General features: G+C 30.6%; 10 protein-coding genes across 11 annotated transcripts; 4 read left to right on the forward strand and 6 right to left on the reverse strand.

The window, feature by feature from the left end:
• Positions 1-7,661: 7,661 nt before the first annotated feature.
• Positions 7,662-8,176, reverse strand: LOC124916117 (protein OXIDATIVE STRESS 3 LIKE 2-like). The gene is made up of 2 exons (XM_047456852.1): positions 7,950-8,176; positions 7,662-7,860 (listed from the first exon to the last, which is right to left on the reverse strand). The coding sequence occupies exons 1-2, from the start codon at positions 8,174-8,176 to the stop codon at positions 7,662-7,664; spliced, it is 426 nt and encodes a 141-aa protein (XP_047312808.1).
• A 4,444-nt stretch (positions 8,177-12,620) lies between these two features.
• On the forward strand, positions 12,621-13,247 carry LOC124913659 (microsomal glutathione S-transferase 3-like). Its single transcript, XM_047454071.1, has 3 exons — positions 12,621-12,736; positions 12,832-13,080; positions 13,158-13,247. Exons 1-3 carry the CDS (start codon positions 12,621-12,623, stop codon positions 13,231-13,233), a joined length of 441 nt encoding a protein of 146 aa, XP_047310027.1. The 3' UTR covers positions 13,234-13,247.
• Positions 13,248-14,050: 803 nt separating this feature from the next.
• Positions 14,051-15,939, forward strand: LOC124915640 (uncharacterized protein At1g65710-like). Its single transcript, XM_047456397.1, has 2 exons — positions 14,051-15,232; positions 15,343-15,939. The coding sequence occupies exons 1-2, from the start codon at positions 14,141-14,143 to the stop codon at positions 15,772-15,774; spliced, it is 1,524 nt and encodes a 507-aa protein (XP_047312353.1). The 5' UTR covers positions 14,051-14,140; the 3' UTR covers positions 15,775-15,939.
• A 6,205-nt stretch (positions 15,940-22,144) lies between these two features.
• On the reverse strand, positions 22,145-23,151 carry LOC124915567 (NDR1/HIN1-like protein 6). The gene has a single exon (XM_047456317.1). The coding sequence runs from the start codon at positions 22,997-22,999 to the stop codon at positions 22,262-22,264; it is 738 nt and encodes a 245-aa protein (XP_047312273.1). The 5' UTR covers positions 23,000-23,151; the 3' UTR covers positions 22,145-22,261.
• A 6,579-nt stretch (positions 23,152-29,730) lies between these two features.
• On the reverse strand, positions 29,731-31,723 carry LOC124913738 (2-methylpropanoate--CoA ligase CCL4-like). The gene has a single exon (XM_047454151.1). It carries the CDS (start codon positions 31,670-31,672, stop codon positions 30,017-30,019), a length of 1,656 nt encoding a protein of 551 aa, XP_047310107.1. The 5' UTR covers positions 31,673-31,723; the 3' UTR covers positions 29,731-30,016.
• A 13,439-nt stretch (positions 31,724-45,162) lies between these two features.
• LOC124914172 (protein LEAD-SENSITIVE 1-like) lies at positions 45,163-46,514 on the reverse strand. Its single transcript, XM_047454668.1, has 2 exons — positions 46,298-46,514; positions 45,163-45,963 (listed from the first exon to the last, which is right to left on the reverse strand). The coding sequence occupies exons 1-2, from the start codon at positions 46,404-46,406 to the stop codon at positions 45,290-45,292; spliced, it is 783 nt and encodes a 260-aa protein (XP_047310624.1). The 5' UTR covers positions 46,407-46,514; the 3' UTR covers positions 45,163-45,289.
• A 675-nt stretch (positions 46,515-47,189) lies between these two features.
• On the reverse strand, positions 47,190-48,719 carry LOC124914171 (protein LEAD-SENSITIVE 1-like). Of its 2 annotated transcripts, none has more exons than XM_047454666.1 (2): positions 48,448-48,719; positions 47,190-48,102 (listed from the first exon to the last, which is right to left on the reverse strand). In XM_047454666.1, exons 1-2 carry the CDS (start codon positions 48,606-48,608, stop codon positions 47,382-47,384), a joined length of 882 nt encoding a protein of 293 aa, XP_047310622.1. In that variant the 5' UTR covers positions 48,609-48,719; the 3' UTR covers positions 47,190-47,381. The 2 variants fall into 2 exon arrangements, with proteins under 2 accessions (XP_047310622.1, XP_047310623.1); XM_047454667.1 differs by having other exon boundaries at positions 47,190-48,034; positions 48,512-48,707.
• A 2,499-nt stretch (positions 48,720-51,218) lies between these two features.
• On the forward strand, positions 51,219-51,972 carry LOC124914173. The gene has a single exon (XM_047454670.1). It carries the CDS (start codon positions 51,219-51,221, stop codon positions 51,831-51,833), a length of 615 nt encoding a protein of 204 aa, XP_047310626.1. The 3' UTR covers positions 51,834-51,972.
• Positions 51,973-61,912: 9,940 nt separating this feature from the next.
• LOC124916118 (heat shock cognate 70 kDa protein 1-like) lies at positions 61,913-62,751 on the reverse strand. Its single transcript, XM_047456853.1, has 2 exons — positions 62,698-62,751; positions 61,913-62,185 (listed from the first exon to the last, which is right to left on the reverse strand). The coding sequence occupies exons 1-2, from the start codon at positions 62,749-62,751 to the stop codon at positions 61,913-61,915; spliced, it is 327 nt and encodes a 108-aa protein (XP_047312809.1).
• A 2,944-nt stretch (positions 62,752-65,695) lies between these two features.
• LOC124914206 (thioredoxin reductase NTRB-like) lies at positions 65,696-68,406 on the forward strand. The gene is made up of 2 exons (XM_047454707.1): positions 65,696-66,799; positions 68,122-68,406. Exons 1-2 carry the CDS (start codon positions 65,743-65,745, stop codon positions 68,196-68,198), a joined length of 1,134 nt encoding a protein of 377 aa, XP_047310663.1. The 5' UTR covers positions 65,696-65,742; the 3' UTR covers positions 68,199-68,406.
• Positions 68,407-72,089: the final 3,683 nt, after the last annotated feature.

Genomic DNA, 72,089 nt, shown 5'->3' on the forward strand with positions numbered 1-72,089 from the left:
GTAGAACAAATATGAATTGAAAATAACAGTTTATACAATAAATGTTGAGATTTGATAGCATCCATATGATGGTCTTCTTCTTGACAGCCCATCCATTGATCAAATAATTTGATATCCATCTAAAACGCCATTTGTAATAATCAGAATGGACATTGACATTAACATTGAATTTTGTCTTATGAAGAGTTTTTCTGTTTAAAATAAAAACAAAATTAGAAGACACGCGTCCAAAGCATCTTCAATCGATATATTCTGACATTAACAACCCTACAACCATAATACAACTTTTAACCTAAATGTATAGCACATTGACACATTCACATGCCCTATGGCCCAATGTCAACATTAAATAAAAGAATGGTATACATTTAGTGAGCAGCCAACAATTATTGACAATTGGTTTTCCATTAAATCTAACAAGAATATTGAGACAAATGCTCTAGCTGGTGGTTAGTTGGTGGTTCCTTGGATTCTTCATTTGTGAATGGAATCACTTAACCGACATTTAGTTGTGAACATATATTGGGTTATTCACACTCTAACCCTAACTTAAATCCAAAATATATGAACTTGGATAAGTTAATTATATTCGAATTGGGGTGAATTTAATTTGAATTAGGTTAATAACCAAACTATCCCTCTGCTACAGCCTCTATCTCTTCTTTAGCTAGATCCTTTTCCTATTGTATGTATCATCACTTACATGTTAAATGAGTCAACTTGCGAAACTGGTTAAACATATAACAAGTCAAATATTGACATTAACATTTACGATGAAGAAGATTTAGGTATGATATTATTGTGTTCACTACCTCCTGCATATGCAAATTTTAGAGATACTATTCTCTATAGTCGTGATACTCTGACTCTAGATGAGGTTTATGATGCATTGTTCTCGAAAGAGAAGATGCATAAACTCGTTGTTGGTTCAGATAACATGGATGAAGGCCTCGTTGTACGAGGCAGACAGTAGGAGAGGTATTCTGGCAGTAATAATCGTGGCAGGTCGAAATCCAAGAACAGGGATAAGACGTGTATGTACTGCAAGAAGAAGGACCATATTGTTGCTGAGTGTTATAAGTTACAGAATAAGAATAAGAGGGTTGGTGAGGATCATAAGAGCAATCAGCCAGAGAAATATGGCGAAGTTGATGCTGCTGAAAAGTACAATGATGGAGAACTCCTCGTTGCGTTAGATATTGATTCGAAACAGAGCGACAAATGAATTCTTGATTCTGGATGCACGTTTCATATTTATCCTAATCGGGACTAGTTCTCTACATATGAAGTGGTCTTTAGAGGTACCATTATAATGGGTAATAATGCATCTTGCAGAATTGCTGGTATTAGTACGGTTAGAGTTAAGATGTTTGATGGCACTATTCGAACACTTGGTGATGTAAGGCACGTTCTTGACAAGAAGAGAAATCTGATCTCATTAAGTACTCTTGATTCTAAAGGGTACAGGTACACCGGTGAAGGTGGAGTTGTGAAGGTCAGCAAGGGGTCTCTTGTTGTGATGAAGGGACTCAGGAAAACTGCAAGTTTATATGTTCTGCAAGGCTCTACGATTACAGGTGATGTTGTTGTCGCTAGTTCGTCTATTTCTGATTCCGATGCTACGAGATTATGGCACATGCGTCTGGGTCACATGAGTGAGAATGGCATGGTCGAATTGAACAAGAGAGGGCTTCTTGATGTGCAGGGTTTTACGAAGATGAAGTTTTGTGAACACTGCGTTTTTGGTCAGCAGAAAAGAGTTAGGTTCTCTGCTGGTATTCATAATACGAAGGGGACGCTAGACTACATTCATTCTAATTTGTGGGGGCCTTCTAGAGTACCATCTAAAGATGGTGCGTTCTATATGTTGACTATTATAGATGATTTCTCCAGAAAGGTTTGGGCATTTTATATGTTGAAACAAAAGAGTGATGTGTTTTGTACCTTTAAAGAGTGGAAGTTCGTGATTGAGAAGCAGACAAGGAGGCAAGTGAAGCATCTCCGAACTGATAACGGTTTGGAGTTTTGTTCTAATGAGTTTAATATTTTATGTAGAACTGAAGGTATTGTGAGGCATCATACAGTTCGACATAATCCTCAATAGAATGAAGTTGCAGAGAGGATGAATAGAACTTTGATGGAGAAGGTGCGTTGTATGCGCCTTAATGTTGGGCTACCGATGTCGTATTGGGCTGAGATTGCTGCGTATGCATGTCATCTCGTTAATCGCTCTCCTTCGACTGATATTGATAAGAAAACTCCACAGGAGATATGGATTGGTTTTCCTGCTAGTTATTTTGATTTAAAAAATTTCGGATGTCCTACATATTTCATGTGGATAATGGGAAGTTAGAGTCTCGTTCGGTGTGTGTGTTCATAGGGTTCAAGTAAGGTGTGAAGGGTTACAAGCTGTGGTGTCCTGAGACTAGTAAAGTCGTCATCAGTAGAAATGCTGTTTTTTATGAGACTAGCATGCTTCAGGGGTCTCCGTCTTCAACTCCCTCCGAGAGAAATCAATAGAAGTCAAGTATTCAGGTGGAGCTTGAGATTGGATTGAAACCTATACCAGAGCAAACTCCAGGGCCTATTCCAGTTTCTATAGATGGTGCTAGTTCCTCAGAAACACCTCCAAAACATTCAATTGCTAAAAATAGGCCTCGTAGAGAAATTAGACGCCCTCAAAGATATGCAGAGACTGATTTAGTTGCGTATGTATTAAATGTGGCTTAAGAGATTGATTTAGAAGAATAACCTGCAACGTATTCAAAGACGGTTACCTGCAAAAACTCTGGTATGTGGATGATCGCTATGCAGGAAAAAATAGAATCGCTTCACAAAAATGCTACATGGGATCTAGTGAAGCTACCAAAGAGCAAGAAGGTTGTTCACTACAAGTGGGTGTATAAGAGAAATGAAGGTACGCTGGGAGTTAAAGAAGCCACGTATAAAGTCAGGCTTGTTACAAAAGGATATAGTCAAATTTCAGGTGTTGATTTTACTGATGTATTTTCTCCAGTTGTGAAACACAATTCTATTCGGGCTTTACTAGGTATTGTGGCATTCCACGATCTTGAGCTTGAGCAGTTAGATGTAAAACTGCGTTCTTACACGGAGAACTTGAGGAAGACATCTACATGCAGCAACTTGAGAGATTCGTAGCCTTAGGAAAGGAGGACTACATATGTCAGCTGAAAAAGTTTCTTTATGGTTTGAAACAGTCATCGAGACAGTGGTATAAGAGATTTGATACATTTATGACCACTCGTGATTTTAGGAGGAGCAGTTACGATAGTTGTGTCTACTTTAAAGTATGTGATGATGGGTCGTTCGTTTACCTGTTGTTGTATGTTGACGATATGCTAATTGTCGCTAAAGATCAGAGAGAGATTAAAAAAAGGTGAAAGCATAGTTGATTAGCGAGTTTGAGATGAAAGATTTAGGTGCAGCAAAGAAGATGCTTGGAATGGAGATTCTTAGAGATCGATCGGCTGGTAAATTGTACATGAGTCAAAAGAGGTACATCGAGAAAGTTCTTAGTAGGTTTAACATGCAAAGTGCCAAGCCGGTAAGTACTCCACTAGCTACTCATTTTAGACTTTCGTCTTCTTTGTCACCACAGTCAGATAGTTATGATGATTATATGTCGCGAGTGCCATACTCTAGTGTCGTTGGCTCCCTTTTGTATGTTATGGTTTATTCACGGCCTGACTTAGCATATACAATTAGTGTTGTTAGTAGATATATGGCAAACCCTAGTAAGGAACATTGGAAAGCAGTTTAGTGGATTCTCAGATACTTATGTGGTTTTACTGATGTTTGTTTACAGTTTGGGAAAAGTAGAGATGGAGTTGTCGGTTACGTCGATTCAGATTACGCTAGAGATCTTGATAAGAGAAGATCGTTGTCTGGTTACATTTTTTGTGTTGGTGGTTGCGTTATTAGTTGGAAGGCTATGTTGCAGACTACAGTTGCTTTGTCTACTAAAGAGGCAGAGTACATGGCGATTACAGAAGCTTGCAAAGAAGCAATTTGGATGAAAGACTTGTTTGGTGAACTTAGTGAAGATTTGCTGATTTCTACAATCTTTTGTGATAGCCTAAGTGCTATTTTTCTAATAAAGGATTAGATGTTTCACGAGAGGACTAAGCACATTGATGTACAGTATCATTTTGTGCATGATGTGATTGCTCGTGGTGATATTGTTGTGAGCAAGGTGAGTACATACAATAATTCTACATATATGATGACCAAGTTACTTCCTATTACCAAGTTTGAGCATTGCTTGAACTTGGTTGGTCTTCATTGCTGAGTTATTCCCTTAGGGGTTTTGGTGGAAGAGGTTTGATTTTATGGTTATGCTATCAAAGATTGGAATTCGTTACGAGGTGGAGATTGTTAGAGTTTGTGGCCCAAATTCTTGTTGGGTTAGCGGGCAAAATAGACCTGTAGACTTAATGGGTCTAACCCTTTTTAATTTATATTGTATTTTAGGGTTAGACAATATATAGAGAATACGACCGTCTTATCTCTTATCTAGTTTTACGTTGTCCACCAAAATTGGTACAATCTTCGATATAGTGAAACCTTCTCTTCCGCCTGTGGTTTTTCACACGTAAAGGGTTTTCCATGTAATCTTAGTGTTCGTTCTTCTTTTTCGCTTATATCCTCGTTTATTGTGGTTTGATTCTAACATATTATATCTCTTCTTTAGCTAGATCCTTTGCCTATTGGATGTATCATCACTTACATGTTAAATGAGTTAACTTGAGAAACTGGTTAAACATATAACAAGTCAAATATTTATTAAATTTGTTAAAAGCATCTTAAAGAGACAAAAATGTAATAAACGGGTTAAAAACATGCAAATTAAGATAAAAATGTGTTAAACAGGTTAAAAATACGAATCAAAATTATATTAAATGAATCAAATAAGTATTAAATGGAAAAAAAAATTGTGTTACCCAATTTATATTGGGGTCAACCCATATTAGTGAATAATATGGATTGTGTAACTGGTTTCGTAAATTTAATTTGGATTTATCGTATATTTACCTCTAAAAATATGGATTGATTCATTTTAGAAAATAGATTTAGAGATAAGGATTTGAAGAAAATTAAAGAGAAAAAAATAAGATGTAATCATGTAGAATAGAACCTGAATCTAAATCTAAAGTGCCATATAATTATTATTTTTTTATAAAATTTGAATATATAAAAATTGTGATAATAAATTAATTTTTGTTATGGATTGAAGGTCATGTTTAGTCCATTCAGGGACGGCCTGAGACTCGAGGCCCAACCATTTTTTTTTGGCTCAATAAATTAAAAAATTATACTAATTATAAATTTTAACAAAATTAAAATATATAATTATAATATCTACTATTTAAAAAAAATCATAATATATTTTAAAAATATAAATATAATTTAGAGAAAAATATTAATTAATATATAACATATATAATTGGTCAATTTTGACTATACAAGTGAATCTACAATTAAGAATAGTTCATAATATGCATTGAACCATTATTTATTTTTGTCGGCTTAAAAAACAGCCACTTTAATCATTATTCACTTAATTACACTTTCTTGATTCTTAACACTCAGACAACGTGAAATTTATGGTGGGCTATAGTCCGGAATAAGTCCAACACAAATAAATTAAAATTGAATTGTAATATTTGATCCAATATTCTTTTTGAATGGTAGCCCAATCTATATATCATAAATATATGTATAGAGGTGATGGGCTCAATCTAAGGCTCCAGTAAGTTTTAATTTGTTAATGGCCTTTGGTTTTTTAATACATATTAATGTGTTGTAGCCCAATTTCACAATAATTAACATATTCTATTTTCTAAGTCCATTTTTTTTTTCAATTTAAGAAGTTACCATCACATATTTTTCTTTTCACTTTAATATAACAATTAAACCGTAAATATTTAATATTATAATGAGTTATAATTTTTTTTTTTTAAATCAACTAACTAACAAGTTCCGGTTAAACTCTCGGGTAAAAATAAGGGTACCCAATGGGCCATATATTTTAAATTTGAGAGACAGACTCAAAGTAGTTGGGTTTATGATTGGGCCCAGGGCCCAGGGTAACCCATCAGAAGTTTTAACTTTAAAAACAAATGTCCATTTTCAATTAAAGCTTAGTGTTTTTTTTTAAAAAAATTATTAGGAGATAATTATTGTTATTGTAATTACTTGAGTTGGAGTGTATTTTGTTTGGCTCATATCTTATCTTGTTTACTCGGATTGGATTATTTGTTATTGGCTTTGTGGATTTATGTTTTTTTTTTTAAAAAAAATTTCTATTGAAACTAATATTTTTTTTACAGAGTCTCTTATATATATTTTTTTATTTATACGCGTTTTTTATTATTTTAACTATATATGTAGATGTAAGTGGGGCCGACCCTGGGTAAGCTCGTCAAACCCTCGTGCTAAGACAGTCCATTTGTTAAAAATAAAAAGCTATTTAGTTAAATTTATTGTAAATTTGAACATAAAATATTTTAGCTTGGTGGTTCAAGATAAAAATTTACAAGTTTTATTTGGTTATTGATTCAAATCTCACAAAAAAAATATATATATTTTATTTTATCAATTTTTTAAACTAGATCTAGAGCAATAAAAATATATTTACTTTTTTTTTCTATCGGAGTTGGGGCAGTCCAAAACTCGGGGCTGACTCTAAATTGGTGAGTTATCATTTAACAAACTTTTTCCGGCATTATTTTACAACCCACGGGAAAAACCAAATTTCATTGTTGCTTAATATACTTTATAGAGATTATTTCGACACTAAATAATTAATTCAAACGGGCTTACTACTCATCCTTTTGGAATTCAAACAAAGAGTTTCTTATTTGGAGTTTTTATCAATCAATTTTAAAATGGTTAGATCTTAATTAGAATTTAATTTTTACAAATTTATCATATTATTTAACATCTAAATTATAATTTAACTATTTTAAATATTATTTTATATTATTTATAATTTAATTAATAAGAATTAACTCTTTGTCAAAAAATAATAATAATAATAATATGTTTCTTAGGTTTTGCTTTACATTTTTGTATTCCATCTTGTCAAAAAAATAATAATAAACAATCAACATTTTTCTTTATCATCTTGCATTGATATGATATATATATAAATTATATTATAATTAAAATAATGAAGTAAAATATATAAATCATGATGGCTATTATTGTATTTTTGTTCATGTTTTTATCTCTAGTTTTTTATTCCTAGCTAGTCGGTGATGACATTCTTTTACATAAAATCACCACCCACATGATTGATTGCCACAAATTATTAGGTTTTAAAATACTTATAACTAATTTAGTCTAATTAATGACTGATCAGTTTGCTCAAATTCATCATGAATCATCAAATTAATCAAAATATACCCAAATTAAGAAGAAGAAGAAGATTAAGCAGGAGGAATTACTCAAAACCAAACATATCTCATAACTAGGTTTACAACTTAAAACATATCTATATATGATATCTATATAATATATATATATACAACCATATATATATGTTGTTCATGATGAAACTGATGGATCTCTAGCTAGCTAGCAAAAACCATGGGCTGAAACTCCTCTCTGTATATTAATTACTATGAGAAGTTTTTGTTCTAGAAAAATGTCGGCGGTGGTGATATTGTCTTGTTGGAAGATATCATGAGTAATCCTCCGCCATAGCTCCCGCAAGATTTAAACTTCTTCTTCTTCTTATATGGGTTTTCCGGCTTGGGTAGATCCTCCAAGCACTTAACATTAGAAAGAGAAGTGAATGATTGTGATTTCCCATCGTAATGCATTGACAACCCTCGTCTATATATACCATCATCAACAACAAATTAATTAACTTTTTAATTCAAAAAGAGAAACCCAACAAAATAAATTAACTTAAAATTAATTACTTGATAGGGAGTTGCCGGAGAAGAAGGCTGGACATGTTCTTCAAGGGTCCTTCCACCGGAGGCTGATGATCAGTAGTAGGAGAAGAGATTGTTTCACTCTTATTATCATCATCAGAAGAAGATGAAGATGATGATGATGATTCAACGCCGGAGATTGAGAAATCAGAGTCATAATCACCGGCACCGCCACTCTGTTTCTTGAAATCGGGAGGAGAAGAATTACTCATATTTTTGGTCTAGTATATATGAAATGAACATAAGGTCGGGGGTGTTACATATAGTATATGTAAATGGGATTGGGAATAGAGAGATAAAAGGAGATAAGGGTAAGTATTATTAAATTATTATAATTCTTATAATTATGGGTACTTGTAATTTCTAGATTCGAATTTATCCGCATTATATTTTGTCACTTTTATTAGGCAATCTTGTCCATTCTTCAGGCCCCACTCAGATTTCCCCTTGGAACTATTTGAAGTGTTTTTTTTTTTTATCAATTTTATTTTTTATCATGTCACTCTAATTTTAATCATAATTACTCATTTTATAAACTAAAATATAATTATTTTATTTTTATAAATTTTAAAATTTTAATATAAATAATATTATAATAATTTAACAAAATAAAAATCCAAATAATATAATTTTTCAATTTAAACAAAATTATAAGAAAAAACCTTCAAATAACCCATGTGATATTGAACAAGCCCTTTACTATGTAGGTTTCACTCATAATAATAATAATAAAAAAGGGGTTAATAACATGTTTAATTTATATCATCTGTGTTTGAAAATAATCACATGACAGCTAAAATAACACAAATAATTAAGGATAAACCGTTCCACAGTAACAGATTGAAAACAGATCAGAAAAAATCTGAAATATGCTTACCAGGGTGACAGGGTTCATAGTTGGATGGTATTTACATGTCTTTCTCCGAACTGAAAATATACAATTAATTAATTTTTTTTTAATTTTTTTTTCTGTTGTTGTTGTAAAAATAGATTTTAAAATCATTCATATTTTCATAATTTATAATTTATATTTTAAATTTAAATTATTTTTCGATTTCGATGCACCAGATAAATTCAATCCCACGTCAGGGCGGAAATAATTTATATTTAAAATCTCTAGCAAGAACGAGGTGGGACCGGTAGATTCGGGCAGGGATAATAATACAATTTTTCGAACCAAATCATCTCATTGTTATCCTACCCTAAATAATATAGTTGATTAAACTAAACTTATTAAATCAATCAATCAAAATCTTTAACTAAAATATAATATAATTGATTTTTGTCTATAAAATGTTTAATTTATTGAGTCTTCACGATGATTTAGATGTTTATTTTAAAAGTGAGCTAATGAGATGAGGATGAAAAGCAGGCAAGCTATAAATTATATACGTAGGTAGGCAAGCAAAAGTACTACCGTACAACCAAATTTATTTATTGATCCACATACATATCAGTTAATTAGGCAACCAATTTGGATTATCCTTCACTGGTCACCAATCATCAATAATCAACAATGCTGTATTATCCCAAGTCTAGTTAGGTTTAAAAAATATTATTTCATTCTCCTTTTATTCATATCATTTAATTTATTTTCATGTTTTATATATTTTTTATTTAATAATGTTTTTGTTGTGCTTAATTTTTTTTTACATATATAGACAATTAAAAATAATAATAATTAAACTAAGAAAGTGATGTTGAATTTTGGATAAAATAAATAACTAACTATAAGTCTATAACTATAGTACTTCCGGAAAATAAATAAATGTCAAAATATAAATGTGGTGACTCCTTTGTCTCTGTTCATTTTTTTTTTAATAAGGTTAATAAGGATTAAGGACACGATATCCAAGATCTTGTTTACTTTAATAAGGTTTTTCTATCGAAATGATATACTATTGGTATTGGAATCGGATAATCTTTAGATATCGATGATGAAATTTAAGTATATATCAAAATTGGTTTGGTTGGTTCACCAAAATCTATAATCATTCGTTGATTTGTAGCATTTTGAGAGAAATACATTTTATGTAGAAGAGTTTTCGCAAGCAATCTAGATTCGTCATAGGGATGGATCTTCGATAAGTTTTTAGAACGATACTTAATGTAGTGTCAAAAGTCTAATTGTAACCTATCATGAGATTGCTTCCGTTTCATTCTATATGTAAAAATGTTAAAGTTAAGAACATGCTTGATCAACAGTCTAATGACTCACTAGTCGAATTAGATATAGAAAAAAAATTAAAGATTAAGGAAAATTCATTTTATAATAGAGTTTTAATTATGGTAGGCCCATGGCCGACCTTAGGGTAAGCCCGACAAGGACTCGGTTAGGGCAACCCACTTGTTAAATTTATTAAAGTATTTAGTTAAATTTATTGTAATTTTAAACATAAAATGGTTTACCTTAGGGGTTAAGGATGAAAACTTATATTTTTATATAGTTATGGTTCCAAATCTCACTTAAAAGCAAAATTTTTTATTATCAAAATTTTAAACTAGACTTAGGGAAACAAAAATATATAGATTTTTTTTCTACTAGAGCTGGGGCAACCTAAAAATCGGGGCCGACTATCTAAGACACAAATAAGTATTCTCGTTTAAATAAGACGTTTTGCGTTGGTAAAATATTGATAGTTTCAATGTGGGACATTGTTATACTTACTCGCTAACATGATTTTATAAGATTTTTGTTGAGAGAAGTTTTGAGAGTCAAATATTTAATCAAATATCTTGTTATTTGAATGAAAGACTATTCACGGTGAAATATTAATTTATAATATGTGCATGAAAAATGTTCCATTATGGTAAATCGTATATGTCATAAAAATGTGGAATTAACAACTCACTTATTTTTCTATTATCAATGTGTGACTAGTATTTCGAATTTTCTATATATTATGGCTAAAATTCACTAGGTGATGTTCGAGTTTTTCAGTAGTTGCTGAGAAGTTTGGATTGATACGGCTATTATAAAATGTCTACATATTTGGTTACCATCTCGATTATTTACCGGTGGACTATTTGGTTGAAAGAAAATTGTTGAATTTTCAAAGATCGTATCATTTGATTCGTATCATTCATAATGATATTATTATAACGCTTTCTGATATTCGTTTTTAAAAGTTAATGGAGTCGATTGGAGCGTTAATAATTTCTTTGAGAATTTACGAGCTTGAAAATCGGTTTAGTGTCTAATTTTTTATTTTTTTGACTTTTTATTTTTATTTTCTAATGTCGTGATTTATTATATATATATATATATATATATATATATATATATATATATATATATATATGATAAATAAAAATTGTCAATTTAATTCCAAATCCAAATCTTGATTAAATTTAAAGAATGAAAAACGTATGGTTGGACGATGATGATTAAAATTTTAAATTCAATATTAGTATAATTAGCATGTATCCCGTGCATTTTTACGAGTAATAATATAAAAAATCGTGAAAAAAATATTATGGTAAAAATTTTATGGGCGGGTCAACCCACAATCCGACCCAAGTATCTATTTACTTTCACATATATCCAAATTAACCATAGCTCTCGACCCGGTAATCCGGACACTTTAAAAATTAAGTATCATTATTTATATATATATATATTAACTAGTTAAAAAGTTGAACTTATATTGTTAAAATGTCACGCGTTTATCAAATTTTGGGTTGAATTAAAAAGATAAAGTGTTATTAGTCTAGTTTGTTAAAAGGTTGTACTTGTTTTGTTAGGTTGCAAGATCGAACCACACCTATAGTATTTTTAATTTTATTTTTAGCCATTTTAATTTTATGGGCAGGTCAATCCACAATCCGACCCAAGTATCCATTTACTCTCACATATATCCAAATTAACCACAGCTCTCGACCTGGCAATCCGAACACTTTAAAAATTAAGCATTATATATATATATAGACATAAGTTTGAACCATATGAATCATTTATGATTAAAATTTTAAAATATACTTAATTTATTTGGAGTAATTATTTTTCAACTATTTAAATTACATGTTTGAAAAAAAAATAATAGTAAAATGATTTTTTTTTATGTAAAATGAAATAAACTAATATATACTGTTTTATTATTATTACTATTACTGTTCTTTTATTTTCTCTGTACCAACTTAATCCAAAACTGGCTTATATGAGTTGACTAAAATCTTAAATAAACTGTTTGATATTTTTTTTAAATCGACATTAACGGTTTAGTTTTGAATTTTGGTATACAAAGAGGACTAAATCGAATACTTACCCTTGATTAAAATGGGATTAAACCGCCTAGATGAATAACAAATTATTATAAAAAAAACTATTAAATTTAAAATATTGTGAATTCTTGACTAACAAAATGACAAATGCAAAAGAGATTCTGTCTTGGATGACAAACTCGAGGTACTCTTTATTGCAATTAACGTTGTAATCCTATGGTAATTGTTTTATTTTGATTTTAAACATTACAATTAAATATTCAGCCTATTGAAAATAGACTGTTTAATTCTTCATATATTTGATACAAAGATAGTAACGTCAAAATGACAATCATTATTATTCTTGTGCATAGAACAATGCTTTATTACAAGTATTTAAGATTCATCAACAAATTAAGTTAGCATCATCAAATCATTAACTACTAACCCGAGAAGATGGTTGAAGCCGAATTGACTTTACCTAAGGAATTTGGATATGTGGTGCTCGCCATCGTTCATTATTGTTTCCTCAATTTCTGGATGGCTCGACAAGTCGGCAAAGCCCGCCAAAAGTAGTATTAATCATTGCATCTTTCCGAACCCCTAATTATTGAAAAAGTTTAACGGTTTGATTGATTGTGGTTGTTGATGTTCTATGATGGTATAGGTATAAAGTGTTCTATCCGACATTGTACGCATCCGAGGCAGAAAACAAAGATGCCAAACTCTTCAATTGTGTCCAAAGAGGTCATCAAAGTTCGCTAGAAATGATGCCAATGTTCTTCATCCTCACCACACTTGCAGGAATTCGCCACCCATTTGTCGCCGCCTCTCTTGGCTTTATCTACACGATTACGCGCTATTTCTTCTTCATTGGCTACTCCACAGGCGATCCCCAAAAACGTCTCTCAATTGGGTTAGTTCTAGTTCATCCATTATTGATCATTAATTAATTAATACATAATTCAATTGAGATCTTATATCTGGATGCAGGAAATTTGGATTCTTGGCACTGATGGGGCTGATGGTATGTTCGATTTCTTGCGGGATAAGATTTATTCTTGCGTGAAAACTCTGCACCGTGGATTGATAAATTTGGTTTAATTGTCATTGAATATTTAATAACACCAGTTGAATAATTGGATTTTATTTACTTAAGTATATTACTAATCTATGTTTTTAATTATGAATTGAGTTCAGTCAAATAGTTTGATGTTTATGTTTGAATGTTCATGTTTAGTTTTTTTTATTCGACCCAAATCAATTAAACGATTCAAAGATTTCTTAAACAAGACGATTAATAGTTGAGCTATCCTTACTTATGTTAATTTAACTACATAATTAGCTAGGTGCAAAATATTTTTTTTAAGTATGAATTTTGATATATATAATAGTCATTTAAGTTTAACCAAAAAAAATAATAATATAACTAAATATAAATTAGTATTATTTTGGGCAAAAACAATTGAGTCTAACATGACCATGTGATGTATAATGAGATTTTTTTGCATTTTCTGAGGACATTGTTAATTTTTTTTTATTAATGGAATATGAATTTGACCCACAAATTGGGTTTCTTTGATTTTTGATTTTTTATTTACTTATTGAAATGTTGCTGATTTGAATTTTGAATGGTGTTAAGGATTTTTATGAATGACTAAACAAAATAAGTAATTAATAAAACACAATTCATCCATAAATATAGATAGATTCTGACACCAACTTTTTTTTTTTTCAAAATGCCAATAACGGCTATATTGTCAGGTTGCCCGCTCAAATATCAAATTTGAATTGCTCTTTCTCAAACGTTACTATTTTCAAAAGTTGATGGTATTTTTAGGCCATTAACTTTCTAATTCTACTATATATCTTATCTTTACCAGTTACCATTAATCTAAACAAAATCCATTTCTCAAAAACCTCTTTACTCTGTCTTTCGGTCTTTCTGTCTGTCCCTCCTCTTTTGCAACATAACAATGGGGAGTTGTTTTAGCAAGAAAACCAGAGGCGACAACACTTCTCCAAGCCAAACCAAACCACCTCAAAATGAACTCAAAACCCTAGTTACTGAAAAAAAGACGAGAGTGGAAGATCAAGAAACCCTGAAAAAGGAGTTCTTAATCACCAAACCCAGTAAAAGTCACGATCTTGATCGATTCTCAGAGGATGACAAGGGAAGAACAGAACAAAACCCTATTGCTCTGTCATCCGACAACAATCCCACAAAATCTGATCCAATCGATGCCCCAGGGAGCAACATTGCATTGGGATTAGGGGTCTTGAGGACCTCCAGTTGCACGAAAGAAGAAATTGACGCGATTCTGATACAATGTGGTCGTCTCAGCCGCAGCTCTTCCAACGGGAAAGCAGCGTGTTCCGGTTCTTCCGACAATCAGGCGAGCGGACACGCCAGGAAATATTCTGGGTCAAAGAGGAGCTTTGATTTCGATCAAGATGGTTCAAACAATACCAAAGGTAACAGCTTTCAGAGAGACGTTGACATTGACGTGGAAGACGGCGATGATGATCAGACCACGGTTGAGAGAATTCGTCGCCACCGTCAACGACAGTCCTCCGGTAGACGGCGTACACCAAGCAGAGAGAGAGACCAGCAACAGAGATCCGGGAGCAGTAGACGGGTGAGCCGCTCACCGACCGGTCGGAGATCTGAATCTCCAAACACCGGCGGAGGAGCAATATTAGGTAACATCACAAACAACAATGCTGTAAACAAACCGGGGAAGATTATCTCGGTTCCGGCTACCGTAAATTCTCTTGTTCTGGACAAAAGAAACAATCTTTCCGAAGCTACAACTGCAATTAAGCGGATTCAAGTCAATGAAAAGCCTGTCGGGTCGCGAAGTGCTGCTTCACCTCGTTCTCAGTCCCCGGCAAGGGCCAATGTCAGAGCAGCCGCTGAAAACCCTAACCCACAATCCGGCCAACAACAACAGCAGCCGTCATTGTCACTTAGCCGAAGCAATTCAAGGAAGGCCGAACAATCTCCTTTTAGAAGAAACCCTTTGGGAGAGATTGATCAGAACATAACCACTGGCACTGGCTACCAGGTATGTAATTGAATGTTTTCTCACCTTTGGGATTTTGTTATTAGAATGGTTAGAAATTAGAATAAGAAAACTGATGGATGATGATGATGATGATTGATGATGATACACAGAAAGCAATGGTCAACAATGGCAAAATCACAGATAACAATCCAACTTCATACACTGCATTATTACTTGAAGACATTCAAAAATTCCACCAAAAGAAGCCTGTGGACGACCTTAAGAAGAAGAAGAAGGAGTCTTTTGTAGAAGATGATCTGTTGGAGCAGAGCAGTCACCAATATGTAACGGTTAGGAGAAAGGGCAGGGAGGAAGATCTAGAAGAGTCTTCCGGGAGCAATAGTGTGGTGAGTGGTGGACATAACTGGGTTTCGACTGATTCAACCGATAGTTGGAGTACTTCTTCTGTAAAAGATGATCCCATTGATATCCGAAGAAGAGGAAGAAGAATGACGATTGAAAAGAAGGGATTTGAGAATAATAAACAGACGACAGGAATTGGGAGAAAAAGAAATGTTCATTCAATTGCTGCTTCAAGTTGAATGTTGTCTTAATTCATTGTTTACAACAACAATCTTCACTCTAGTCAATAACTCATTTATGTTTGAGTAACATTTTATGCCTCGTCTCGTGTCCACTTTTTGAGTGATGTTTTTATGCATTTTTTTGTGTGTGAAATAATTCATTTCATTCAAAAAGTTGTTACAAAATCAAATCAACCAAGTTTAATACAAAACCATGACAACATGGTCTCAACAATCAGTTTGTGTTTATCTACCACTAGAGTGAGTCGCTCGAGTTTAGGGAGTCCCGGTAGTAAAAAAAATAGATTTTTTTGTTTTTTGTTTTTGATAAGTTTAATTTAAAAAATTGATTAAAAAAATATTTTTTTGTGAGATTTAAACTTATAGCCAAATAAAAATTTTAAATTTATATATTGAAAATCTAAGATAACATTTTGTGTTTAAAAAACCATAAATTTTTAAATAACTTATATGTTTTATTAAATGGGTTGCTCCTGAAAATTTGTTTGGGTTTAAAAAACCATAAATTTTTAAATAACTTATATGTTTTATTAAATGGGTTGCTCCTGAAAATTTGTTTGGCTTGTCTATTAGAGGGGAAATTTGAGCAAATGACCCTGCTAACAGGCCTAAATGCGTATGGTGCGCGTGCATAATTTAAATAGCGCTCTTGACCCTTTTTTTTTTAATGACTATTATACCCATGCGTCACGCATCCTCCAGTTGCGTGACGCATCCGAAACCCTATAAAATCATTTTTTTTTTTTCATTTTTGATCAATTTCTCTCTCATCTAGGTCTTTTCCGCCGCGAACCCTAATGGCGGAGAAGACTTTCACTTGGAAATGGCGTATTCATCGTCGATGAACAGATCGAAGAGGCACCGTGGATCATTCCACTATATTCAATGGCGTAGAGCGGCGAAGAACTACTTCCAACGGCAAACTGCGGCTCCAACGGCGAACGACGACGGCCAAAAGATAAAATTTTCACTATATTTGTTGTATTCGTTTATATTTTGTGTTGATTTCGTTTACATATGATTGTTTGTGTTGATTTGTGAAGATTTTGTTTATAAACGTCATCGATTCGTCCAGATTCGTTGAATGTAGGTTGGTTGGATGCGTCACGCAGGATGCGTCACGCCGGATGCGTCACGCAGGATGCGTCACGTAGCAACCTGTCTGCGCAGCAACGAACGGACCATAGAAAGAAAGCCGCAGTCAGCTATTTTTCACACATCTACAAAATCAATCCCTAAGTAATCTAAGTACCCTTCTTAAACGTTTTAAAACCTAGTTTTTCTTCTACTTCAATTGCAACTACAAAAATCCCTCTTCAATCTTATTCGTTTGATCCGATTCCTTGCTCCTTTTCCAATCTCATTCCAGTACATTACAATCAGATTGTAATCCTCAAACAAGTAAGGTATCTTTTTTAGTTTCCCTTCGATCTGGGCTGTCGTAGGAAGAATTGAGCCGCAGTAAACTGGAGTTTTCTTTGAGGTATGCACTTACTTTTCCCCTTTACTCGAATTGATTGCTTAAGAAGACATAATTGACAAGATATTTGTTGGCCTGACATGACTTCTATAATGGCTTACAGGCTATTGGCTTGTTAATTGGGGTTGAAGATGTTTCACCGGACAAACAAGCTGATTTTCTTTCGGCATTGCTTAATCTCCTTAGCCAGCAGGTTAATAAAATATTAATTGTCCTTTTGTATAGGCCCGAGTTAATGTTACACACTTGTATCTAGTGCCTTTCTTTTTCTGATATCTGTCAAATGATGTTGCTTGATATAAAATAATTAGGTGGAGGTGTTGCTGCAAAATGCCAAACTTCACGATTCTGAAGAATCTTCTGCAAAGATTGCTAACATTCAGCAAATCATCATGGTGATTAATGCCCTGAGCAAGGTGCACTTTTGTTCTTTCATCAAGTCTGAATATTTATAAAACACATGCATGATTTTCTACCATTTTGCAACTTCAATCTATTTACCGTGCATTAGGGAATATTACTACTACTTGATCAAAATAATAAATAAAGATAAAACACTTTCTTCTTTTATGGTTCCTTGTTTTCTGCTCTCTGTTATCTAAGTTGAATTTTGTGGACATAGAATTGTTATATAGGGTTTGATTGCAATATTTTATTTTGTACTACTCATTTTGGATTTAGTTATTACTTTAAGTTGTGGGTATTAATTGGTTTTGTTTGGATGCAGTATAAGTCAAGACATAAAGAGGATTTGGTGGCGAAATGTTACTTTGCAAAGCATAAGCTTGTATGGGAAGTTCTTGATGATGGTTTGAAGAATAAGATTGAAATTCAGTGGTCAGATATAATGTCATTAAAGAGTAATTACCCAGATGATGGACCTGGGACTTTGGATTTAGTGGTAATTAACTTTCTTCTTTTGATTGTTGTTGTTGGTTCGGTTTAGTGTTTGAGTGACTCTTGAACTAATGTTGGTGAACTTTTGATTATTTTGAAGTTTTCCACATTATGAGCCTTCTCATAGTTCATCAGGTAGAGTGCAACTAATTATAGTTTGTATAGTAATTATTTTGTTGTCCTTTCATTTCATCAATTGACAAATTCTGATCATAATGCAGTAATGGACAGTCATGCAATCTCCCGAAGATGTCGAGAATAGATTCACTTGGTGAGCTGCTGGCTAATCTCCCGAAAATTGTTTCTCTCCCACAGTACTTGTTCAACATTCTAGAGGATTCCAAGATGAACCAAACTAGATAACCTTAAATCTGTTGTTGGGAAATCTTGTTCTAGTAAATGAATGATTGTTAAGAGGATTCTGAAATCGACGTTAATAAGTTGTGTATAGATAATAGGTCTATTGTTTCTGCTTTAGTCTTTCCTTTAAATGTACAATGAATATGTATAGTTTCAATTGTAAAAATATTAAGGGTGACAATTTAAGTTGGCAGGGTTAACGATTCTAACCCGACTCGATTTTACCTATTTCGAACCAAACTCGACTTGATTTTTTCATGGTTCTGTCCGCGAAAACTTCGAAAATTCAGTATAAATCATCAAATTTCAAATATTTATAAAGTTCTCAAACATAGGGTGACCATTATTGAGTAATGTCTGATTTACAAACCAATGTAATTACATATTTACTTACCCATCTATGTGATAATATCATGAATTCTCTACAAATAAAAAACAATTTATAAAAGACAGTATAAAGACACATATCATCTGATCTTTGTTGATCATAAAAGAGATGGATCAGATCTAGAAACTAGGGTTCTTCGTCGTCATTTTCCTGCACCAAACAGATTAACATGTCGATCTGGCTCTGCAATCTCACGTTCTCTCTTTCTACATGAGACATTTTATTTCTCTCCTCCAACAGATGAACTTGCAGGTGTTCAACACATTTTGCATCTTCTTCCAATTGCTCATTTAACTCATCAATCTCTCTATCCTGAGTTTTCAACAGACAATGGAGAAATATGTGACAAACTATGTCATCAAATTAAAAATAGAAGCTAATCAATCTACTACAATCCTAAACTACAAAATTTGGCTTTTATGGGCCACACAGCTTGGATTGATACCAGATAGCTATATAGATCCAATTTGAGGAAGATTTCATAATCAAGAATAAACTAACATGCTTCAAGCCTTCAACACTCTAAAATCAGTTGTCAGTTACCCTCATTTCTTCAAAGAATAAATTGGGTATTTCAACAGGGCATTTCATCAACCTAATATATTTGAACTGTTAACACAAAAAAGAAATAACATATTCAGATGGTTGCTACTATCAATCGAGAGACACCGTAACAATGAAATGCAAATACTAACTATAAATGGTTTGGGGTGCGTAACGCAGGTGCGTCACGCACCTGCGTGACGCACCTGGATTTCGCCGCCGGTGACATTTACCTAATCAATCCCTAATCCCTAAACCCTAACAAACAATGCGTTCAAAAAAAGAAATAAAGGAAGAAGTAAGCATACCAGTAGCAGAAAGAGACATCTCCTTCGTTGGGATTCCGCCGTCTTCGTTGGGATTCCTTCGTCGGTGGTTGTCCTTTTTAGAGAGAAGGAGGAGAAAAGGAAGTGAAGAAAGAGAAGAAGAAAGAAAGAAATGAAAAGAAAGAGAAAAACTGTAATTTTTTTTATTATATAGTAAGGGCATTGTGGACTTTTAACAATGCCCTCAGGTGCGTCACGCAACCGGAGGGTGCGTGACGCAACGGGGGTATTTTCGGCAGAAAATTGTTTGGGGGTCACCAGCGCTATAAAAATTAGTGGCCCGCACCAAACATAATTAGCCCCCTTTTTGGGGTCATTTCCTCAAATTTCCCCTATTAGAGCATCTCCAATGGAGCTGAAAAATGAAACCCAAAATGGGACAGCAGCTCCAATAGTACTCCAAAACGGAAACAAAAAATGGGATATCTCATACTCCCTCTCCAAATACTGGATATATGCGTTGCTCCTGTAGCAGATCGCATATATATTTTTTTTTTACATTTTAGCCCTTGAACTTTTATTTCATCAATTTTATATATTAAACTTATTTATATAATTAATTTATATATTTTATTTATATTTTAATTTATTTATATTTTAATTTGTTTATATGTTTTATTTATTTATATTTTATTTTTATCTTATGTTTTATATTAAGTTTATTTATATAATTATTAATTTAATTTATATAATATTTTTTATATAATATAATTTAAAAAAATTATAATAATATTAAAAAATATTACTTTAATATATATAATAATTTTTTATAATTAATTTATATTTAAGTTTAAAATATTTGGATGGTATTATAATATTGTGGTGTAATTTATAAGTTTGTAAAAGATATGGGTGATATTACAAAGTTATAAAAGTTGATGTAAGAAAGAATATTATAAGAATATTCTTTTGGGTTTGAGAATGAGTTTTTTGGTTGGAGGAGAATTACTGTTTTGATGTGACATTTACACCAAAATGAGTTTAAAAATTGGTTTTTCGGTTGGAGATGGTCTTACCAAGATTAATTTGGTGCTGCAATCCACAAATTTTGAACATAATATAAGAAGAGTATTATTGACATCCCCTACTAATTATATAGTCTTGTTTTAAGGGTAGTTATATTATTTACAAAATGTGACTATATGAAATAACAAAGTCTAAATAAATAAATAGTCAAAACTTAGACATTGTGCATTGCATGATTTGCTACATTATTATTATTATTATTTGAAATTTTTATGAGTATAATGTCTTTTGTATCATTTCTGCACGAGGATATGTGAGTTAGCTTTAACTAATTAGAAATCATATCATTTTTAAAAGTAATGATGTCATATTATGGATTAAACTTAAAAAAGAAGGAAAATGAACCCAGTATATTTTCAATCCACTTTTGCTATTTTTTCTTCCTTTTAGAACTCTTTGATCCTTTTATTTCATATATAGATTATAATTTTTTTCATAACCAATATATTCTTATATAAAAAAAATTAACCTAGAATGATTTATGTTGAGTGTTTCTTGTCATTGCGGTGAAGGTTTTCTATTATAAAAACGGGTCAGAATTTTATGTTATAAAAACGGGTTAATATATATTGTTCTCTTACTACAATAAAGATGAGAGAGAATGAACAGATGTAGGTTTTTTTGTTGTTCTTTCTTTATATTTTGATTGATCCAGAGAGAGATTGTGGAACTTTTAATTGTGGAGTATTTTAATCATTCATAGCACTTCTTTCATTTGAGAGCATGATATGTAAGTTTCTAGTATTGACATTTTTTTAATTTAATGAAACTTATCCCTCACATGGACTATGGTCGATTTTATTGAACCACGTATATTATGTTGTTATTATTTTGTGCTATTTCAGTTTAAATAAATCTGTTGTTCGTCGTAGTCGTAAACGATTTGAAAACTAATTTGTTACCGGGTTGATTTCTAAGAAAGATAAGTGGTTTTCAACCATTTATTCTATAATGCCAAACAAAAGACTTATCAATGGAATAATGGGTGATCATAAAATGATTTGAACTTAGACTTTAGGATTAGCTAAATTAATATTGCTTAATTAATTTCACAAATTCTCAATTGGTAGCACGAAAGTAATCTCCAATGTTAGTGACATCTCACCATATCCCCTCTTTGGTCAATATATACTTATTTATCCCCATCCTTTGAGTTCCTTTTAGGCACGCAATTTTTGTTGTTTGTAGATATATCTATGATGATTTTGGTTTGAATTAGAACACTTTTGAATTTGATAGTTGGGACATTGATTCAATTGGTTTTCGGTTCGGTTCAATTGGTCCAAAAAAAAATATGTGACATATATATTTATTCATGTAAACAAAATTAAAATGAGGAACCCATCTAATACCATCCTCCCTTATTCAATTTATACATCAAAATAGTAGAAGAAAATCAGAAAAAGTAAATAAAATAAATAAATCTCAGATCAAGAACAAGCTAGAAATAATAAGTAAACAGATTTAAAGAGTAAATCTATACTTACATTTGCTGCTCCTAATGCTAATAGTATTATCAGCTCTCAAACTATCAACATCTAGGGCACACCTAGCTTTAAATTCCCACTTCATCAGCTTCAAAGATCCAACCTTTAGCCTAACGGGCACATCCGCTATTAAATTCAAAGGAATACTACCGGTCTGTTGTTGTGTCTGAAGTGACTGTAACAGATCAGTAGCATTCTGTGTCTGTCCGGTCAAGATCAAATTAAGAACCGTCGTGTTTCTATGACCCTGATAGAATTTCGGCAACGACCCATTACATAGCTGGGTACCTATATACCAAACGCTGATATGACTCCCATTCTCGTAATAGATTCCAATCTTCTTGTTTGGATTATGAGCAGTGATGTTGACATTGAAACTAGCGTCAAGGTTCATGTCATTGGTGAGATTGAATTGGGTAATCCGCATTCTGTCGACAGAGTAATTGGGAATTTTGGGTTGGAATACTAGGAAGAAGACGGCTGTGAGGATTCCTAGGATGATTAGGATGAGGAAGATGAGGAAGAAGGTCCAGCAGAGACATTTGCAGCAGCAGCTACGACGTTTACGGGGTGGCGGTAGAGGTGCGTATTTTGGGATGATTACGGCGCCGCCGTCTGGTTGGTCGGAACGGGATGATCCACGGGGAACTAAGGGAATGTTTGGTGGTGCTTCTGGATCATGGACGACTGGATGAATCTTTTGGTTATCGGTCATGGTGTATATGTGATTGTTACAAATTTGAAAGATGTGTTTTTTTTAATGAAACTGTGTTTTTGTGAGATGTTGAAACATTTTTTGATCTAAATAAGGAGGGGAGAGATGGAGAAAAGTATTTGTTTTTCTTTTTTCTAGAGAGAGAGAACACTTTTGATGACGGAAGGAAGGTGAAGAAGAAGCTTGTCTCATTTCTCCACTTAATTTTTATTGAATTTAATGAGTCAAACAAGACGGAAGCGTGTGATTTTACAAATCTATTATATTATATTTTGTTTTGATAAATAAAAATGTTATTTTCCCTTTGCGGATTACTTAATAGTTAATATAGGCTGTTAGCTATAATTAATTTTTGGGTTTATCTAAATATTGTAAGAGGTTGTTCGTATTAAAGGTAATTAAAATAATTTTTTTATTATTTAAAAAGCATTTATTGAGGTTGATTTTGAGAAAGGGATATTTTTGTGCTAAAAATACTTTTTACATGGTAGGTATGAATATATATAATGATAAAATATATTTTTTAAATAAATAAATAATATTTTAATTAATAAATTAAATAATTAAATTGATTACAAAAATAAAATAATATTTTATTACAATTGTATTTAAATAAAACAAGTAAAGTCTACTAATAAAAATAACTAAAAATAAAATCATCTTTAAATGAATACTTAATATATTTTCTTTATTAATATTTTTTTTATCACTTTTAACTTACTAAGGTAGTATGGTGAGTTATCTTGAAAGTGAATATTAAACAAAAAGAATTTTTTTATTTTTTTTATTATTATATAATTATGATTTAGTTAAACAAAATTAATACAAAAACAAATTTAATATTTTATTATGGTAATATAACTAAAAAAATTGTGACAATATTTTGGAGATTTTTGTCAAGATATGTTAGTGTTGATCACGTTGATATTTATTTCAATGGTTAGTCGAGCATTTTAAAAAAAAAACTGAAGTCTTTGTCTTGAAAACATCGTTTTCAGTCTCAATTCTGTATCTGTTAGGATTTCAGAGGACCGAATGTTATATAAACTCGTATCATAAACTTAATTAGATTATCACTTTTAGGGTACGTAACCAAATTTTAACTTTGTGAACCACGTTAAATCTATGTATTTCTTTATTGATTACACAATTTCACGTATTTCTATTACACCCTATAGTTTAAGAAGGATAAAAAAACAAAGATTGATAAATTCAATTCTCACTAAAATGTAGATGACATTATTGTGAGAGTCATTTTAGTTTCTACATTTTAAAAAATAAATTGTTATAATTTTTTTTGTTTAGAACACTTAAATTTAGAATTTTTTAATTTAGAATTTTTTAAAATAAATAATGAATTGACTAACCAATAGAAAAAATATTTATTAGATTCCAATTAAAAAAAATATTAAGGTTATGTAAAATAATTTAATTATTAACAAATTTTATCAATTTTTCCTTTAAAATAGCACTATTTTTAATATAAAAAAAGGGTTAAGATCTCAATTATCACCTCAATTAAGATATGAGAAATGATATTCTCAACGACAAGTTAGCTAAAGCAAGGCCACGAATCCTACGTGGCCTTGCCAGCTAGGAGAGAGAAAAAAATAAAAATAAAATTGAAATTTTCTATTTTCCCCCCAAAACCAAAATCCTATTATTTATATTTTTCTATTTCCCCCCAAAACCAAAATCTTATTCTTTCTCTCTTTTTTGTTTCATTCTCTCTCTTTCTCTTTTGTTTCATTTTTCCTAAACCCACCGGCAATTCTCTTCTTTCATTTTCACCGACTTCTCTTCTGATCGATCGAAATGGTAAGACTTCTTCCGTTAATGAAACGTTTCATTTTTTCCCAAAACCAAAATCCCCACGACAATCTCTCTCTTTATTTTTCGTTTTTGTTTCCCAAAACCCAACCCACTGTCGATCTTACTGAAACGTTTCATCGACTTCTATCTTCCGATCGATTGAAATATAAAGTCTTTTTTCTTTCTTTCGTTTATCTTCCGTTCGAAATGATTGTCATATCAATATTTATGTTTAACGTTTATGGTTTAGCTGCTGAATCGATTTAGATTAAAGTTCTAAAAGATCTGGATCTTCATACATGACCTACAAATTAAATTAACATTACAATAAGATTATTGACTAAAAATGCTAGTTTCGGGACCAGAAAAGCTGGTTTCGGGACCAGAAAAGCTGGTTTCGGGACAAAAAATGCTGGTTTCGGGACCCGAAACGGAAAAAAAAAAAAATTTTTTTTTTTTCGGAAATGAGTGGTTTCGGGACCCGAAATAAGTGGTTTCGGGACCCGAAATAAGTGGTTTCGGGACCAGAAATGAGTGATTTCGGGACACTTTTTTTAATTTTTTTTAATCTGAAACATTATAATGAATCTTAGAAAATCAAAAATAATTGAAGATAATGTTATTATACTAGAAATTTACATAATTAAACATTTATTTACAATGTTACAGTCTGTCATTTATATCACATTTAAAATACAACCTACAATTTGAGAGATCTCAAATAATCTCATTTCTTCATTAACTTGATCAATAAGAAGATTTGGATCTTCATACATGACCTACAAATCAAATTAACATTACAATAAGATTATTGGTTTATAAAAAAATAAAATAGCCATAAAAGATCGTATAGAAACCATTTCGGAGTTTGAAATCACCCTAAAATGGTGATTTCAGGACAAAAAATGCTGATTTCGGGACTAGAAATGCTAGTTTCGAGACCAGAAAAGCTGGTTTCGGGAACTGAAACGGAAAAAAAAAAAAAAAAGATTTTTTTTTTTTTTTTTTCGGAAATGAGTGATTTCGGGACCCGAAATAAGTGGTTTCGGGACCAGAAATGGTTTTTCTTATAACCTAATTGAAATTAGTTCTGCAACTAAACCCATAACAACAGCCAAACATTATATAATCATACTTTCGGGTCCCGAAATCACATTTTCGGGACCCATAACAGCCAAACATTATATAATCATACTTTCGGGTCTTTAAACCATCCATTTCCGGACCCATAATGCAGCAAATACACAATAATCATAGTTTTCTATCGTTAAAATCATTAAAATCATTAAAATCCATAATTCTAACCGCAAAAAACTAAACGATCTTCAAATCATTAAAATGATCTACGATTCTAAAAGAGAAAATGTTATTTACCTTGTCCTTTGAGATCTGAGAGATCTTGGAGTCTTGTATGGAGATGTACCTGGACCACCAGCCTGAAAAGATAGTATGAAGTGAACACGAAGGCAGACAATGAAGTGAACATACACGAAAGAGTTCTCTTACCATTTTCGATCGAAAGAAGATGAAGAAAGTAGAAGAAGTCGGGAATGCCGGAGAGAAAAATCGCCAGAGAAGAAATCGGGGTTCGCCGAAAGTGATAAATGAAAAGAAGAAAGAGTGGGAAACTGAAATATTTAATTTTTTTATTTTATTTTGCTTTTTCTCTCTCCTAGCTGGCAAGACCACGTGGGATTCGTGGCCTTGCTTTCGCTAACCCTTCGTTGGGTTTATCAATACTCTTAAGATATCCTCTATTAGAATTATTAGAAATAGAAGTTGAATAGTATTGTTTAATTTTGTGTGGATCAAACTAAACAAAATAAAGAATAGTTAACATTTTAAACTCCTCCTTGTTTTTCTTAACTACAAAACCTTAACGGCATTGAATTTATATTCTTGTTTTTATTGATAACGTCATTGCATATTTAGGCCTTGTTTGGAATTGGTCAATGGTAGATATTTCAAACTCCAAACAAAGCCTAATTTATAACATTTTTTTTTTCAAACGAACTCATTGCCTACATAAGTCTGAATGTTAAATAAATAAAAACAAAATAGTATCAAATTTGTCAAATGGAGAAATGACTTTTGTAGTTTTATTTATAGATATAATTTTTATTTCAAAGGGGGAATATAACTAACTATGCCCATTTTAAACATCACAAAATACGTTACGTCTTAAAATAAACCAAATTTTGTATCTATAGACTATCATGGGTCGAATTAGCTTATATTTAATATATTTATACCCTATTATATTATGTACCTCTCTTTTTTTCTCTTAAAACATAAAATATTTTTTTTAAAACAAAATAAAGTCAATAGATAAATATTTTGAATCTGAACTTTTACACCTACCCCACGCAATTCGTGACATTTTGTGTCCAGTGACCTACCTTGTTTCCTTAATTAAATAATATATGGGTAAGGTATAAAATTTTATACTTATATATAATATTATTTTAATCTAATTTTATAAATAAATAAATAAATTATGATAAGAAGATTCATAACCAATAAAAAATTGTTGTATATTTTTTAATATAATTATATTAATAGAATATGAAAACAATGAAAAAGTAAAAGTCGTTTGGAAGCTTCCAAACAGAATTACAATGATGTCATAAACACATCTTCTAATTTCTTCATCCATTGCCTCTATTATACAATTAATTATTATTGATAATATAATAAAATATCAATATATATTTTTAAGGGGAAACAAATAAAAATAAAAATATCTTGAACTAATTAAACATTTTTTCATGATTATTGTTATATTATTTTCCTACTAATTTTAATCTTAATCTATAATTTATAATCAACCGTTAGCATTTTTGACTTTTTGAAAATGAGGCAGGTATACTTGAACCATGAGAGCGACCCATTTTGAGAAGAAAATGGAATGGGTCAGTTACCTTTAATAACACGAGTTCTTTTTATCAATATTTTTCAAATTTATATTTGCAATACGCCTATAAGATATATATACTTTGAGTTTTAATATTATGATAATATTAATTCTTTAAATAATAATATTATGTGTGAAAACGACTAGATACCTTTTCTTTATTAATTGTATTAGTTAAACAATAACTAATACACAAGAAGATATACAAATTTTGTTCTCTTACCAGGCTCCGAAGGAACGTTAGCCCAACGGACTTTGACCATGAAAAAAAAATGCAAAGACCTAAAGTCTTTCATATAGAAAAACATATAATTGCTATCGATAGTTAATAATAATAATAATAATTGGATACATATTTAGTTACTGAGAAGATAATAAATTGTGGTTAATTAGTCTTATTGTGGCATATGATTTTCTTTAAAGATATAGGCCTAGTTTGATTTTCAATAAGCAAACTAAAAATATAATTTCATTGTCTTTTATTATCACATTGTTTAATTTATTAAAAAAATATTAAAATATTTTTTATTTTAAATTATTAAATTTTATTTTATCATAAAATATTAATATTCTTTAATTTTTTAAATTCTCAATACCTCAAAATAATCCCATAGCATTATTTTTTGTTTTTTTAAATAAACAGATGACTACATACTTGGAGAACATGTGGATATGTTTTGATGTATACCAGTCTGTTTGGTCCATCTAGATATTTTTTTACTAGAAAATGGTGCAATTATATGCATATCCATTAAAATGGATTCAGCAAGTGTCTTATATTATTAATTTAACGTGATATTATTATATTAATAAATTAATAATTTATTATTTAAAGAGATTTTACGTATAACTTCTAAATTAGAGATCTAAACTAAATTACAAAAACAAGTACTAGATACATTCGTGAGTTTGAGAACTTGATTAAGAGTACGTATTATCGTCACAAAATGTATATGAATAATTTGCTAGATTATCCTGGTAAAAATAATGAATGCTACGAGGTTCAAAGCATAGAAGAAACTGTGCATATATACCATTCAAAATTCGGTCGATGACGAAGCTGAGGATGATTCAATAGTTTTGAAAATGATCACTCGGAAAGAATTGCAAGCGGCAACAACTTTTCACAACCTTTTGTTGCAATACATGAAGACAATACCTCAACTTTTAAGTGCAATGAGGAAATTTAAATATAAACTCAATAAATATTTGAAGTTCAACCCAAAAAAACAAGTGACTATAGATTTATTTTTTACTAGAATCTCTTAGTAATTTTTAATTTATAGTTTTGTTATGATATTATATATATATATATATAAAAAGTTATTATCTTATTATTTTATCGTTTGATGTCCAATTTTTTACTGATCTCAAATTGAGACTAGACAAATTATTAATTTTATCGACTATTAATTTATAGAGGTTTTACTGTATATAAAAGATGTTTAATTTAATGTGATATAAATGAGTGGTTTAAATATAACGATAAAACCATTTAAAAAAAATGAAAGTCTAAAGTGTACTAAAGTTTATGTATATTTACAAGAGATAAAAAAAATATAATATAATTATATAAATATATATATTTATAAAAGATAAACAAGAACCCTATCTTGAACAAACTTGTTTAAGTTATTGATCACAAAAGCTCAATTTAAGGTAGTATGTTTGAGAATTAATTCTACTATTTTTATTTTGAAAAGGCTAAAATAGCTATTTGGTTCTCGAATTTATAATTTGGGTTTCAAATTATAAATTTTACTATACTTTTAAAATGTGTACAAATTGGGTTTCCTGTCCAAATATCCAAAATTCAAATAATCCCGGTTTGGAACAAAGCCCAAAATATTATCCAAATTCCACATAACCCGGTTCGGAACAAGGCCTCTTTCTCATGAAGCGGGCCTATACTAATTAGAAAAAAATTGAAAGAATAATAAAATTAAATGAACTCACTCAACCACATTACACTTTTATAAATAGCAATGAACCAGTATAAAAAAAATAATACAATCAAAATGTAATCCTTAGTATAAATTGAGAAATAATTAATATTACAATTCACATCCAAATATATAGGCAACAAACAAACACGACACACAACACAATCAATCAAATATTCAATCATACGTATACAAATTTTCTTATCCAAAAATAACCTGTATTATTCTTTCTTATTGAAATATCGAATGTATTAATTAATTAATTAATTTATACCAATCCCTTTCTCTTTGTACCATCTCCACCGCCGGCGCCGCCGCCGCCGCTGAAACTGAATTCCTCAGTCGTCTTCACAGTCGACTGGTCGGCAAAGATCCCATAGCTTTAGCCTTCTCCCTCAGCATAAACTTCTGAATCTTTCCCGTCGATGTCTTAGGAAGTTCAGTTTCAAACACAACCGTTCTCGGCATCATATAATGCGACAATCTCTCCCGACAAAACTCAATAACTTCCTTCTCTTTTGGAACAGGTGAAATCCCACTTCGAAGACTCACAAACGCACATGGCGTCTCCCCCCAAAACCCATCCGGCCGAGCCACCACCGCCGCCTCATTCACCGCCGGATGACTATACAAAACCGATTCCACCTCCACACTACTCACATTCTCACCCCCCGTTATTATTATATCCTTAGACCGATCTTTAATCTCCAAATACCCATCCGAATGCATAACCGCTACATCTCCGGTATATAACCACCCATCTTCCCTCATACACCGATTAGTCGTCACCGGATCTTTTAAATAACCCAACATCAAACACCCACCTCGTAATACAACCTCACCGACCGTCAATCCATCTCGTTTAACACTTAACCCAGTTCCAGGATTCACAACATCAACTTTCGTCAACCCAATTGTTCTAACCCCTTGTCTAGATTTCAACCTAGCCCTTTCCGTTGCCGGAAGCCGATTCCATTTCGATTTCCAGGCACAGGAAACGACCACGCCGGCGACCTCTGTTAACCCATACCCATGACTAACAATAAACCCTAATGCTTCCGCCCGGAGTAAAACGGAAGAAGGCGGCGGTGCCCCGCCTGTCAGGAAACGAACCGGGTGTTTTAACGGGTTGTTCGTGGGTAAATTGGATAACATGGTGAGGATGACCGGAGCGCCGCAGAGGTGGGTGACGTGGTGACGGTTGATTGAGGAGTATACGTCAGCAGCTTCGATCTTACGTAAGCAGATATTTGTCCCTCCGACGGCTGCCATGCCCCATGTAAAGCTCCACCCGTTTGAATGAAACATGGGTAATGTCCATAGGTAAACCGGGTGTTTTGGTACGGCCCAGTCGATTAATGAATCAACGGTGATGATGAAGATCGAACGGTGGGAATGAACAACACCCTTTGGAGAGGAAGTTGTGCCTGATGTGTAATTTAAGGTCATCGGGTCCCATTCACTTTTAGGACGTATCCAATTGAATACCGGGTCACCTTTCTCAACCATAGATTCATACGTATCATAAAACGTATCTTCATCAACAGTCGCCGGCGGATTGCCCTCCGTTATAAGGACAACCTTAGGCCGGTCGGAAATTGACGGAAAAAGTGACAGAGCTCCGATAACAGTACCCAAGAAAGCATAATCAACAAACAAAAGCTTCGACTCGCCGTGACGGAGCATAACAGAAATGGTACGCGAATCGAGGCGAGTATTAATGGTGTTAATGACGGCACCGGACATTGGAATTGCGAAATGAAGTTCGTACATGGCGGGTATGTTTGGGGCCACGACTGAAACGACGTCGCCTCTTCCTATTCCGATTCCGGCGATGGATGAAGCTAGACGGAGACAACGGATGTGGGTTTCTGCCCATGTACGGGTGGCGGCGCCGCCGTGGATGGTGGCGGGTAAGTCGGCGTAGGCGGTGGCGGCTCTCTCTAAAAATGTTAATGGTGTCAATGGACAAGAATTCGCACCATTTGGTTTCAAAAGATCCATTCTTTTGGGTCTTGACTCAAACAGTTTGTTGAGTATTTATTTCTTCCCAAAATTGGTGTGAAAATAATGACGAGTTGGGAAAATAGAGAGTAATTTAAATAGGGAAAAAGAAAATGATAAAACAGGGGATAATAACGTCTTCGTCGTCGTAGTTAATGCTTCCAAGTTGGTATTTGTTGCCACATTAATGTTTAAGTTTAACTTTTAGGTGGAGTAAATTCTATTTTCAAATAATAATGTATTAACAAATTGTACTAAATTGATCATTTAATCGACAAAAATGTTGCTAACAGCTAGCTAGCTAGCCATCAAATTAATGATATAATAAAAAATATATTATTAAAAAAAATATGAAGTAGGATGGATGGAGTTAATAGCTACCTTATAAGTTGAATAATAATCATAGCAGGCCCAAAGGAAACTTAATTAATGATTTCATCCCTACAATGTGTAAAAAACGGTTAACAATTAATTGCGAATGTTGTTAATAATGCAGTCCATCTGGAGCTAATTGAAATTACATAATAGAAATGGGTTAACCGTGTTGCTTTTAAGTACTGCAATGTTTAGTTATAGTTGTGAGAATTGATATAGAGCTAGCGTACGTGACACCCATAGTCGATCTCCCGCTTAAATTCAAAACGCTTTTAGATATAATCGAATCGGTGACATTTGGTCTTTTAACCTGACTTTTACATTTGGTGGGACGATGTTTTGTTATTGTTGGAGTTAAAACTCAATAATTCAGTTCAAATAATCTAGAATCATTAAAGAACTAGCATGACATCCATAATCACGATCCTTTGCTTAAACTCAAAACGTTTTAGATGGAATTGAATCCGTGACAATTTGGTCTCTTAAACTGACTATTATCGCTATATTTAGTGGGATGATGTTTTGTTGTTGTTAGAGTTAAAACTCAATAATTCAGTTCTTATAATCTAGAATCACTAAAATAATTTTCATAGGTAAATAATAGTATATTTTTGACACTTATTTCAATTAAAATCAGCTAAAATTCTAAGAATTGGAGTCATGGTTTTCTAATATACATGAGGCCGAAGTTTGGGACATACTCTCGTACAAACATTATTCTTAATTATTTATTGTAACATATAATAGTATATAAATAATTTTGTATTTTAATTTATAAAAATTATTTAATTTATTTGGTTAAATGTTTTAATAATACAATTAAGGATAGAACTCTGATATAAAACATTTTTTTTAAATTTTTTTAATTTCTTCGTGATAGAATTTTGCATGTAATGACAACAAAGATCAAAACAAATTCAAGATGTAAAAATAAAATGATACCCATTTCATATAACTAAATATATTTATAAAAAGTTTAAATAAATGTTTGAAAAAGAATCAATGCAATGGAAACACTTGGCATCTTTATATGTATTACAAGTGTCCCATATTCTTTTGGCATTAATTCTTTTAATTAAATTGTATGGTTGCTTCATTAATTTCTTTTTCTATTGATTGCATGAAATGCATATGACCCTAGTTCATTTCTTTTTCTTTAACATTCATGAAATGAAAATGACCCTACTTTATTTTCTTCTCTATTTTTTTTTCCTTTTTAATTTTTAAGCTCAAGTTGCATGTGAGAAGAGATGAAAAAGATAATAAAGATAATTCCCTTTTTCTTTTAATCAATTTGATCAAATTAACAGAATACTAGGATGCTCTTAATTTGATCTATCGCTAAGAGTGCTAGTTGTGTCAATACATTTTTTTCATGGATAAATGTTAGAAACGTAAAAACAAAAACTATTTGATTTTCTAACTATCAGCAAAATGTTGATGTTTAAATAAAAGGAAACCATGAACATCATTAGTCAAAATCTTTGTCTAGCGTAGCGACCTTTGGAAGAAAAGGCAACTTCGCAGGTTAAAGAAGTGTCGGCCGAATCTTCTCCTAAGTTTGATTAGTGTCGCTAAACATTCGAGAAAATTAGGCATTTAGAAATTCTTAAAATCGTCTAAGAAGTCTTGAAAATTGTAAAGAGTATTTGTGATCACTTTAATCGTATTAATATTAAATCATTATTAATATATTGTTATTTTATAAACATAATTGCATGTATGTTTTAAATACATTACAAATAGTTTAATCGCAAAAGATTGATTGTTTTATTGTTTTTTACTGTGAGTTGAATATATATATGTATGGACTTCATTGAAGCAACTAGACATGATCCAGACCACAAGATGTGGTATAAGTGACAAGACTATAAGGGGAAAGATAGTTGTGGTTGTTGAATTTAAATATCAATTATGCTGAAAAAAGATTGCTCTAGTAATTCATCTTAAAAAAAAACAATAAATTAAATTCCATGTCACATTGAAGTTCTACATACACTCTTAAGGAGAATGTGTTTAAAGACATTAAAGTTATACGTGAATTTGATATAATGAGTTCTTCTTGGTTATAATTAAAGATCAATTTAAAATCACCCGCGGTAACTAAACTAAATTGTCCCGTTTTAGACGATTTCTCCCTGGTAGTTGACTTAGGATGAGACGAGGATGGTATTTTTGTCATCTATCCCGACCCACCCTGATTTTATCTCGTTTCTGCCTCGAACACTATAAACACAATTAAATATATAAAATAATTAATATATTTATTTATTCACTATATTTTAAAAGAGTTTTAAATTTATATTTTTAAATAATATAAATTTATAATATATTACAATATATATTATATTAAAAGATCCATTTATATAATTTATTTTTAAAGAATATGATATTAACGATGCCTCACATAAATTTCTCAAAACCAAATCTAATAGATATAATAAAAAAATATCTATGAAATAAAAATGGGACTCCGTCTCCCTAGTTTTAATAGTCATATGTGAAAACTTATTTAATATAATACAAAATGAGTGTATAAATATCTTTAATATTTAAATAAATATATATATATATATGTAATTTATTATATATGTGTGAAAACTTATTGATCAAGAAAAGATACAGATAAATATTAAAATAATGATTATTTATAAGGTATTATCTTATGATTATATAAATTAAAAACAAATATAACTTGTGGATAAACAAAAGTGATGGACAACTCAGGTACATTTGAATCCATCACGGCTCTTTACAGCGTCTTTACGGCTCTTATTTATTTATCTTATATATATATATTTATTTATTTTTATATTTTTAATAATTGAAATAGACGAAAAAGCATGTGATTCCCTTAATCCTTTGGTGGAGACTCTATTTTTGTTTTCTCAATTTGCATGCCTGCCTCCTTAAGGTTAGGGCTGTGGAATTACTTAAATTGGTTTTAGTTCATTAATAATGTAATTAGAAATATTCTTACTTAACCGACTATTTGTCGAAATTTCGATTCTTAATAAAAACGTTTATAAATTGAACTGATTTGAAGGGGAGTGACTAATAGGGTAGTACTATTTTTTTTAAATTAAAGAAATAATCTTAGGTTAGATTGAATTATTAAGTTAAATAGTTTACTTTTTTTGAAGAGTTTCGATGCAATCAGTTTGGGGTTAATTAAATAATGTTTTGTTTATTTTAAAAATATTGAGTGGTGGTAATTTTTAAGTAAATGAATATGTTTTGGTAAATACATATTAAAATATTAATACATAATGATATATAATTTAAATAAAAATATATAATATTTTAGTATTTTAAATAATTACTTAAGTGAATAATATTTTGATTATGATTGAACTTTGAGATTGAACATTTGGAAACGACAGTTAAAGAAAAACAATTATATTAAAAAATGATTTGGATACACATAATAATGATAGTTTTTTTGTTTATAATAGATTACCATAAAATTTGTTGAATATTATGACTAGATATGAATTTTTGAGGGATTTTATTCTAATTTAAGAAAATAAATATTTATTTAATAGTGATTTATAGTAATGGATTTTGAAGGTCTTAACTTAAGTGCATAGATCTCATTCTAGGGATGTGTTGCTCCTAAATTTATATTTTTAAAATATTTTTGAGCCTAAAATTATATACAGATATCTGAAAAATAAATTTAATTAAGGAAAATAAATAAATATTAAAATTGGTTTATTTGTGAAAGTAACAAAATAAAATAATATATAATAATTTTGTTTTTGTTCTTTTTTTGTAGCAGTTAAAAGAAGAAGAAAAATGAATTTTGATATGTGTAAACTATTGGTGCTAAATTTAATTTAATTTATTATAAAATTTTATTTTTTTTATATATTTTATATTTATTCTAAAATCCGAAAACGCGCATATTTAGGTGCGACGTTTTAAAAGCTACTACATCATGGCCATGCTTGTACATTATAGGATTAATTGTTGTTAATATGTATTTATATAAGCCGGCCGCCACCCTATCTATATAAATAAATATTTATGAATCTGACAAAAAAATATTTGTACTACATTAATTATGTAGTTGTGGGTACATTTTATTTTACTAATGCGCAGTCAATGATCTCTGCGTGTTATTATTTCTCTATTTTCATTTGTTTTTTTCTTTTAGTGTAATAGGTTTGCATTAGTAATGATCTTACTAACTTTGCCAACTCAGAGGGGATTATTCAGCGGGCAACTTATCGGTCTACAGTTTAACCCGCAAGAGGTTTAACTTTACCTGAAGTGTTGCGGGCGTATAGAGATGTTGGTAATTAATGATGACAATTTGAAATCACGTACTTCGCGGTAATCAATCTGAACTGATTGGTGCGGTTTTTCCCACTTTGACCGGGGATCAGAACGGATCGAAGAAAACCCGAAATATGTTAAATATACAATCTATATATATATAATGATGCTTAATTTTTAAAGTGTCCGGATTGCCGGATCGAGAGTTGTGGTTAATTTGGATATTTGGGTCGGATTGTGGGTTGACCCGCCCATAAACTTAAAACTGTGAAAAATATAATTAAAAATACTAGAGATATGTTTCGAACTTGCAACCTAACAAAAACAAGTACAACCCTTTAACCAACAGGGATACTAAGACTTTATAATTTAAATTTAACACCAAATTTGATGAACTTGGACGTTTTAACATTAATATAAGTTCAAGTTTTTAACTAACTAATCTATATATATATATAATGATGCTTAATTTTTAAAGTGTCCGGATTGTCGGGTCGAGAGTTGTGGTTAATTTGGATAGTTGGGTCGGATTGTGGGTTGACCCGCCCATAAACTTAAAACGGTTAAAAATAAAATTAAAAAATCTAGAGGTATGTTTCGAATTTGCAACCTAACAAAACAAGTACAACCCTTTAACAACTAGGTTACTAAGACTTTATATTTTAAATTCAACACTAAATTTGATGAACGCGTGACGTTTTAGCATTAATATAAGTTCAACTTTTTAACTAACTAATATATATATATATATATATATATATATATATATATATATATATATATAATATGATGCTGAGTAAATGAATACTTGGGTCGGATTGTAAGTTGACTCACCCATAAACTTAAAACGGTTAAAATAAAATTAAAAATGTTGTCTGTAATTTTTTTTCACGGTTGCTGTGGTTAATTTGGATATTTGGGTCGGATTGTGGGTTTACCCGCCCATAAACTTAAAACGATTAAAAATAAAATTAAAAATGCTAGAGGTATGTTTCGAACTTTCAACCTAACAAAAGAAGTACAACCCTTTAATCAACTAGGCTACTAAGACTTTATATTTTAAATTCAACACTAAATTTAATGACCGCGTGACGTTTTAGCATTAGTATAAGTTTAACTTTTTAACTAACTAATATATATATATATATATATATATATATATATATAATGATTAGTAATGGATATTTGGATCGGATTGTGGTTGATCTACCCATAAACTTAAAACGGTTAAAATAAAATTAAAAATGTTATTCGAATTTTTTTTTACGGTTTTTTATATTATTACTCGTGCAAATGCAAGGGCTAAATGCTAATTTTTTTAATGATAATTATTTAAAACAATTAATATATATACTTATTTATTGTGACTTTTTTTTATTAAAGAAAACTCTTCATCTTCTTTTATTTAATTAATATGTTCATTAGAATTATAAATTATTGACATTTTGATAATTATAATTATAATTATTATAGTTATTTTATTATTTATTATATATTATTTATAATTTAAATTATTTTCTGGTTTCGGTGTATTCGTAGGAAAACCTGTCCCGATCGAGGTGGGTTGATAGATTCGGGTGGGGATGGTAGTATGATTCTTCGAACCGAACCACCCTATTATAGTCCCTAGAAGCGGGTGGAGTATACGGTGAGAAATTGAGAATGGTCGCCCTTGAGGAATAGTCAGGGTTTAGTGCATGAATATAATTAAATATCACTATGGTTATAACTTTTTCTTATTAACTTGTTTTCATGGTTTTAACCAAATTGAACCAATGATGCTTATTAACTTGTTTTTATGGTTTCAACCAAATTAATCGAATGACGAGATCATGTTGTTCATTGGGAATTGAAGGGGGATAACGACCCGACATTCAAATATATTATTTGTTTAATTACACTAAACGTTTTAAGTTAAATTAAACTCATTATATTTGGTTTTACCCATTTAAAATTGTAATACTACAAATAATTTTATATTTCCTTAATCAATAATACATTTGAAAACTAAACTTAAAAACATAACAACACAAAAATTATTAAAAATTAAAATTAGCCACTCCAAAAACACCAAAATTTAGAGCACATTGAACTACTAACAAACAACCACAAGAAAATCATAATTTTCTTAAGAACAACTTTTTTTCTGATTGCATTGATGAAAGAATTGATAATGGTGACTGAAAAGCACATTGATGAAAGCAGACACGGTTTATATATATATAGTTGACCTAGTTATGAATCATGATGCATGGATGGATGGGTAAATAGTAAGTAAAATAGTAAATGATCGAGTGGGAATAAGTCGTCTTCTTGACAGCTTTAAAAAAAATATAAATGGGAATGAAATAACCAATGGAACATGGGGGTTTTAAATGATGTAGCATTTACTAAAATAACATGTAGTCGATATGTACAATTAATGGTCTAATTTATTACTTGCCTACCAAACCGGTTTAGGTCATGTGATCATCATGTGGTGCATGTAGCTTTTCAATTTATATTACAACAAAAACAGATGTTATCTCTTATATACATTTTCTCTTTTTTAAGGTATATCTCATATAATACAAATCATATTAGTTTAAATATAAAGAAAAATTTTAGAAAAATTCGAGTGATCAAAAGGTTATCCTACACATATGAAACAACAATAAAAAAAACATACACACATTTTTTTTCACAAACAAACATTACATAAAATTTAGCGTTAATATCAGTTTGGAGATCCTTACAAAAATTAATAAATTCACTAGCTAATTTAACAGAATAGACATCTCATCTCGTCGACGTAATAATAATATTTGAATTAACTCATATATGTCTACTGCGATCACAGAATGTTTTATGGTTCATTTCTAAATCAAATGACTCACTTGAAAATAATTGAGATACTGACTATTAAACTCAATCCGACCTAGTTCACAATTTCTTTCTAAACATCTCAACGATTAACGATTGATTTTAGACATCACTCAAGGTCAGTTATGTTACCAACTATGCTCAAATCGCAACAACTCATGATTTGCATTAATGCAAAATAAGTGAGGTGTCGTCTCCACTATTTCGTAACACATCATGCATCAAATAAGCATAATACATTTTTTCATGCATCTATCATTTGTCAATATCCTTTTATGAATGACACTCCATTAAAAAAAAATGAGATATTTGAAATCCATTAATTTTTTTCACATAGAAAGTAATAAAGAACAATCACTGCAAATAAGTGTAACAATGCATCACGTTAAAGGTGCAAAGGACTAGTTAGATAATTTTATTTTAATTAATGTGAATCTTAGAGATATATGATTCTATTTAACATAAGATTTGTTTAATTAGATATAATTGAGATACAAATTCTATATCTTGCCAACGTAAGATATCACATAAACGATTAAATGAACTTTATTTTCTAATTAAATATGTTTTTATTTTAATTAATGTGAATATTGAAGTTGTATAATTATATGTAGTTAACATAATTTATTTATTTCAATTAGATGTGATTGAGTGGGCACACTTAAATTCCATAGTTCCACCCCCATATTTGGAGCTTAAATTTTTTATTTTATTAATTATATATAAGAGTGAATTTCCCAAAATTTCTAACAAAATAAATTACGATAAAAAATCTTATTATAAATCATTAATAAAGCAATTCTAAATTTATTGAATAAACACACTTTCAAGATTTTATCTGCCTTAACTAATTTCATTTTTAATGTCGTTTTTACTTTTGTTTTGGTTAATTATCCACTACAAAAAAAGAGAGGTGATTTTGTATTTTAATTTGTTGTAAGGCTATACTTTTTTTACTTTATTTCATATTTTAATGCAGGTAGTAACTTCTTAATTATTATAAAAATTACATAATCTAGTGCTAGTTTTGTAAAATTACAAAAATAAAAGTAACGCAACCAAAGATAGATATGTTTGTTTCTAAATAAGGAAGGTATTTGAAATGAAGACCATAAACATGAGATTACTACTACTTAGACATTAATTAATTAATGATTAAAAGTTAAAACCAAAATGTCATGTCAGGAATAAATTAATATATATTAAATCTAATAACTGTACTCTTTATAATAAACTCCGTCGTCAACTTTGGTCCATTACATAAGAAGGTTCCAATATTTTAATTAAATTTCTGGACAATTATTAAAGTAGTTTAATATAGTTATATAACGTTTGAATATTTTTGAATATCTATTTAGAAGACGTATTGAATGCATGATTATATTAGCTAGAGTCTTTATACATAGATGATAATGTATGTAAAAAATTACGTGACATTTAGTCTAATTATTGGTCAAAATATATAAACTAGAGCTGTTAAGGTTTGTAGATTTTTGTAATAAAAAAATAGTTTATTTAATAAAAATATTGATTAATGGTAATTTTAAGAAGACAGAGATATTATTTTTATTTTACTTTTTTTTTTTGTAAAAGAACTTAAATGGTGTTAATTTAATATATAGAGATGAATATATATATATATATATATATATATATTTTTTTTTTTTTTTTTTTACGATGTTATGCGTTGACAAGACATGCATAATTGTCATGTTGGCATTGTTATAAGTTGTTCGTTAAAATATTTTCATACAATTAACTTTTATTGGGAAAAACTTTCGAAATTAAATATTACATCCTAGATCTCGTTCTTTGAATGAAATGTTATTGACAGTAAAATTCTTAATGATGATATTTGCATTAAAATGTTGTATTATTGTTAGTCGTATGTGTTGAGAAATGAGAAAGTTGAAACGATAATTCACTTATTTTTATATTGTTGAGATGTGACTAGTATTTGGAATCTTTTGTGAATTATTACTAAGATTAATTGGTTGATACCTAAGTTTTTTTTTTAGTTGTTGAGAAGTCTGGATTGATAGGGTCGATATAGAAAACTTATATATTTGGGTTATCATTCCAATTAATGTTTGGTGGACTATCTGGTTGAGATAAATCGTCGAACTTTCATTGATCGTAGTCGTCTGATACATATAATTCATAATGATATTATTATGATGTTTTATGAGATTCGTTCCGGAAAACTAGTAGAGTCCGTAAGAGAGTTAATCGTTATTCTCGAGTATTTACGAGCTCGATAACCTATTGAGTAATGTTCTTTATTTTTTATTTATATTTTATTATTTTCATTCATTCTTTTTTCGTTTTTTGTTGTATTTAAATAATTTTTATTATTTTTAATATATGTTGATCTTTTTCAAAATATATATGATAATGATAATGATAATGATAATGATGAACTAATTGTTTTAAAGAAATAGAGAGTATTTTAGTGAAATAATGAATAAAATAATATTTGATTATGATAAATTTAAAATCTTTTTGGTAATAAATTATTAAAACAAATTTGAACTTATTTAAAAATGGTTAATGAATGGTGATTTTGAAAATGTGTTTTTTTTATTTAAATGATAATATTAAATATATATATATATATTAAAATAAATAAAATATATTTTATTATTTTGATTAATAAATTAAAGAATATAATTAAATATGAAATTAAGTGAATTAATATAAAAACTTTTTTGAATAACTATTATACATAATTGGTTGTTTAAGTCTTTTATTAGGTCTTGTTTGATAGTTTTTATTTTCATTTTATATATAATATTAAATATTATTACAAATGTGAAAATAAAAATAAACAATTTGAACGTTTAATCTTAATCAAATATGCACAACTAAATAATCTTAATACTATCAAATATTTCCAAATAAACTAATTAAATTAGAGTGAATAAACTAAGTATAAATTCAATCAAACTAATTTTTCTTTATATATAGTTATATACTCAAGATTATTCAATATAGAAAAAAATTGTATATTATTAATTATTAAAAATTTATTTAGGCATACTAGCGTTACAAATTAATTTATTTAATTTTTCACATAACTATAATGATTTATTGTGTTAATTTATATATATATATATATATATATATTTCTTATCATACTTATATATATTTAAATTTATTTTATTATTATTTTAATAAAAAGGTAGAATGACCTTCATTTTGAGATGTAATAAAACATTAAAAAATTTAATCACGTTATTATTTTAAAATTTAAAATTAATTCACTATTTAAAAGCATGACATGAAAATAAAAAAAAAAACGTTAACTCAATAGGTTATTGAACTCGTAAATCCTCTAAAGCAACGATTAACTTCTCACCGGACCATACTAGTTTTTGGAACGAATCTTATAAAATATCATAATAATGATAGTAGTATGAATGATATGCATTAGACAACTATTATTATTGAAATAATAGTCTACCAACTAATTTTGATGGTAATCCAAATAATATGTAAGCCTATCATATCAACCGCATCAATTTAAATTTCTCAGCAACGACTCAAACACTCAGACATCATCCAATGAATCTCAATAATACTCCACAAAAGCAAGTGAATTGTCGATTCAATCTACTCTTTACACATACGACTAACCATAATACAACATGTATATATCAACCGTAAAAATTCCATCGTGAATAACGCTCCATTTAAATAACGAGATATTTGATGAAATCTTTGACTCTCAAAGTTTCTCCCAACAAAAATTATATAGAATCATTTTAGCGAACAATTTGTAGCAATGTCCCAAATGAAAATTATCCATATATTGTCAACATATATCGTCTTGTTCAAACGGGGACACTTGTTTGTGTCCTATTAAAAGTAAAATTCTATTATGTGATGAATTCTCCATAATGTTTAATATTCTTATATATCTAATTCGGCTCGTGAAACCACTAGACTGATGATTAAACATGTCATTAACTATGATATTTCTACATATATTAATGTTTTGAACCTTCTTTGCTCAGTCAAGCTTGTTTGTTCCTTAGTGTAGTAACTTCATAGTTGGTGACTCCGAATGTAAGCAAGTTCATGATAAACCGATCGAAAAATCATCTTTCACAATGAATTTAAACTGCTTACGAAAACTTTTTCACATAGGATAAATTCTTCTCCAAATGTTACACTTCGTTGTATAAAGTCTTACTTGATCAACCATTTATTTTCAAATTTAATGGTCGACATGTTCTCTACATCATTCGACATTCAATCAAAATTGGTCGGTGATCTGAACAACTCAATAGAATGACCTTTTGAAATATATTAGCAAAAGCTCAAAAAGTTGATTAACTAATAAGAAATATGTTGATACGAGAATGAATGTGACCTCATTATCATTACCTCTCTTAAACATGAATTGACCTAAGGCAAGTTGATAAGTTCAAGGTCTTCAATTGTCTATGAGAACTCGCGCATAAGACTACTAGGCTTATTGTCCATTTCTTTCAGACTTTCAGACGGGGATCTAACTTTGTTCATGTCGCCCATAAATACAATTTGTAAGTCCAAGAGACTAACCACAATTTTCATCTCATTAAAGAACTTTGTTTTAAATTGTATAAAAAATCGATCCAAAAAACGCATAAATACCCATCGAAAATTATCCTTTCGATTTCTTAATTGAACGTTAACCGAATATCTACCCAAATTAACTCAATTTTATCATACATGTCTTCATTCCATGCCACAAAAATTTCATTAGACGTCCGTATAGAATTAAGAGTCTCACCCACACAACCGCCAATTACATAGATTTTTAACGATCCACTTATTTATCTTCCAAATTTTAGTCTCATTAAAACAATATTTGACACAACCAAGTGACTTAATGATACATCTCTTTACACCATCATTTAACTAATGAACGTTCCAAACAATAGTCTTTCTAATTATTGATAAAATATAGTCGGAATAACATTTTTTTGTTTTCGAGACATGCTTTCATATAACACTGCGGTAGATCTTTACCTTCGTCGACTAACATATAACCCTTGCGATAAATTATTTAGATTTTTTTAATTGACAACGTTAGTAGCTTTTTAATGAAGAAGGGCATGATAATTTTAAAATATATTTATTAATATATAGTAATAATTAATAAAAAAATATTATATTAATATATAGTAAATTACTTTATTTAATATAATATTGATCATTTATGTAATTTTGCTAATTTCAAATAAATAAATATATACCTGTATATCTAGTTTTTTTTTCTAATTTCTAAATATATATATATAATTTTATTTTTTATTACAAAATTCATTTATCAAAATATTTTATAATAATATTTAAAATATAAATTTATTTGTTTAAATAATTATGATAAAAAATATTTTATTTATATTGTAAAAATAGAGAAAATATTATCAAATAAATTTAATAAAATTAAAAAAATGAATGAAAAGACTCAATATGAAATAAGAGAAGAAAAAAAAGTATAATACAGTAAATATTAATATATATAATTAAAACCATAATAACTAGATAATACAAGTACTAAACGACCATTTTCTTCTCTATATGGTCAACTTCAAAACACTTAAAGTTTGTTTGAAACTAATAATTTTTTTTTCTTTAAATATATCAGAGCTATTCTTCTTTTTAATTATCATATAAATGTCTACCTAAATAACATTATAAATTATTCCCCTAAATAACATTATAAATTATTCAGAGAGTGATCTCGGTTACGGAATTCCCCTGTTCCGTGGAGGGGTAAAACGGTCTTATTTTTCCCTGTGAAGGGGAATCCCGTAACAAAGAATCCTTCTGTAAATTTACACACAAAGAGCCTGTTTGGCCATGGTTAGGCCTAGCAAGGGCAAGACCACAGGTCTAGGCCAGCCCAAACTTAAGGGCGACATTGCTAACACATATCAGTAATAAAGCAGCTCAAGGTTCCAGTTGATAAACACCCAGTCTCATAACAATAGTGCTGATTTCATAGCTTCAAGGACAGAAGAGCCAATATCAAGTAGAAATCCAACTTAAGCAATAATTATTACAAATGCCACCATAACACACCTTCCAGTTGATTAATAATAATTTCTAATCATCCTTAACCGCGGCCTCAGTTTGCAACTCATCCAAGCCAGACGGAGAAGCAAGCCTCTCAACCGGAATCTTAACCACATCGCGACGTACACCGATATCAGAAACAACGCGGCTAATGCAATACATGCCACATCCAACAGCAGCCAAACCTGAAAAACTCGTGGTCAAGAACCTGAGTGGTGAAGACACAATGGAAGTAGCAGCCGCTATAAAGGAACACGCCTGCCCACTCCGACCCACCGACAGGCTACTCAAGATGAGCAAACCTGTCTTGCAGTATATAGCAAAGTCCTCGCAGTTATTCTTGAACAGATTGTATGCACCAAAGCCATTCTTCAGCAAGAAATCTGCTCGGTGAAGAACATCCTCAGGTGGGTCAGACGCTGCTAAAGTGCAAGTTCCTCCACGAGCTTTAGCTAGAAAGACTGCGTACGAGACTGAATACTGAAAGCGGTAGAGATCCCCGCCTGAGAGGAAACAATCGATGCAGGAACATAAAACGCCGGAGACATTTGATTGGTTCTCACCACAACGAGGGCAAGGGTTTTCTGAGCAATGAGTAGGGGATGAACTCAGAATTATACGATCCAGCACTGTTCCTGTCCCTATCTCCTGCCCAGACCCTCCTCTCGTGAAGTGGACCACTTTCTCATCCCCAATGTATACACCTGCATACAGCAAACTTTTCTCATCTCCAGTATAGCTTTTGAAAATCCATGATTATAATGTTCAAACCTAACAGTAAATGAAGGTAATCATGCCAAATCAAATACATTTGAAGGAATGATGTAAAGATCCTATCCAATAGATCATTTTCCTGAAGAACGAGGCAATATCTAACAAAATAGAAACCCTATTTATCTAATTTCAAAACATGACCTAGACAGCACAATTCTACAATCTACCATAGCAATTAGCATAGCCTAGTTGATGATATCAAATGAATCGTTGCGAAAAACAGTAAAAAGAATAAAATCAAAGATGAAAGTGCAGAGATCGAACCGTGATGAGTATAAACATAACCGTGTCTCCACGAATAGATGTGATCTCCTGGCTTCAGATCCTCCTTGCTGATCTTGTTCGATAATACTCCGGTCATCTCCATTCTCATTCCGATTCGTCGTCGGTTTTCTCAATCTTCTTTCAGACGGCTCGGATAGCTTTTCCTTAGCACCTAAGCCAAAATGGATAGTTCGTGAAAATGACCGACGAACGGTTACGTGAGAGTGAGAACTGAACCTATAAATATTCAAAACCAGATCTCGCCACGTGTACATTAATTTGGAAATCGGTGGCTCACAACAACCGAATATTTTGGTGTCCAGAGATAGGTTAGGCGACAATCCGTTATCCAAGTCCAATCCCATTTAAAAATGATTAAAACTAATAAATAAGTGCCTAAACTTTGTTATAATTTGAAATTAATGTCTTTTAAACTTCTTTAATTACTTTTTCTTTTTGCTAATTAAAGTAGTTATATTAAAATTAAAGTACTGTTATTAAATTGGTTGTGTGCTAAAATGTATATGAAAATGATAAAGTTTTGATTACAACAATTAGATTAATTGGTTGAGTTTGTGCTTAAACGATTATAATGATGATAAAAAAATGAGATTTTATCTTTACGTCAGGTTCCGCTTCTCTTATGGAGTTCGACTAATCCCCGCGAGTTAAGCACAAAACCCGCAAACACAATTAATCATTTAATTAGGCGCAGAACTATGATTAATTAGGCGCAGAACTTACCGTCTTACATACTCGAACCCAGAGGGGATTTAAAATGTGGCCAACTGGGGATTTTATCTTTTTTCATAGTGAGTCGAGATTGTAGGCTAGCATCTTTATGCACGAATCCTAACCATTCATTGAAATCCAAATCAATAAGACAACTCTAAAGATCTTATCAAACAACTCCACATCAAATTACATAACCTGGAAGTCCAAAGAAATACTAATATTTGTGTTCAATTCCAATGTAAAAGGACAGACACAAACAAAATAAGCATATAAGCAACTTAAAAAGGACTTGTCATTCCAAATCAATAGTTCTGTTACCTTTTCCAATTTGAATCCTTCAAGTTTCTGATTAAGTTTTCGGCTGATGGGCCGAGATGAGTACCTCAACCGGAATCTTAGACGCATCACGACGGACTCCAATATCAGAAACAACTCGGCCAACGCAATACACACCACAGCCAACAACCACAGTACCTGTTAAACCCATGGTCACAAAAGTAGTAGTCCTGGTCAAGAACCGGAGTGGTGAAGAGACAACAGCATTTGCAGCAGCCAAAATGGAAGATGCCTGCCCACCTCGACAAACCGAAAATCTACTCAACACAATCAAACTGGTCTTGCAGTATATAGCAAAATCTTCACAGTTGTTCTTAGACAGATGGTATTCACCAAAACCATTCTCCAGCAACATTTTTGCTCTGTGAAGGACATCCTCTGCTGGATCAGAAGCTGCTAGAGTGCAAGTACCTCCGCGAACTTTCCCAAGAAAGAATAAGTATGAGACTGAATATTGAAACAGGTAAAGTTCATCCCCCGAAAGGAAACAATCGATACAGGAACGTATCACACCCTCCATCTTTGATTGGTCACCACAACGCGGGCAAGGGTCCAAGCAATTGATAGCAGGGCATGAACTCGCAGTTATACTATCCAGCAGGCTTCCTCCTGTGTCAGACCCCCCCTTGGTGAAGTGAATCACCTCACCTTCTCCAATGTAAATACCTGGTTGAGGATGAATTCCAAAATTTGGCATTCTAAGTATATGAATCAGACAAGAATGCAACTGTAGACTGGAGTTGGATCAAGACAAAATAGGATATTATTATTACAATAAGACAGAAATTGACGCATCTTTAGGAAACAGTTCTTATCAATTCTTGCTTGCTAGATAACACACAAATGCATCTAATCTAGATAGACAGCAAATAAAAATACCAGTGAAATCGAAATCAGAATTCGGCTAAATGATGCGTTCTATTAAAGTATATACAAATTAATCAACTTTTTCATACAGATTGAAGTTCTAAACCCTAAATGAACCGCTAGGACATCACAATATATAGATTCTGAAGCAGCAACGAGGTTAAAGCTCTAAGAACATAAATGAAGGTAATAGTGTAAAATCACAAACATACATTTGAAGATACTTGCATAACATTGGAGAGAATAAAATAGAAGATAAGAGAGTGTAGATCGGACCGTGATGAGTATAGACATAACCGTGTCTCCACGAGTATATATGATCACCAGGTTTCAGATCCTCCTTGCTGATCTTGTTCGATAATACTCCGACCATCTCCTCTAAACTCCGTCGCCGTCGTCGGTTTTCTCACTTCTTTCAAGACGACGACTCGATTGCGTTATATTGAAGCATCCTTTATTCCTTTTTGAATACCAAACGCCGTACAGATTCCAAAATTAATAAAAGCAATTAGGGCTGGCTGGCCGGCCATAATGGGTAATGCATGCTAAAAGAAATATAAAGTTTTAACACTCATTTATCTATTCCACTAACATTTTTAAATAATTGTTAGACTAAATTCTTTCTTTCTTTTTTGTTACAATTTAATAATTAGCACTAACCCACATTGTTGTCAACATTTACATTTTAATTAGGCTGTTAAACACTTTTTTAAATCTCTATCAAACAAGTTTATTTTTTTATATAAATATAAACTTTTAATTTATTCAAACAAATCTTTGGTTGGTTTAGTATTGAATCGTTTTCTTCTTATAAAAAGATGCTTATAGTATTCCTAAAATTAGATATAGGGTGATAAGACTTATAATCACCAGTAACTTTATGCATTCTACAAATTAAATTAAAATATAATTAGGGTCTAACATTAAATCATTCAAATCCAAAATATAAGTTCCAATAAAACATAGATTATCAAATAAAATATATTTTTCATATTATTTACTTATTTCACTATATTATATTATTATTTTTTACTTTTACATAATTTTTAGGTTTTGGATTCATATATATATATATATATATATTATTTCTTTTACTTTTTTTTCGCATTATTTAGATCATCATATTTTTATAACTATAATTTTTTTTTAATAAGAGGTGATTTATACCAAATATATATATTAAACCTAATTAACAAAATAAAAATAAAGTAAAATAAATAAATAAATTTGTTAAACAATTAGATAAAAAAAAATTAATTGAATTATGCAAGTCATACTCAATTCAATCCCTATTAATCAATATAAAATATAGGATTTCGAACTACATTAATATAATTTGAATTAAATATAAATTAGGTGAAACATATTAAATTTAATTATTTGTTCACCCCAATTTATATAATATACCATTTAAGCTTGAACTTACTCGATTAAATATTTATTAATTGACTTGAGCTCGAACGAGTTTATAAATTTAAGCTCGAAATGTACATGATTATTTATGTACAAGCTCGATTCGACACGAAAAACTTTAACTAAAATTAAATTTTCAAATATTTGTAAAAATATTTATTTTAAATTTTAATATTTGAATAAATAAATAAAATATAATATTTATTATCAGGTTTGAAAATACTCGAAAATTATTTAACAAATATTATATGAGTTCGATTCGACTTGAATATTAAACAAGTTGACTCGAGCTTAACTCGAACTTGATAAAGTCAAATTCAAATCGAGTTTTAACCGAGCGGTTCGCAAATATTTCATTCAAAATAATTGCATTCTTTATAAATTTAAATGTAAACAAACATGCTTTATTTAAAAATAAAATTGTGTCCAAACAAGTTATAACTAATAATATTATAAAGTTAACAAATGAAAAAATTTTGTGACTAAGTTTAAAATCTTTTAAATTAAAAGATAAAAATTTGTTTGGGTTGCCATCATTTTGAATAACCAAATTCAAATAAAAAAGACTAATAAGAGAAAAAACCCTAGTTTGAAGAACAATAGTCCGAAGGATAAAACCTAATCGTCCTCATATGGATCTAATTCGAGGCCTGAAAACAAATTGGTAGGGGGAATAATGGAGACGAATTTATTCAAGGCGAGGTTAATCGATTTCTATTCCTCATGGATCAACTACAAGAATCGTCTATGGGGAAACTCCGATATCCTCGTCGTCTTCAATCCACTTTCCTCCAATCAACCCTACCTGGTTTCCTCCGCCTTCTTCACATGGCTCCTCGGCCACGACCTCCCTGGCACAATCGCCGTCTTCTCCCCAAATTCCATCTACCTCTTAACCAACAACTGGAAATCCGTCCTTCTCCGATCGCTCGTCTCCCCCTCCATGGAAGCTATCGGTGCAAGAGTCGATATCCGACCCATGTATGGAAATGGAACCTCCGACAGTGAGTTGAAGCTTATGGATGAAATCGTTAAGGAAATTAGGGATTCTTATTATGAATTTGGATTTGGGTCGGGATTGAATCAGAGGATTGTTGTCGGATATATTCAGGGTGAGGGTCCGAATCTGGATCTTATTCAAGGTGAGTTTCAGAGCGTACCCGTGTCTGGGTTTTTCTCCCTTTTGAACGGCGACGAGGAATATGCGAGATTCAAAGGAGTTATTCAGATGGAAGCATTATCTACTGAATTTGAACAATCGCTGTTGTCGGCGCCGGCCGGTGGAACGCCGCCGATGGAAGCCATCGCCGCCGCAGAGAAGATACGCAGGGCAGAACTTAATTTAAACAGGCTTATTGAAGAAGATGAGGAATGGGTAATGGTGTAAATATGATAATTTCACAAACGCACGATTGAGATTTGTTGTATTTGTTGTATTTATTTTAGTTTTTAGCCATTTGTCTATTTTGAAGTGAGAAAGAGAAGAATAACAACACGTCTTTTCTTAATAACAAACTTTCCTATTCATAAAGGTTCGGTCTTTTCTCTGTCCTTCATTCAAACATCTCCAATGGCTTCGACAAGCCCTTTTCTGCTCCCCTGTCTCTCAATCCTTGTCGGTTTTCTGGCGATGGCCGCTCAGGCAAGGCCAGGCCGCACCTTTCATCCATGCAACACCTTAATTGTCATCTCCACCACCACCACCTCCTTTCCCATCGAAAAGAACCCTAATTTCGATACTCAAAACCCATTCTTGCAGTCTTCTTCTTCTTCCGGCGGCCGATTCGTTACCTTACTTTTCACGGAGGTCCGACGTGTCATCCCGCCGAGACCCACAACCACCCTCCAATCTGATCCCACGAGATTGATCAATCATGCCCAGATGGAGGAGGAAGAAGAAGACAAACTCTCGTTCCCCTTTGGGTTATATTCATCCTCTGTCGGAGCTTCAATCCGCGATCGGACAAACGATATCCTAAGCGTGGTCGAATCGCTTCTTTTTGGCGTGGGGTGTGGTGCTCTCACCGCTTCAATTATGTACCTGATTTGGACCCTTTTCATACCTGACCATGTAGAATTTGTGGATTATGAAGATGAGACTGAAACTGGTGATCATGATATTGATGCCAGCCCCAAGAAGATGGGTTACGTCCCGATTGCTGTAGCCAAGGAATTCGAGACCTAGATAAAGAATGGAGGCTTTGATTTTACCTTGTTGGTTTTGGTGTTGGTTTCTTTAGATTTCAAACTTGTAAGCTTGCTTTTGTTAAAACATGAAAAATTATGAAGGATATATTATATATATTAGATGCCTATATTTTCTTTAGATTTGGTAATAAATGAAATGTGGAATACTTACCCCTTTTTTGTTCAAAACCAAGCACATCTCAGGGTGAGTTCCAGTGAGATCATCAATCTTCATCTGGGCATCCTAGGTTAGATTTTCCTATAGAAAGAAAAGATGATTTCTATTAAATAAAACAGAGATGGAGAGAGCCAATAACTAATGACATGTAATGAAGGTCCAATTAATCATACATACACATTTCAAAGTAGATAAACAAAGTAGAAGGATAATTTTAGGCATCATTGCATCTGAAAAAGAATGATACAAATGCATGTGTAATAAGGGCAGATGCCATATGTGACAGTCATTTGTTGGCTTTTCTTCCTCATGGAAAAAGATCTATGGAAGGGTGGGCTACAACATTGCTAAAGAGAAAATTCAAGGAAACATAAAGCAAAGTACCCATGAAAGAAGATGGTGAGTGAGACTAATGTAACTCTCCATTGTTTTGACTATTTGGAACATGATTATGCAAGGTTAGAACAATATTTGCCTAGACAAGACAAGCCTGCAGAACACATGTCAAGGCCCAACTTCACAAGACAAGATTCAAACGAAGCTAGCTTTTAATTTAAACCGTTAGCTCAAGATCTTTATAATCTAGGTCAAACAGCTCTAATATTCAGAGGAGACAGATAGAGTTAGTGTAATGTCCTAAAATTCATTTCTGACTGAAGATTTTCAGTCCCGAGACCTTAGACCGAGAATTTCATTTCTGACTGAAGATTTTCAGTCCCGAGACCTTAGACCGAGAATTCCTAATAGGACCGAGAGGACAGACCGATATATTTGAGTTAGGACCGAGAGGTACGACCTATTTCTTTAGTTAGGACCGAGAGACCGACCGAGATCAGTTGAACATGCCCCATTGATTAAAGGGTCTTCTGTCCATAATTTTATGCATGCCTTAACCAACTGTTTTAACCCACTCTTTTAGCCCATCATTTTAGCCAATTATTTATGTAAGACACATGTCATCCAACAAGCTCCCATAACTGAGGCTATATATATTCTTCACAATATATTCATTTCATTAGTAATGCCCATTTTCCCTCCTACTAAGAAACAGAAATCACATTCTAGAAGTCATTGTAAAACAACCATACTTAGAGCAAAGATCAACTTAGAGCCATTTCGAAATAAAGACAAAATTTTCTTAAAATCATCTTTAGAAACTCACACAATACTATAGAGATCATTTATTTTCTCTAAATGATGCTTATTGTTTATAAAGCAGGATTTCTTTGTATGTCCATGTTTTCCAAATATGATCTGCTTTTCCTTGTATGCCCATGTTTTTCAAAGTATAATATGATTTTTTTTTTGTATGTCCATGTTTTTCAAAGTATGATTTGATTTTCTTTGTATGTCCATGTTTTTTAAAGTATGATCTGATTTTTATGAAACCTTCATGTAAAAGTTATGGAAGCATGATGAGACTATATTGATGTATGAATTGACGGATGAATACGGGAGGAGGGCTAACCAAAATGAGCTTTGGTAGTTTGAATCCAAAATATTGGCTGTGTTCTATGGGTATTGACTTCTAGGACGAGCTTTAGAATATCTACTCACACTGAAAATTGTCTAAATAGGTTGTGGACTCTAGGGATTGACTCCAAAAAGTGTCTTCCAAATACTGGCTCAAAAAGAATACGGATTCCTCACCTTTAGGATCAGCTCTGAAGGGTTTAGGGTCAAAAAACATGTGCTCAAGATATTATTGTACATTTACTATGATGATATACTCTAAGAACTACCAATGAAGTTTTAAAATGTTTTTATAACCAACAAACAATCCTTTTATGCATTAATTACTCCTTGTATGAAAATCATTCCAGCATTGTTTTTATTATTACTTAAATGTTTGTTGAGTTTTTAGACGCATTATGCTTGTGTGGTGTAAATACCCAGCCATAATTTTTATATGATAGCTGAATGAACTGTTGGAGTGGGGGCAAGGTGCCGAAATGAGTGTGGAAGGAGGGATCAGTACTGCATGATCCAGTATTTTGTAGAGTCTAAAATTAAACACTGTATTCTTGTAGTAAATGACTGAAATTTTGTAACATCTTTGGCAACAATTGAACTTGGTGTATTGTACTTGTCTTTTAATAAGAAAATTAATTCTTTTATTTCCGCTCATGTGACTGTTTTCTGAAATTATATGATTCCACTCATCTATTCTAGACTAGAATTTAGGTTTAAGGATGTTTCAGTTAGAGTTGTGTCTGTATTCTTGAAAAATGAAAATGTAAATCTGATTTTGATTAGATTTCAGATTTTCAGTAATACATTTTCTAGACAATGGCTCTGTATCTACAATTTTGACAAGTAAATTAGGAGACGTGGAGAAGAAATTGGCAGAAATAATAATATGGATCATGGTGAAAATGTTTCATCAAAATATCAAATAGATAGATATATGTACAAAATAGACGAAAAGAGAATTCAATGAAGAATGAAATGAAATGTTTCGAGTTTGTTACCTGAAAGAAGTCCCTCGCTGGAATCTGGATGTAGTTTCAGATCTCGGACAGGCAGTTGAAGAGAGAAAGAGAATGTACCAGACTGAGGGAGGAACCGATGAACTGTTTGTATGATGGTGGGCCTATACCGTCGAGCCCAAACTTCAGGGCTTTAATTGACCGGGCTTATTTGGTTATTATTATTTATTTATGTTTAAGAACTCTTTACTCGAATTGTTATAAGGGAGCTGCTTTTCCCACCCCTCCCATATTCTCACCCCCTCCCTCACTCCTCAATCAACTCTAAAATGACTTATTTGATCCTGCCATCTTTATATATTTACATTTCTTATTTTATTTATTTTAGGGAGGCGGTGAAGCGACTTATTATTAAAAATATTATGTATGACTAATTATTAATATATAATATTATTAAGACTTATTATTAAAAATATTATGTTTGAATAATTATTAATATATAATATTATTAAATAAAATATTATGATTATATTAATTATTAATTATTATTTAATAGATAATTTTATTTATAAAAATATTAATAATTATTAATATTATGTTTGACTAATTATTAATATATAATATTATTAATTAAAATTAGAAATAATTATTAATATATAATATTATTAATTAAAATTAAAAATATTATGTTTGACTAATTATTAATATATAATATTATTAATTAAAATATTATAATTAGACTAATTATTAATTATTATTTGATAAATAATTTTTGTAAGTATTTTAATATATATATATATAATTAATATAATAAAATATTAATTATTTATATTTTATTAAATTATTATATATTTCAATATTTAATATATTTTAAATAATTATAATATAAAAATAATAATATTTTGTATTTTTAATTAAATAAATAAAGTTAAAAAAATATTAAAAATTAATTAATTAATTATATTTAATAAAAACACTTAATAATAAAATAAAATAAAATAAAATAAATAAAATAAGAAATGTGTAAATATATAAAGGTGGTAGGGATAAATAAGTCATTTTGAAATTAATTAAGGAGTTAAGCGGGGGATGGAAATATGGAAAGGGGTGGGAAAAGCAATTTGCTTGTTATAAATTGGTTAAAGTGAAATTTCATATTTTAGTTAATATCACTAATTTACCTATCGAATTTAACAAATTAATTACAATTTTAAAGTTTTCAATGACAATGACCAATTTTATATATGTAAAAATTAGTAGTGTTGTTAACAATTTAATCTCAAATTATACATTTGAAAAATAACACAATAATTATTTGATCATATCATTAAATAAAATACTTAATTTTATTTTGTTACTATTATTTTAATCATTTTAAAAAAATCCACCCCTTCATCAAATAATCTTTTTTAAAATAAACTCAATATCAAGTATTGCGGGAATTAATTTTAAGCTACGATCATATTATTAATCAATTAATAAAACTTTCCACCAATGCGTTTAATCATTTCAATAACATATTAACCTAATTTATAAATACTTTTGTTTCTATATTATTCATATTTAAATTTGATAAAAGAAAAGTTAATAAGCTGTTGAATATATGCAAAATTATATATGCGTCTAATTTCGAAAAAAATCAAATAACGTATGTGCTCAATATGAAGTCATTTGAGTAAACAAATAATTAATATTATATTTATATTGTTTGTTGGTAATCATATATATAATAAAAAGTATTAATGAAAAAGGTATAAATATAATTAATATAAAGTGAAAAGCATACGTTGTGCAATGATTACTGAATATAATAGCAGGAACACGTCTCGTTGGAGTTATATGAAAGCATGTTCTCAATTTTGCTGTAATTCCAATATTGATGCTTCCCTACTCCACTAAATAGCAAATAAATATATTCATGTTCATCTAAGAAAATTCTAGGTTCATTCCATAATCTTAATTAAATTCGGCATGATTTTCTTTTTATATTTTATCTTTTAGTTTCATTTTACCTTTTCCTCGTAATACTTTATACCCAAAATTTGGGTATTAAAATAGGGTGGCCTCGAGAATTAGGATTCAATTAAATAAAAAAATTTGTGTCTTACAAAGTTTAAAAAAATATACTAATCATAATTTTTAACAAAATACAAATATATACATTAATTAAATATATATTTATTGATTTCAAAGACTGGAGATGAGATAAACAATAAAAAAGACATGATTTTAACCTAGTTCACAAAGACAAAATTTGATTACGTCCATACAAAAATATTAATATTGAGGAGATCAAAATAGAAATTACATCATTACATACTAAGGTTGTGATATAACACTCGGTATTCTGAAACCTTACCGGATACATAATCGAGACTGAAAACGATGTTTAAGCAAAGACTTTGGATTTCTAAAGTGTCCGACTACACTTTTAAATAAACATTAAATAGGTAACACTAGCAAATAATCTCCAAAATATTATCACAATATTTCTTAGATATATTACCATAACAAAAATTAAATTTTATTATGGGTTAATCTTATTTTATTAAATAAATATTATAAATTAAAAAATATAATTTTTTTTGTTTAATATTTTTTTTCTTTGAACTACCGTATCCAAGACAACTCATCATCTATTATATAATTTTTTATAATATATATAAAAATATTAATATAATTGAAGGGAAATATATTAATTAAATAATAATAATATTATAGGACTTGTTTTCTTATTGTGAATCTCCAAGTGGTCCATAGTATAAGTTATTTTACCCCTTATGAATATCTAACATGAATTAATTAAAAATAATAATAATTCAATTAGGGGAGAAATGAGTCCGTCTTATTGAACAATCTAGAAGCTTAAAAAATAATAATAATTCAATTAAGGGAGAAATGAGTGTCAATCTTATTGAACAATTTAGAAGTTTAAAAACCATACTTATGCCTTGTTTGAGGAAAGAGTTTTTTATATTTTATTTGGGTTTTATCCCAAAAAAACCTTGTTCGATAAAAAATAGGAAAAGCTGGTTTTTAAAATTTGAAAACTAATTTGTTTTTTGACTTTAGATGATATGGTGTAGGTGAGAGAATGATGGTTTAGAGAGATGATAAAATTATAGGATAGTTTTGGTATTAAAATGATAAAATTATTTGATTTGATGGTTGATAAGATGTTTAAGTTTTAAAATAAAAACTGAATTTTATCCCAAAAACTCTTATATCAAACCAGGCCTTATAACTAATTATTCTAACACAAATTGTCATTTCCAATCAACAACATAAGAAATTTGTTGTAAGTGTCATAATACAAAGGTTTAAACTCCCATATTAATTCTTGATTCTTCTATTCACCTTCTTCGATTTGATCAAAAGATGGATTACCTAATAATATTGATTTGACCCCCAAATTAAGGATTTAAATTACATGTGATATGATGCTTTCCATTCTTATTATTATTGTAACAAATTTAGTAATGTGAAAAAATAAAGATTACCATACCAATTATTTATCAGTTATATCATAATTCACAATTCATAATTGAAGGGTTACTTACTTTTACCTCAATTCAATATTTTGAGACTTTTCTTTGTCTCTGTTTCTTAGAAATACACCAAAAGTAATAATAATAATAATAATAATAATAATAATAATTAAAGAAAACAACAATAGAGTATCACTTATGTTAATGTAAACATAAAACCAGTCTTTTACGAAATCTAGCTAGCCGGCCATTTGACAATGAAGGCATCTTTTATTATTATTTAAAACAATTAAGAAGTCAATAAACAGGTGCTTAGGGATCCTCTAAGTCTAAAATTCATACTAAACAATCAAAGCTCTTAAGCTTAAAGTTACTGATTAGACCTTAAACAACCCATCATGTCTCCTTAATTGAAAACATTAATTTATTATTATTTATCTCACCCTTATCCCACTTACCTAAACAAAATAATTAACTGCGTCTCATTGCGTAGACTATTTTGTTTTTACTGCAAACTCATTGGAAGAGTTGGACTAATTTTGTTTTGTTACCAACACATACATTATTTATTTTATTCTGTTCAAGACAGGAATTAAGATGACCTTCACAAGTCTACTGACATAATGAGATAGTTCAAGGTGGACCTTCACAAGTCTATTGACATAATGGGATAGTTCAAGGTGGAGAATGTATTTATCATCTTCGTTTCGTTTTTATTTCGGGATGTTTTTACTACAATTCCCGTCTTGTTCGATTTCGGAGAATCTCCGCGGGCACCGTTAATAGCACATTCTCTAAAAATATATATATATAAATTAAATTATACAATAAATTTTTTAATATAATAAAATTATAAAAAAACTTATATAATATATTGAAAAATTATATTATTATAAAAAATTAAACTTAAAACTCTTATAAAATATAATAAATAAATAAATAAGTAATTTTATATATTTAATTATATTTATAATGTTCGAGATAAAATCGAGATGAGGACACAAATATATCCTTGTTCCATCCCCGATTAACTACCGGTAAAACTAGGAAAAACAACGTATCGTGAATAGAAATAAGATGGGCACTCGAACTTTCATTTTATTATATTTTTTTTCTCATGGTTGCATTTGCATAATCACTGAAAATTCATTAGTATTAACATGAAATTTATTAGAAAATAATGTTAGTATAAGAATAAAGAGACAGCTAGAATGATTTACCAAATATTTGCTTAATTGCAAATTAGGCAGCAGACACCAAACACCATCTAATTATATCTGGTGTTAGGAACTTTCACAACCACTTCAGTCACCTAATTATAATATTTATTAATTAAAACTCTATTACTCTACACAATTCTGTTCCCTTGTTCCCTCCCATCATTTTATTTTATTCAAACTTTTAATTATTAATTAATCATCCCTAATTAATATGTACAAACAGTACCATCCTCCCTTCTCATATATATATATATAAATCATTCATTCCATTCCATTCTATGTTCAATATTATTATTATTACTATACGCGACGACGGACGAGGATGAGCAACAGCAGCAGCTACATCAGAGTTGAAGGGCGTAGATGGGGCCACGTGTTTAGGGGTTTCCGGGTGAGTCGTAGGAGATTCTCGATTCGGACGACGGCGAGGATGATCAAGAACAGAGTTGTACGGCTTCTGAAACTCATCGGAAAATGGAAATCCTCTTACGTCGGAAAAGGAGGTGGGTGTGCCGGCGGCGGCGGAAACAAGCGTCGAGGTCGGCTGATCGTGCCAACTGGAACGGTTGTATACCATGATTGTCGGATGAGATCATTGGCCAGAACTAATTCTTTCTATTCAGAAGCCATTGCCGATTGTCTCGACTTCATCAAACGCTCATCGTCGGTCTCCATGGAGGATTGTAGATCCGTCACCGCTGGCGACCAGTAATATATATATTGTACATATCATTAGATTTGTTAGCATTTTTGTTTTTATAATGATTCGAGTATGAAAATTCAAACTCATGATTACGAGTACATGAATTGATAATGAATTATTATGCATCTATGGACTCTTGATTTTTAATTTTTTTTTTTTTGAATAAGCTAGAACTTAAGGGCATAATCAAAGAAATAAATGCTTCATGAATCATGAATGTATTTAAATATATATATATATTTAATAAAGTTTGAGAAAAAGAAAAGAAATGTATATGTGAAGATGGGTCAAATGGTCAATAGATGATTATTGATGGGGGAAGGTTAAAAGTAGGTGAGAGAAGATTCAAAAGATTATATTGCCAACCAATTCAATATTAAAATTAATAATAATATAACGAAATGGAATGGAAAAGACATTTTCAACTTTATAAAAAGTCCAATATCTGTCGTCATCATATCACTTTGATTTAATTTTAATCAATCTGGATGTGTATTGAATAATTTGTAATTGAAATGATACAATATTTTAATTAGTTTGAGGGAATCAAATAAATTAAATCAAATGTAAATTATTTTCAAAATAACTGTCTTTATATAAATTAGCATGTATCTCGAGTATTTGCATGTGTAATAATATAAAAAAATTGTGAAAAAATATTACGATAAAAATGTTTATGGGCGGGTCAACCCACAATTCGACTCAAGTGTCCATTTACTCTCACATATATCCAAATTAACCACAGCTCTCGACTCGACAATCCGGACACTTTAAAATTTTAGCATCATTATCTATATATAAATTAGTTAGTTAAAAAATTGAACTTATATTGTTAAAATATCTCGCGTTCATCAAATTTGGTGTTGAATTTAAAATATAAAGTGTTATTAACTTAGTTGGTTGTTGTACTTGTTTTTGTTAGGTTGCAAGTTTGAACCATACCTATAGTATTTTTAATTTTATTTTTAACCGTTTTAAGTTTATGGGCGGGTCAACTCACAATCCTACCTAAATATTCATTTAATCTCACATATATATTCAAATTAACCACAGCTCTCGACCCGGCAATCCGAATACTTTAGAAATTAAGCATCATTATATATATATAGATCGTTAACTTTAAAAAAAATTCTTTACTAGTCTCACATTCGCGAACCGTTATTGTTGGGAAGCAAACAGGAATTTCGAAAAATTGAAATTAGAGACTTAAACTTAATATGAGATTTTTTTCTTAAAAAAAAAAGCCTGATTATAGAGAGTAAGAAAAAAATGCACTTAGACAAAAAAAAGCCTGATTATAGAGAGTAAGAAAAAATGCACTTAGACAAAAATTGAACCCAAAACATAGTGTTTGTTTTGCTAACAAATAGACAACTTATGCAAAACTATTATTATTTTTAAAATTTTGTATAAATTATAAATATTTGATAGTTAATAAAAAATAATTGAACTAGTTTAAAATTAATACAATCTCCACATAAATTTGTGAATGTTTTTTTCAAGGTTTTAAAATACGCGGTTGGACCGCCGGTTCAACCGGTCCGACCGCGAACCGGTTGAAGGGACGATCCGGTTTTTGGCTTTAATGCGGTCACCTTTCGAACCGGTCAAAATCCGGTCCGACCGGACGGTTCAACCGAAAAAACGAACCGGAAATATCCGGTCCGAAAGGTCATTATTTTACAGTAAAACTCTGGACCTCTTCTCTCTCTACTGAAGTATCTTCTCCTCTCTCTCAAGACATCTACCTCTTCTCCTCTCTCTCAAGACTGGAATACTGGATCATCGGGCCTTCAAGAAGAAGACATCAGTGGGAGTCTGGCGGTGAGTTAACTGGAAGTGGCGGTGGTGATAAAACTTGAACAGCCATCTCAAATCTCAAATAACAACTCTACCCCTATTTTCCCATTACAACAATCGTAGATCTGAGGGATTCTTTCACTTAAGCAATTACTACATTCCTGCTCTGTCAAATCTGGAGTGCACTGCATCAAATCTGGTCCTTCCTTATTCCCCGCCGCAAATGTCCGACGCGAGCCGCCAGCCGCCGCCTTAACCATCAGATTGTTGAGCAACGACCGTAAGTCCTGGTTGAAGTCGGAGATGTAGCACCACCAATAAAGTAGCAGGTCATTGAAGACATCTGCAACATTCGATGAAATCTTGAAGGAGACCCACCGATAAGGACAACATCGTGGATGGTGTTCTTGTCCATCTTAGCATCCTTCAAACACTTCTCAACTGGCTCCATACACTTTCTAAATAAATCCATCTTCAAGTCCTCAAATCTTGCACTGGTAATGGTTGAATAGAACTTGGGATTTTCGTTGATCTACATTACATCCAACTGTTATATTATATATTTTAATCAATAGAGATGGAAGAAGGCGGAGAGAGGAGAACTTAAATTTAATGAATTTAAAATTCGGTTCAACCAGTGGTTGAACCGGTTGGACCGGTTAAACCGGAGTTCGCCCAGAAAAGCGGGTCGATAACCGGAACGGTTTTCAAAACCTTGGTTTTTTTTAATATTGATGAATCCATATTTTTTAAAAAGTACATGTCCATATACAAAATTATTTATTATTCATATTTTTTAATTTAAAAAATTAACAGTGTTTTTTATAGTCATTACCTCAACTTTAATATAGAATATTTTTAAGTAAAAATATAATTTATTTAATCTATTAAATTTCCCTAGATTTAATTATTTAAGAGAAAATAAATATTTTTTTTTTTTTAAGATTTTGGATGAATATTACAACTTGAAGAAATAAGAATCACCAAATTTGAAAGAAATAATATATGCCTTACCAAAATAGGACGACTACTCTACCCACATACCTTGTTTGGAAGTCGAAATATGCTGATCCTCGAACATATATATGCCTTGCCCATTTAGTATTTACTACTAAAAGATATTCATTCTACATGACTTATGTCAAAATATTTAAAAATACCATTCCTTTATTATTTAGACGAATTAATTGGCTACTTCCTTAGTTACAGCTAATTCGGACCCTTATTTCAAATCTCAAATTTGAGGCGCCTTATTATTAAAATTATACTTGGTTTAACGATTTCTAACACCGTTAACTTATTATTTACGTGATATTATTTATAAAAAAAAATAAGAAAATACATTTCACTAATTTAGTGACATGTCATTTTTTTTATAAGAGATTAATTGGCATTAAATCAATTGAGAGTTACCTATGTAAAATTAATTAGTAAATAATACAAAATATAATATATAAAATATTAAAGGTTGAAATTAGAGTTTTTGTTTTGAATTCAATTTAATAATATATTTTTTTTTTAAATTTAAATATAGGTTCTATGTTTGTTTGAAACTGAATTTTTTTTTTTTTAATTTTATAAGAATTTTGATCTTTTATACATAAACAAATAACATTGGATAACTATTATACATAAACAAACTAAAAACATAAAAATAAAAAAACAATTATTAATAAACTTACAAAAATATAAATCATAAACAATAACCATTATCCATACAAAAAATATATATATATATATATATATAAACCTAAATAAGCTTGAACTTGTTCAAGTAAACACAAGCCAAAAATAAAAAAGAAACACCTTTGATTGTTCATTTAGCTTGGCTCTTTCGAGACAAAATATTGATTTATTCATAATAATATTTAGCCTATGTGCATTGATTTCGTGACCTCAATGGTGAGCATACAACATGACTTGTTAGTGTTAGAATGAGGATAGAAAATTTATATTGAATTGTTATATATAGTTACATAGATTATGTCTATTATATAAATATTATAATTGACATATAAGAAATTAAATAATATAATATTGATATTATCACAATTTATAGTGTTGTGATAATATCTTATAAATATAATATATTATACTCTAACATTCCCACTCAAACTCACAATGCAACAACAATAAGCATTGAGAGTTTGACAATCAGTAAACGAAATCGCGAACAATAAGAAGTTACGTAGTATTCTCAATCTTCTTCTCTTCCTTCTATTCTCTTCTGCCCAATCCATTGACCATCAACCAAAAAAAAAAACTCTTTTTTGATTCAGGCCAACCAAAATTAACAACCAAACCAAAACCAAAAAAACAAACTGAAATCAACAATACACAACAACCAAACTAAAAACCAAACTAAAAACCAAACCAAAACCAATCAAGCCAAACATTACAAACTTAAGGAAAACCCAAACCAAATTCAACTCTCTCTACTCAACAAAACAATCAAACAAAGACCAATCAAACTACTAAGATCCTCAATCCAACTAGACGACAACAAATTCCCTCAAACAAAATCCAAGACCCTAGATAAGTTACTTAAGAACACCGACATAATAAATATTAATAATAAATGATTAAAGCCCTACATCAATGGTTAAGGTAACCATTAATGGAGGCAGCGGAAGACTATCATTTGATTGACTCAAGAACAATAACAAGGCTCTGATACCATGTTAGAATGAGGAGAGAAAGTTTGTATTGAATTGTTATACATGGTTACATAGATTGTGTCTATTATATAAACATTATAATTGACATATAAGGAAACTAAATAATATAATATTAATATTATCACAATTTATAATGTTGTGATAATATCTTACAAATATAATATATTATACTCTAACAGTTATAATATCGTTTTTTTAGTGAATTGACTAGGATAAGGAGGAACACTAGTAGTTGGATTTAATAATGTTGTTTGAGGAGGAGGAAGAGAAATACAAACAATAAGATTCGATGGAACTGTCCGAGGAAGGGGAAAATGAACACGATGAGCGAGAATTAATAGTATTGTCCAAGGAAGAACACCAGCAGTTGAATTCAATAGAGTTGATTATGTTGATTATCATACCACTCTCTTTTTCAACAACAAAATTTTATTCTTCAGTTATAACTTCAACCCCTTCTTTAATATCAAGTTCAAATTCTCATATATCCTCTTCAAAATCTTCAAACATTTTATTTTCTAAATTTTATTATGTCACCATTTCAACTTTAACCTCAACCTCTTCTCCATTTTCAAATTCAACCACTTCTTCAATTTTTTCCTTCACCACCATTTTCAATATATTGAACTTGTAGAGGTATCACGTTAATACGAGTCCTAACTTAGTTTAGTGCATCTTCAAAATTAATTAAGTTAAATAGTAACATCTACTCTTAAAAGTTATAGAACCTCTAACACATCATAATCATTATTGAAGTGACTTAAATCATCATCACCACGATACCAAAATCTAAAGAAAGACATATTTTAGTAGCTCAATGATTCAGCAAACTCCATAAAATCTAAAATGCATAATTGATCCACATCTCTAATGACCATCAAATTTTCTTGATCATTATGTATGAATTTCAAAAATCGACATAAATTCAAGTGTGATGTTTGAAAATTTTCAATAAAAAATTTATTGAAAGGAAATACAAAATTTAAATATCATACAATACATAATTTTGAAAAAGTTTTTCTAGACTTAGTGGGATGTTTAAGTGCATTCGTTTTCCACAATTATAAATTTCTTTTAAATATTCATTAGATACTAATCAAATAAAGTAACCGTTAAATTTTGACAATATGAAGTCTAAAATTGTGAGACAAAGAATCAACCATTATTATTTACAAAAATTGAATAACTTTATATGTATTGCAACAATATTTAATTTGAACAAAACCAAGAGAATCAATCAAAAGTCACAACTAACAAGTAACCTAACCCCCATTTTGAGCCCATTTTGCAAGCTTTCCTTGTCTATTTTGGCGCGAAATCTATGGCGGCTTAGGACCCTTCAATTTGTTTGGTCAAAATGATTACCATCGTACGGGCTTTAGGAGGGAGAGGGAGAGGGAGAGAGAGAAAAATGCCCTTTTGTAAAAAGCTCATTGATATTTTGAAAAAGACTCGAACCTACTTAGGCTTAGCCGGCGCAGCATCTTTATCGCTCGCTTCCTCTTCATACAATACCTCTACCGCAGCCGCCGCCATGACAGATAACAACAAGAACCACAGGACCCATGTCTGCATCATCGGCAGCGGTCCCGCCGCTCATACTGCTGCAATCTACGCCGCTCGAGCCGAGTTGAAACCGATCCTCTTTGAAGGATGGATGGCGAACGACATCGCCCCCGGAGGCCAACTCACCACCACAACAGACGTGGAGAACTTCCCCGGATTCCCAAAAGGTATTATGGGCGGCCAACTCATGGATAATTGCCGCAGCCAATCACTCCGATTTGGTACTCAGATCTTCACCGAAACTGTTACTGATGTCGATTTCTCCTCTTCACCCTTCAAGGTATTAACCGATTCACGCTCTGTCGAAGCTGATACTGTCATTGTCGCCACGGGAGCTGTGGCCAAGAGGCTCAACTTCCCAGGATCCTGCGACGGGAAAGGTGGGTTTTGGAACAAGGGAATATCTGCCTGCGCTGTTTGTGATGGAGCTGCTCCGATCTTCAGGAACAAGCCGCTGGCTGTTATCGGCGGCGGAGATTCAGCCATGGAAGAGGCAAATTTCCTTACGAAATACGGGTCGAAGGTTTACATCATTCATAGAAGGGATGAATTTAGGGCTTCGAAGATTATGCAGAATAGGACATTGTCAAACCCCAAAATCGAGGTTTTGTGGAATTCTTCGGCAGTGGAAGCATATGGTGAAGAAACGAAGAATGTTTTGGGGGGACTGAAGATAAAGAATGCTGTGACAGGAGAAGTGTCTGATTTGAAAGTTTCAGGCTTGTTCTTTGCGATAGGACATGAACCGGCGACCAAGTTTCTGAATGGGAAGCTGGAACTGGATTCTGATGGTTATATAGCTACGAAGCCGGGGACGACCCACACCAGCATTGCTGGCGTTTTCGCGGCTGGAGATGTGCAGGACAAGAAGTACAGGCAGGCTATTACTGCTGCTGGAACTGGTTAGTGATTCTCTCTTTTGTGTTTGGTTCATAATACACCATAGCTCTTTAGAGTCGACTTAAGACACCAAAAGATCGGGTTCAATTCAATTTGAAAGTTCTTTGAGTTTAAGCGGGAGTTAAGACGGTGGAGTGTCATGCTAATTCTCCTTTAATTCCAAAAAAAAACACATAGCTCTTAAGATTTAAAATTGTTATCTTTGAAACTCAGCTATTGACACCACTTTGTATCATGTCCCTCAGCTATGTTGTCCATTTGAATTATAGGAATGCCCGAATTGATTCACATACCTACATGCTGACATTATTTATAATTTCCAGTTTACATTGCTCCAATTGGATTCGATTGCATGATCCTTTCATTATCACCAAAACCCATCATTGACCCTTGAGTAGAAAAGAAGGATCAGTTATATCATACTCAAATCAATCATCCTCTAAATACCACCCCTCTTCTCTGAATCTTTCATCCCTATGACATTTCAGGAAAGTATCATCATTGTTGCTTCTCTTTATCAAATTTTGTTTTGTCATTTCTTTTGCTTTGCTTCTCTATGTTGTATTCTTCTTGGCATCTTCAATGCTGCCCCTACATGTATGGTTGAAAATGAGTTGGAGGAGAGAAATTGGATGTGAATAAACATAAATTTTAAGTGGTGCAGTATAAACTTGAAGGTTACAATTTGACTCATTTGAAATGCAAGAATAGATTAGTTCTCGGATTTTATCTTTGTATCTCCACTTAGATAAGTTTATAATTGAGAATTGATTATTATTATGAATTGTGGGGGTCGAGCTGAGTTTAGACGATAAAACATCAACAAATTTATAAACATCAACATTATCTCATTTACATCCACATGTGACATTCGGATGATTTATTTCAATAACAAAAGTGTTTCCAATGATATTTCAATAACCTTTCTAATCCAAACTAGTAAGTTTTATGATTCACTTGGATATACAATATAGTTTTAGGTTTTAACAATAGCAATGCCTTTGTTTCCCACTTCTTGTTTCCTGTTTCTTAGGCTTTGTTTCTCGTCATGTAGTCTCTTATGTCTCCAACTCTTAAGGCTTCGCTCTCTACCCTTTGTCTCCACTTTCTTGATCTTTAGGCTTCACAATAACCGACAATCATGCCCCACTTCAATTTAGGGCATTCTTAACGAGAATCAAACACAACTTGTTCTTTTAGGTCTGACTTTTACGTTTGACTCTTAATTTATGGCGTTCTTAATGATTCAACTAAAGAATACATGTATTTATAGTAGTAGTAGATGTGTATAGAACTTATTGTGACATGTTATGAAATGGTGCAGGGTGTATGGCAGCATTGGATGCTGAACATTATTTGCAAGAAATCATGGGAGCTCAAGATGGCAAGACAAATGAATGAATGAATGAATGATTCTCTTCATATTTCTTTCTTACTCATTAGACTCCACCTGGTTGGTTGGGTAATTGGTATTTGGTGGTTTATATTATCGCTTTTTAAGAACCAAAAGAAAACAAGATTGGTTTCTTATTATTTAGAAGACTAATGAAGATATTATATCTCTCTATAAATCTCTTTGTCTGCTCCATCCATCATATAATATGATGGTTAATGTAAACTAAAATTAAGAATAAATCTAAATACCAGGAATCCATGCTTCTATGTCTTGATGTACACAAACAAGATTGATTGATTGATTGATTATTCGTTATCAAAATAAGAAATTCTTAATTAAAGGCAATGTGCCCCAACTAATTCAAAAAATATATTTTTGGTCACAATTTCAAATTCAATTTTATTTTTCATTCTTTGATCAGAACAACATATGCTCTTAACTAGATACAAAATATATGACAAATTAAATAAATAAATATATATATATATATATATATATATATTTTTTTCTCTTAATTAGATATTTTTCTTCTAATCTCTTTATTCATGATCTTCATTCCCTAAGTTATTATTTTTATTCCTAAATTTCCTTCTATCTCTATGACTTATAATATAAATTATTATTTGATCACTTCTCATCTCACAATAAATATTATATATATATATAATAAAATTATTATTGAAGATTTTGATAAGAGTTTTCATAACATTTCCCTGCCCAGCTGCACAAATTTAATAACCTGCCATAAAATATGGTACATAATAGAAAATAAAATGAGTTAAACACTATTTTATTTTATTTTATTTTTAATATAAAATAATTGAATACTTCAATTTAAAACGTTCTAAATGAAAATCAAACTTGTGATTATTGGTTTCTATTGAATCACTTTTTCAAACTTGTGATTATTGATTTCTTTTGAATCACTCTTACCAATTGAATTATCTATGTGTGTTTAAATAGTCAACACTATTCAATACGTAACCCATTCAAACAAAATAGTTAAATTAGAATTTAATGTATAATTTTTCTTTTAATGAAAGAAAATAGTTAAATTGGATATATTAGTTTTGTTATATAAATTTTCATACTCAAGAAGGAGAAGAAAATAAATAAAAAAAAGAATAATTTGAATGTTAATAAATAAATTATATATTTTGTTAATGTTGAAAACTGACCATCAGAGTCATGACATCTCTTTACTACAATTTAGGTGTCCTAAGCCTTTCATTTCTTATTAATCAATTTTGACCCTTGATATTTATTATGGATAAAAAATAATATATATTAACAAAACAACTGAAAGATAAAAAAAATATAGAGAAAAAAAAGTAAACAATTTTTTTCAAAGTAAAATATTAATTAATTTAATTAAGCATTACAATACATATAATAAATTTATTCCACAACCAAAATCTTAAAACAAAAGGAAACTAAAAAACATAAAATGATTGTGATAATATTTTATGGAGGGATAAGATTGTAGACATATAAAATAACAAACTGATCATTCAATTCATTCCAATTTCCAACCTTCAACCCAATTAAATTTAGTTTTTTACTCAAATTATTTAAAAAATGAAATAAATAGACAAACATATTTACTTGAATGTTTGCTTCTCCTTAAGGGATAGAACTAAACTAGTGACTATTGTCACTTTGGAGAATGGACGTGACAAGAGACACTATAAATACTCACACCAACTAGCTTAGTTGTTGATTACAACATGCATCTAATATATATGGGCATGTCTATATACCTTACCTTAATACATACTCAACCCCACAATTTAATTAAGTTTCTATATTAAGTCACATGACGCAATTACTATTATTCATTCATTCATACATAGACGGGTGTTTGAGTCCGAATATATGATGCATATTCGTGTCAATTGTCGCATAGTTTCATTAAACCAACTAGCATGTATCACGTGCATTTGCACGAGTAATAATATAAAAAACCGTGAAAAAAATATTACGGTAAAATTTTTATGGGCGGGTCAACACACAATCCGACCCAATTATCCATTTACTCTCACATATATATTCAAATTAACCACAACTCTCGACCCGGCAATCCGGACACTTTAAAAATTAAGCATCATTATCTATATATAGATTAGTTAGTTAAAAAGTTGAACTTATATTGTTAAAATGTCACGCGTTTATCAAATTTTGGGTTGAATTTAAAATATAAAGTGTTATTAACTTAGTTGGTTAAAAGGTTGTATTAATTTTGTTAGGTTGCAAGTTCTCACCATACCTATAGCATTTTTAATTTTATTTTTAACCGTTTTAAGTTTATGGGCGGGTCAACCCACAATCCGACCCAAGTATTCATTTACTCTCACATATATCCAAATTAACCACAACTCTCGACCCGATAATCCGGACACTTTAAAAATTAAGCATCATTATATATATATAGATTAGTTAGTTAAAAAGTTGAACTTATATTGTTAAAATGTCACGCGTTTATCAAATTTTGGGTTAAATTTAAAGTATAAAGTGTTATTAGCTTAGTTGGTTAAAATGTTGTACTTATTTTGTTATGTTGCAAATTCGAACCATACCTATAGCATTTTTAATTTTATTTTTAACCGTTTTAAGTTTATGGGCGAGTCAACTCACAATCCGACTCAAATATCCATTTACTCTCACATATATCCAAATTAACCACAGCTCTCGACCCGGCAATTCGGACACTTTAAAAATTAAGCATCATTATATATATATAGATTAGCTAGTTAAAAAGTTGAATTTATATTGTTAAAATATCACGCGTTTATCAAATTTTGAGTTGAATTTAAAATATAAAGTGTTATTAGCTTAGTTGGTTAAAAGGTTGTACTTGTTTTGTTAGGTAACAAGTTCGAACCATACCTATAGCATTTTTAATTTTATTTTTAACCGTTTTAAAATTTTAATTATATGGGCGAGTCAACCCACAATCCGACCCAAGTATTAATTTACTCTCACGTATATCCAAATTAACTACAGCTCTCGACCCGACAATCCAAACACTTTAAAAATTAAGCATCATTATATATATATAGATTAGTTAGTTAAAAAGTTGAACTTATATTGTTAAAATGTCACGCGTTTATCAAATTTTGGGTTGAATTTAAAATATAAAGTGTTATTAGCCTAGTTTGTTAAAAGGTTATATTTGTTTTGTTATGTTGCAAGTTCGAACCATACCTTTAGCATTTTTAATTTTATTTTTAACCGTTTTAAGTTTATCGGCGAGTCAACTCACAATCCGACTCAAATATCCATTTACTCTCACATATATCCAAATTAACCACAGCTCTCGATACGACAATCCGGACACTTTAAAATTAATCATCATTATATATATATAGATTAGTTAGTTAAAAAGTTGAACTTATATTGTTAAAATGTCACGTGTTTATCAAATTTTGGGTTGAAATTAAAATATAAAATGTTATTAGCCTAGTTGGTTAAAAGGTTGTACTTGTTTTGTTAGGTTGCAAGTTCTCACCATACCTATAGCATTTTTAATTTTATTTTTAACCGTTTTAAGTTTATGGGCGGGTCAACCCACAATCCGACCCAAGTATTCATTTACTCTCACATATATCCAAATTAACCACAGCTCTCGACCCGACAATCCGGACACTTTAAAAATTAAGCATCATTATATATATATATATATATATATATATATATATATATATAGATTAGTTAGTTAAAAAGTTGAACTTATATTGTTAAAATGTCACGCATTTATCAAATTTTAGGTTGAATTTAAAATATAAAGTGTTATCAATTTAGTTGGTTAAAAGGTTGTACTTGTTTTGTTAGGTTGCAAGTTTGAACCATACCTATAGCATTTTTAATTTTATTTTTAATCGTTTTAAGTTTATGAG

Source organism: Impatiens glandulifera, chromosome 9 (assembly GCF_907164915.1).
Source record: "Impatiens glandulifera chromosome 9, dImpGla2.1, whole genome shotgun sequence".
Taxonomy (NCBI): Eukaryota; Viridiplantae; Streptophyta; class Magnoliopsida; order Ericales; family Balsaminaceae; genus Impatiens; species Impatiens glandulifera.

Bases quoted from the DNA above. Each gene is read 5' to 3' on its own strand.
- LOC124916117 (XM_047456852.1), bottom strand. From the start codon at position 8,176: ATGAGTAATTCTTCTCCTCCCGATTTCAAGAAACAGAGTGGCGGTGCC. The intron at 7,861-7,949 runs GTAATTAATTTT...TGGTATATATAG, and splicing joins CTCCGGCAACTCCCTATCAA to ACGAGGGTTGTCAATGCATT.
- LOC124913659 (XM_047454071.1), top strand. From the start codon at position 12,621: ATGGTTGAAGCCGAATTGACTTTACCTAAGGAATTTGGATATGTGGTG. The intron at 12,737-12,831 runs GTAGTATTAATC...ATGATGGTATAG, and splicing joins GTCGGCAAAGCCCGCCAAAA to GTATAAAGTGTTCTATCCGA. The intron at 13,081-13,157 runs GTTAGTTCTAGT...ATCTGGATGCAG, and splicing joins CAAAAACGTCTCTCAATTGG to GAAATTTGGATTCTTGGCAC.
- LOC124915640 (XM_047456397.1), top strand. From the start codon at position 14,141: ATGGGGAGTTGTTTTAGCAAGAAAACCAGAGGCGACAACACTTCTCCA. The intron at 15,233-15,342 runs GTATGTAATTGA...GATGATACACAG, and splicing joins CCACTGGCACTGGCTACCAG to AAAGCAATGGTCAACAATGG.
- LOC124915567 (XM_047456317.1), bottom strand. From the start codon at position 22,999: ATGACCGATAACCAAAAGATTCATCCAGTCGTCCATGATCCAGAAGCA.
- LOC124913738 (XM_047454151.1), bottom strand. From the start codon at position 31,672: ATGGATCTTTTGAAACCAAATGGTGCGAATTCTTGTCCATTGACACCA.
- LOC124914172 (XM_047454668.1), bottom strand. From the start codon at position 46,406: ATGAGAATGGAGATGACCGGAGTATTATCGAACAAGATCAGCAAGGAG. The intron at 45,964-46,297 runs GTTCGATCTCTG...TGCTGTATGCAG, and splicing joins TTATGTTTATACTCATCACG to GTGTATACATTGGGGATGAG.
- LOC124914171 (XM_047454666.1), bottom strand. From the start codon at position 48,608: ATGGTCGGAGTATTATCGAACAAGATCAGCAAGGAGGATCTGAAACCT. The intron at 48,103-48,447 runs GTATGTTTGTGA...ATCCAACTCCAG, and splicing joins TTATGCAAGTATCTTCAAAT to TCTACAGTTGCATTCTTGTC.
- LOC124914173 (XM_047454670.1), top strand. From the start codon at position 51,219: ATGGCTTCGACAAGCCCTTTTCTGCTCCCCTGTCTCTCAATCCTTGTC.
- LOC124916118 (XM_047456853.1), bottom strand. From the start codon at position 62,751: ATGGGCAAGGCATATATATGTTCGAGGATCAGCATATTTCGACTTCCA. The intron at 62,186-62,697 runs GTATGTGGGTAG...GATGTAATGTAG, and splicing joins TATTTCGACTTCCAAACAAG to ATCAACGAAAATCCCAAGTT.
- LOC124914206 (XM_047454707.1), top strand. From the start codon at position 65,743: ATGCCCTTTTGTAAAAAGCTCATTGATATTTTGAAAAAGACTCGAACC. The intron at 66,800-68,121 runs GTTAGTGATTCT...GAAATGGTGCAG, and splicing joins TATTACTGCTGCTGGAACTG to GGTGTATGGCAGCATTGGAT.